This window comes from Crocuta crocuta, unplaced genomic scaffold, assembly GCF_008692635.1.
Source record: "Crocuta crocuta isolate KB4526 unplaced genomic scaffold, BGI_CrCroc_1.0 scaffold305, whole genome shotgun sequence".
Classification (NCBI taxonomy): Eukaryota; Metazoa; Chordata; class Mammalia; order Carnivora; family Hyaenidae; genus Crocuta; species Crocuta crocuta.
In genome coordinates, this window is record NW_027529463.1 from 2,300,048 (window position 1) to 2,372,136 (window position 72,089).

At 35.1% G+C, this 72,089-nt stretch overlaps 2 protein-coding genes across 2 annotated transcripts in view; one reads left to right on the forward strand and one right to left on the reverse strand.

Moving 5' to 3' along the window:
* LOC144228866 (heat shock factor protein 2-like) overlaps positions 1-5,430 on the forward strand; it is a 33,815-nt gene extending 28,385 nt beyond the window's left edge. Inside the window, exons 13-15 of the mRNA XM_077760778.1 lie at positions 871-924; positions 3,891-3,975; positions 4,424-5,430. Of these exons, the coding sequence (XP_077616904.1) occupies positions 871-924; positions 3,891-3,975; positions 4,424-4,716 (432 nt within the window). The 3' untranslated portion in view covers positions 4,717-5,430. The remainder of the gene's footprint in view (positions 1-870; positions 925-3,890; positions 3,976-4,423) is intronic.
* A 4,127-nt stretch (positions 5,431-9,557) lies between these two features.
* Positions 9,558-43,658, reverse strand: SERINC1 (serine incorporator 1). The gene is made up of 10 exons (XM_077760782.1): positions 43,539-43,658; positions 28,191-28,352; positions 24,992-25,161; positions 17,140-17,219; positions 16,759-16,896; positions 14,990-15,159; positions 14,791-14,881; positions 13,110-13,254; positions 12,766-12,996; positions 9,558-11,130 (listed from the first exon to the last, which is right to left on the reverse strand). The coding sequence occupies exons 1-10, from the start codon at positions 43,575-43,577 to the stop codon at positions 10,995-10,997; spliced, it is 1,362 nt and encodes a 453-aa protein (XP_077616908.1). The 5' UTR covers positions 43,578-43,658; the 3' UTR covers positions 9,558-10,994.
* Between the last annotated feature and the right edge of the window lie 28,431 nt (positions 43,659-72,089).

Genomic DNA, 72,089 nt, shown 5'->3' on the forward strand with positions numbered 1-72,089 from the left:
GGACTGATCTGTGTTGGATAGCTACATAAAGATGTTTTTGTTTCATCTTGCATGTGTGCACTCACATGTGATTTTTTTTCCTTTCTCTTCTTAGTACTTTTGATCCCCACTATCCTTTACTGTTATAATACTGAATCGTATCTGATCATATGTTGCTATATAATATTGTTCTTGTCTTTTAGATTGTAAGCTCCTAGAGAGCAGGAATAGTGTCTTCATCTTATATTCTTCATGATGTCAGTTATTTCATAGATGCTCAATAAATCTTTGTGGAATAAATGGCTTTGAAGCTTATGACTTAAAATTTATGTCTGTAAACTGGCTGGATTGAGGATTGCAGTAAGCAGTGGTCTTAGCATTTACGTCTTCTGTTGCTAGGTGAGGTGAAAAGAACCAACAAGGAGGTATGCCATTCAGTCAGAGGACTGCATATGAGGTGTAATTTAGGAGCCACTGTCATCGAGCAGATTCTATAAATTTCTCACATTAGCAGGTAGTCAGTAAAGGCTTACTGTCTGGGCAAGGAACTCATTCCTGGGTGCCCGTTAAAGCCAAAAGCGCTTAGAAAGAAAATAATAAAGGAGATGGAGGAGAGGGAAAGTGGGGCAAATCACCATTTGTCTTAAGTGATTTACTCCACTGTTTTATGGAGAAATTCTTAAAACATCTTGCATGGGTTAGCTTGCTCTGCTTTTGTATGTTTTTCTTTCTGCTTTCCTGCTTTTCTCTTTCAAACTTGTTTTTACTGTATGAAAACTTCCTAGTGCAGGAGCTACATCTCTTCACCCACATGGCTATATAGAAATTTTGAACACACAGTTCTTTTTTAATATTTTTTAAACTTATCATCTTTCTTGTTTGGTCTTTCAGCTTTTCACTAGTTCTGTGCAGATGAATCCCACAGATTACATCAATAATACAAAAGTAAGTTTTAATTCATGTTGCTCAGGACCCTTAGCTGTAAGAATCTGAAAAAAAAAAAAGTTCTAGTAAGTAGAGAGCAGTATCACTCCCAGTTACAAAAATCATTTTATATTTTTACCCTAATATGTGTGAACAAGATAGTGAAATTCTAGATGAAAAAATAGCTTTTGGTTATGGGGGGAGTCATTGCCCAATTCTTTAGGCACTTGTGTGATAAACTACCAATATGAAGTCAGCCCTCAAAGGACTGGGAGATCAACTGAACATGTCATGTTCAGGTATATCACTGAAATTACTAAAATATTTTTTTTTTGTTTTATGTGCTTCAGTTTACATTCTTATTCCTTCTATAAATGGCTTCTCAGCAATTTTATTGAAAATTTACTGGTACCAATATTTTTAAATAAGTTCCTTCATTTTATTAGCATGCAGTAAAAGCTCAGGGATTTGAACTAATTTGTACTAATTGTAGGTAAGGCAAGTTGAAACAATGAAGTGTGGATTTTGGACATTTTTTTTTAAGTATTGGTTTTTGTTATTTTCTTAGACTTATAGGAACTGCAGTTGGGATTAGCAGATGTTGACCTGACATTCTTTAGAACTTGTTTTTAATGACTAATAATAAGGACAATTTGAAGTTGTTAAGAGCCAATGATTAGAATCATTCTGTTATTTTGTATATGACTTATTGTTTTAAATAGGTGTATACTCTATTTATCTTGTTTTTTTACCAAACTTTTCAGTCCCATTTTTTACTGAATACAAAGGTATAAATCAGGTCCCCTGAAATTTGTGTAAGTTCTAGATTAGTGGAATAAAAATTTAATTTCATTCTTGTTCCTTGTAGTCTAAGTGGTTAGAGTGAGAGTAGAATTTTAATTTTTTAATGCTTTATTTTATATTTGAGAGAGAGACACACACAGAGCACAAGTGGACAAATGGGGGAGGGGCAGAGAGAGAGAGAGATACAGAATCTGAAGCAGGCTCCAGGATCCCAGCCATCAACACAGAGCCCAACTGCAGGGCTTGAACTCCTGAACTGCGAGATCATGACCTGAGCCAAAGTCAGACACTTAACCGACTAAGCCACCCAGGCACCCTTAAGAGTAGAAATTTTCTGATTAATGTCATGTGTGGCTAGCCTGACCAGATTTTCTATATATTCAAATTATATATTATAGTCTGGGTAACTTAGAGTTGGAAGAAGTTATGAATTTTTGAACTAGAAAGTTGATTATACATTCAATATTTGGATTTTTATCTGAGGTTGGCATACTTTTGTAAAGGCCAGTTGGTAAATATTTTCAGTTTTGCAGGCCATATGTTCTCTGTCACATCTACTCAACACTGTAACTATGGTGGAACAGCAGCATTAGACTATACAGAAAAGAGTGAGTGTAGCTGTGCTTCAGTAAATTTTTATTTACAAAGACAGGCAGCATGCTGAATTTGGCATGTGGACCACAGTTTGCCTGGATTTGTATTTGAAGGTTCTCTGGATCACTTCAGTACTGGGTTTCAGTAAATATGATACTACTACTTGTTAGATCTTAAGGTGAATGAACTCATATCATTTATTTAATAGTGAATGTGCTGCACTGTTTATTGATTGGTAGACATTGAGTCATTCTTTCTCCTTGGATTATCCTCTTTATTCCAAAACCAGTAGCTTAAATACAGTTCTCAGATATAGCAGTAAAACAGCAAATTGCATACTGCTCTGTAGTAATATAGAAAAATTAGAGAAGAACTTTACATTATAGTTCTAAAATCTAGATTATTATTTTCAAATAATTGGCACATCCACTGTCATTCCCTTGCCCATGACAGGTATTATATTGACATAGATTACACACTCTTTCCTAATAAATCAGGATACTGTACTCTGCAGTAGAGCAATCTTAAGTTGCTACTACTAATGAACAAGAATTTGCATAGGACTTGACATCCATTTGTCATCCTGGTTCTCATGTTTTAGAGTAACAGCGACATCCCTGGGAACTACTTTTTAAAAAGTGAAAAAACAAAGATTTTTTTTTTGCATTAATGTTTATTCATTGTGATTGCTAAATGAGAAATATTTTTATGTTCCTTTTTCTAAAGTTTTAGTTACATGTTGGGGCCATTATTATATCTGAATCCTGGAAACTTGTACTGCTTCCTTTTATGATGAATATCAGGAGAATTATAGGAATTAGTATGTTTTTTACACTATATGTACTTAACCAGCATGCAGGTGTCTGGGAATTACATCTATTAGGAAAAATTGTGAACCTCTGCACCTCAGTTTGAACATCGTGGAAAAGAGCATTGAAGACCTAAACAACATTAAAGGTTTAATCTCCTTTACAAAATCAAATGTGGGGAAAGAAGACACTGGTTGAAAGAAGCAATTTAAATAACAGAAAAGAGTTCAGAGTCTCAAAAAGGAAATGAAGCAACTTCACCTCAACTTTGAGGCTTCCAATTATAGAGATAATGGTTTTAAGGACATCATCATGTCATCCTGAGCTATTTACTCTAAATATGTTCAGTTATGCTAAATATTCTGTTTGTGAGTGAATTGAGTAATAACATTTTTAATCAAAACTGTTTAAGATGAGTTTAATTGTTTAAAGAATTATCTCTTAATTAGTTTAAACCAGCCATCTTTGATTCATTCCCATCTTTTACCCTTGACAAATTCTGCTTGTTCTGTTGAAATGTCCCCTCTCTTCATACTTACTGTCATTCTAGTTCAGGTTCATTGTTTCATCCACTTGATGACAGCAATAGTTTTTTTAATCAGTCTTGTTACCTGTTGACATCTCTTTCTCTAGTTCATCTTTTCTGGTGCTTCCCCTTCCCATATATTTCAGATAATACATCAATATTCACATACTGTACCAGTTTTTTATTTTATACTATATTTTAGGACTATATCAAATATGAAACAAGTATTTTTATGTTTTTTTTTTCTCTTTTAGTCTGAGAATAAAGGATTAGAAACTACCAAGAACAATGTAGTTCAGCCAGTTTCAGAAGAGGGAAGAAAATCTAAACCTAAAACAGGTAGGTATAAATGTAGTATTAGTTTTTACATGTTTTTTAAATTAAAAGTCTTACATAGAAACTAATAGGAAAGTTTATTTCCAAGTATGGAAAGTTTGGCCATACTTAACAGTTGAATTCAGAATGTACTGTTATCAGTTCTGTGCATTAATGTGTCAAGGTTTCAGCAGATAGAGAAAATTAAATTGGTGAGGTAATATTTCTTTAAGTCATTTTTTTTTTAAATTTAACTTTAGAACTGAAAGAATTCTCATATAGTAATTATTGAATAAAATACTTAACCTTTCTGACTAGTACATTTTTAAATTTACAGAAAGTATCATATTTCTTGTTTGGATGTATAAGGGTAGTTGATTGCATATATGCACATCTGTTTTTATTTTTCCACCTTCACTTGAACTCTGTATAAGCTGGTGATAAAAGAGCATTTTTCTAATCTTTATTATAGATAAGCAGCTTATCCAGTACACTGCCTTTCCACTTCTTGCATTCCTCGATGGGAACCCTGCTTCTACTGTTGAACAGGGGAGTACAGCATCATCAGAAGTTATGTCCTCTGTAGATAAACCCATAGAAGTTGATGAGCTTCTGGATAGCAGCCTAGATCCAGAGCCAACCCAAAGTAAGCTTGTTCGCCTGGAGCCATTGACTGAAGCCGAAGCTAGTGAAGCCACACTGTTTTATTTATGTGAACTTGCTCCTGCACCTCTGGATAGTGATATGCCACTTTTAGATAGCTAAATCCCCAAGAAGTGGACTCTACATGTATATATTCATCAAAATGATGAACTATTTATTTTAAAGTATCATTTGGTACTTTTTTTTGTAAATTGCTTTGTTTTGTTTAATCAGATACTGTGGAATCAAAAGCACCTTTTGCTTTTATCACACACTCTTGCAAAGCTTTCAGATGTTACTCAGCTACATAGGTACACAAGATTTAATGCACATTGTTGGTATATCTTTAAGTTGGATTCAAATGTCCATTTTTCTCCAGTTATAGTAAATTGGATTCCTTTTTTACATATATGCCCATTAAACCCAGTTAAACTTCTGTTTGTTTTACTTGTTTGATGCTGTCTGTTTGCACTGAGTGTAAGTCACTAGAACTAATGGTAGAATTCTTTAAAGCTTTGTCTGTTCCAGTTACTTTTACTAAATATTTTTCACTTGGCTTATTTTTAAAAACTGGGAACATAAAGTGCCTGTATCTTGTAAAACTTCATTTGTCTCCCTTGTTCAGAGAAGTTCATTCATGTTCAACAGGAAAGGCAAAGTATACTTGAGTGCTTGCTGTCAGATATGGCTCCAGCTTCATATACTTAGAAAGAAGGGAATGGGGTGGCATCAACCCTATCCATCTCGTTGGACTAGTTTTAAGTAAAAGTTTTCCGATTTGTTTGTGTTTTTTTGAACCATACTATTTAGTAAAATAAATATAATGAATGTTGCGTACTAGTGTCTGTCATGTGTCTTCTTTAGAGGTGACACCCACATGTATAAATTTTTCTTTTTTATAGGAAGTAGATAGACTTAAATTGTAAACTGTTGTCCATTATTGAGTTACACCAAGATCTTTGTGCCTCATCTCAAAAGATAGACTACGTATTGAAACAAGGAAGGAATATAAGGTCTCTAAACTTAATGTGTTTTAAAGGTGTTTGTTAAATTATACTGGTTTGCATTCTATTTTTCTAATAAAGAACTGAGAGGAGTATGTCTCTCATTTTCCTAAATGAGGTAAGAACATTATCACTGAGTGCTACCCAAAGAAAGGCCTGTAATTTTTGCCCCTAGAGAAGATGAAATAATTAAATCACCTTCTCCCTTTAGAATAGTTGTTCAGGAGGTTAATGCAAGACTAAAGCACCTCTTTTATCAAGTTGAATTCCACCTTCAGGCAGAGGGCTGGAAGCCGTGCAGTTTATATCTGAATATTTGATAGGGCCTTTTGATTAGGAATTACAAATAATGACCTTTCTCTTGGCCATCTTCTGTCTCTTCAAATTTCTCTTATTGTGATGTAAAAATTCAAAGTAAAACCTAGCACAGAGATAGGAAATCCTTCCTTAGCAGATCCTAAAACATTTGGCTCTGACAGTGGCATCTTGGTTAACTAATTCATGTCCCCAGAAGTTTCTGCATTAGCTGTAGAGATCGCTTTCGTAGGTTGTTAAGGTGAGAGTAAGAATTTAGAGACTAGGAAGAGATACAATTTTAGAGACTTTTCTTATTCCCTTCCTCAGTGTGGAATATGAAATTTCTTCTCTTTGGGACATTTTGGAGCTCTAGAAGTATTCTAAAAATCTTGAAAAGCTTTATATATTCTAGTACTTTTTAAGTTGAAATTAAAATTTTTCACCTTTAGTTGGAAGGAATTTAGGGTGTTGTTAATAGTACCATTTAAAAATAGTCATTACTGTTTAAAAATACAATTACGTGCTTTTTAAAATGTATCTAAAGGAATCTAAAGACCATAGTGATTTGATATCCATCATCATTCATTGTACTTCTCCCAAAGAACTTTATCCTATTTTTATTATCTGTGAGAGTCTTACATTGAAGATACTGTCACACTTCTCTGTAAGAAAATTTGAAATTGTTTCCTGCAACCTTAAAATTGTAAACATTAAAGAAGTTTGTCTCCAATTACAAATACACAGTTGATTAAAACCGGATAGATCGATGTGGCAGAGACTGTTAAAGGAGTGCCAAGCCATTTTCTCTAACATGCAGTTAGATTATTTCCACCCTTGTAAACAGAGTGGCTATGGAACTGAGTTCTGATAAATATAAAATCAGGAGAAGTGATGTATAGAACTTCAGGTCTGGTCTGTGAAAACCTCCCCTGTGCAATCCTTGCTCTTTTACCCCTCCACTAGCCTGATGCAGAGGAGTATGTGGCTTCTGAGTATACATTCAAGGAGGAAGAAATTTGGCTTCCTGAATCACTGCTTAGAAGAAAGCCACCCATCAATTTTGGACACCCGTTGTAGACTTCAGGTGAGTGGGGAACTTATGTTCTGTCTTTGGAATTTGGGGGGAGGGGTCTCTTCTAGTGTTCACTAGTATAACATTCATATTTTGGTAAACTGTTATTAACCATAAGTAAAATTTTATCAAATATATTTTTAGTGAACAGGTCTTGATGGGGGGGCAGGTTTTCCCTACTTTTTTGTATCTGGGGGTTTTGTTTTCATAGGTGTAAAACTAAGAAACTTCATTTATAATAAAAAAAAGTATGAGAATGGAATTTTGTTATAGCAGTGTCAATCAGTTCTCTGAATTTTTTCAGAATTACATACCAGAACTATTTTATTATTCCTCTATAAAGTCTAATTTACCAGAGGAAGTCTGTTTACTGCCTGTAAAACAAGTACCACAGTATGAAGACTGGCACAAGTAGGGCCACAGGAGACAGCGTAGGTTTACTGAGAGCTGAATGTTCTTTTAGGGTAGATCATGGGGTTTTTCATAGGGATGATACAGTCAGGTGATAAGCTTAAGTGTGAAAAGTCTGCAGACTGGGAAAAGGACCAAATGATACTCACTGTGATGAACATACATAGAATGCTACATTTAAGAATTAGAGCCTAAATGTTCATTTCAAGCACACATGAAATATTTGAGAATTGGCTGCATATTAGACGATAAAGCAAATCAACAAATTTCATGGAATTGGTGTCAAACAGACTAACTACAGTACAATTAATGAGACCTTTACAGTTTTGAGGAGCACTGGCATGGTATTTTGTAGTGACTTTCAATTTGGGATTACCATGCTTTTTCCCATGATTAGACAGGAGTTATGGGTCTGAGAATAAGAAAGGCCACAGAGGTGAAGTGCCATTTTCACCACTCATCAGAATAGCCTATGGTTGTTTCTCTGAAGAACCCTAATATGTTTACTTAAAAAGGAGCAAAAGTTCTCTTTATCTTAGATCTTACAACACAGAAAACCAAAGGTGGAAGAATAGAGCATCTGTCCAATAAATAGAGATGCTTTCAGAGCTGTCACAGAGCAGTACTAAGAAGGGTGAACTGGCCAAGTAGTGATAAGTTTAACATAAAGGGACTACAAAACAGAAAATTGACACACGTAAGGTAAGATGTTTTAAAAATTGGTAAATTGAAGCTAATCAAAATTAAGTACTTTTGTTCTGCAAAAGACCCTGGTAAGATGGAAAGACAAAGCTACAGACTGGGAGACAGACTGGGAGAAAGTATTTTCAAACCATGTATCTGATAAAGGATGAGTATTTAGAATATATGAACTCTCAAAATCCATCAAATTATAATTAACTATCCAATTAGAAATTTGCCAAAAGGCATGAACAGACATTTTACTGGGGACATATAGATGGCAAGTAAGCACATGAAGAGATACTCAACATCATTAGCCATTTGGGAAAGGCAATTAAAACCACAATGAGATAACACAACGTTGCTATCACAATGGCTAAAATACGGGATGGTGACAAATACTGGCAAGGATGCAAAGAAAATGAATTGTGCATACAGCGATGGTGTGAATATGAAATGGTAGTGACCCTAAGTTTGGCAATTTCTTATAAAACTAATCATTTAGCCCATCCACCAAGGTTTTTCCATCCTTGGTTCCAAAGAACCACTAATTTCCATTTTTTTATTTGCATCATTGAAAGCATGTTAAAAAAAAGAACATGTTAATATAAATGAAATGATACTTTGTAACCTCTTGGGCTTGGCTTTTTTTAACCCAGCATACCTCCCAGGAGATCCAGTCAAGTTTTGTGTACCAACAGTTCACTCTTGTCTTCTATTATTACATGATATGGGTGTAGTAGTGTGTGTTTAAACATTCACCAGTTGAGGGACCTCTGCGTTGTTGTTAGTTTGGGCTATTAAAAATAAATTGATAAACATTCAGGTACAGGTTTCTGTGTGAACATAAGATTTTTTCTGAATAAATGTGCCAGAATTTGAGACATTGTCTTGCCATAATGGGAGAATCAGACCACTTTACTAAACCTTGGTAACTTTATAAATGGAAAAGAATACTTCATTACAATTAAACTCCTTTTTTTTCTTGGTAAGGGACTTTATTTTTTTATTTTAAGTAGGCTTCAGCCCAGCGTGGGGCTTGAACTCCTGACCCTGAGCTCAAGACCTGAGCTGAGATCAAGAGTTGGACGTATGACTGAGCCATCCAGGCGCCCCCGTAAGAGACTTTTTTTTTTTTTTAAATACCATCTTGTGTCAGCACCAATTTGAAACTTAGGGAAAAAATGCCGACAGGACACAGCCAAGTGTAGAAGATCTATCTAATGAATTAAAAATATTCTCCAAATTAAACTAGACCACCCACTAAAGGTTCTCTAGGAGAACATCACTTTAATTTCTTGAGATCCAACTTCAGGGGTTACTTAAAGAGGACCAAAAGGGTGTAACTACCACCTTTAAAACAATTCAGTTTCTCAGGACACAAAATGGACAGTTAACCTTCTTGTTTCAGGTTCTTTTATATACACAGGAGGAAAAGTAGGTCTGAGTATTACAGCCACCTAAATTTGAATTGCTAAAGAATTAATAACACCACACACTTTGTCTTGAATTCATTTATTTAGGGATAGAACACAGCTATTCAAAATGATGGAACACAGTATCAACACCCAGAATAAAGTTGGGGAATTAAGCTGAATTGTTATATATTTCATTTACATTAATAAATACCTTAAAAGAAGCAAAAGTAGATTTTAAGACACTAATGACATGTACAAGTAACTAAGTTTCTAAGTTAACTGTTATACTGCTTGATTTTCAAGTTGAAAGATTATAATAAACTATATATTTTAATTAGGTGGCAGCAAATACAAAAGCATTTTAAATATCTTATGAACTGTATGTATAGTGTACTGTAAGCAGTTTATAGTCTATCGCATTATGTCATTCTGGCCTCAGTTGATGGGTAGAAGGCAAGCTGGACAACAGGAAATAAAATTATCCACCACTAATGAGGTATAAAATCTATTATTTATGTATTTTGAATAGAAGTTATTTTTAAATGCCAAAGAATGCCAGCTATTTTTGGGAAACCTTAGATTTCCCAGCTTGGCTACATATTAGCAATCTGAGCTTCAGTTTCTTCTTTTTAAAATGTAGGATTGGACAAGGTGTTACCTAAGTATCTCCTGAAGTCTAGTAGATTGCAGTTCCTGTCCTAAGTTCACCACGTTTGATTTTTAAAATGAATTTTCAAAATGATTTTCAACTGCCTTCTAACCCATGATTATCGTTTTCAAAAGCTTTGTCTGAATCCTTCAGAGCTCCTAACATCTCCACTGAACCTATACTTCTGCATGTGTTTATAACAACCAAAATGAAGTTCACTATGTTCATACGAAAGGCCATCCCTACCAGGGGAAGATTACAACCTATTTGGGTATTCAATTTAGTAGCCCACCACTCCCAGTATTTCTTTGAAGACTCCTCTGTCTCAATCTCCATCATAATCTACACTGCTGTCTTATCTTCACATCGAGCGAAAAACCTGAAAAGATTTTTCAGACAACTGGCATTTAAGTGACTTGCTTATACAATTTTACAATAGCCACATTCTTTGCCATCTCTTATAGGGCAAGGCATCAAACATTTCAAAAGGCAGCCATACATTTCCTTTTATACTTTCTAAAACAGCTTAGATACTAGCACAATTTAAAAATCAAACTGTCAAGCAGTTTTATTTTTAACTCTTAACTTCACAGGCACAGAGCTAAGGATAAACCTAACAATGTCCACTTTTCCTAACTGACCAACAGATTCCTAAATCTCTCCGTTTGTGATTCATTCTAACACACATATCAGTGCACATGGCAAGAATATAATGAATAAAAATGGCAAGCGGTAAAATCTAATTCATGCCAGAACACTGGAGAAGTTACATGAGAAGCACACACATATACAACTTTACAAAAGTTGGGAATACTGTTAATCTCAAACAAGCAATGATCAAAGTGGGACTTTCATGCCAGAAGTCCTGTTCAGTCAAAATCACGATTTGTAAGAACAAGTGGTGCCACTAGTGTCCAAACATACAACACAATGCCAATCCAGCTAGAAGAGATTTTCACCCAGACTGCTGTCCACTGACTTTTCATCTCACGAGAAGGCTCATACCTAAAATTTAAGAAGAATATTAAAGGGAAAAAGTTGGATTATCAGCCATCATGCTACTACTTAGCTTTACCTCACAAGTATTCTTTGTACACAATTTCTCATAACAAACATACAGTTGGTGGGCTAATCTGCTGCCCTGCTAGCCATACTACTTTAATAGCAAATGTGAAGGTAAAATTCAGTAATTTTCTTTAAAGGAATAAAGGATGCTCTGAAGTAGCTCTTCTATTAATACTCAGATGCTCTTTATATGCAGTCCCTGCTTCCCAAAAATTTATGTCAGGCCAATTTCCTTTTACAAAACTCCCATGACTAAGGTAAGTGGCGTTCTTCTTAAAGACAAAAATTCCATTCGGGTTTCTTTCAATTAACAAAAACATATACTAATGTATAAATCTTTTATAAAAGTGTAGTAGTGTAACAAACTGTGAGACAATGGGGGGAACCTGTATTTCTAGCTTAGTAGTTCTGAGATATAGAGAAATGGAATTGTGTGACCTCTGGGTAAGTAAAATGTCTTGTCCTGTGTAAAAAATATAATCTGTTCAAAGTGTATATGGGAACCACTCCCCACTTCAGCCTTCTCAGATTTAAGACAATGGTAAGGAAATACATCCCAAATTTACCTGGTTTTTGTGCAAATGAAACATACCAAAAATATATTTGATCTAAAGTCTTTTTTTTTAAGTAATCTCTACACCCAAGGTGGGGCTTGAACTCAAAACCCCAAGTTTGAGTTGCATGCCCCTCTGAACCAGGCAGGCACCCCAATCTATATTCTTAACGTTTACTACTATCTGACAGCCAAAGCTGTGAATTACTGAGAACTACATGGATTCTCATCATGTAATATGCTGCAGTGTAGGAATTCTTAAAAATACATATTCTTCAATAATAAATACCAGTAAAGAATGTCCTCAAAATGAATAATCTTTTTTTTTTTTTTACATCTTTTTTTCAGTATTTATTAGTCCTCTTATAAGGGTACTATGCATTAATAAGTATTCAAAACATAATTGCCCAAACCATATAGTTCAACTTGAATCTTAAATTGAATCTTTCAGTAATCATTTTGACAAAATTAGAATTTTTGAAAACAGAAATAATACTAATACCTACTTTCCTATTACTGGAAAAAGACTTATGGATTATTAAGTGCTAAAACATAAATTGCAGCTTTGAAGAAGAGTTTTAAGAATCCAATTTTAAAGTAGCCATGTTCTTTGCATTAATCTACATTAATGTAGTTCATCTCAATTCTGAGAGCTTTAGTGACTTTAACCACAGTTTGAACAAAACAGAAAAGGTATCTTACACTATGTCAGCAACTGGGCTACAGTATTTGAAAAATTAAAAAAAAAAACGTGTTGTATAAACATGGTATTTCTATTAAAAAATGTTAGTAAAAAAAGCGAGGCTTTCTATTTTAACCTCATCAAGATTTGGAAGTATATCAATATTTGTTAATGCCAAAGCAAGGAAGTCTGCATTTCTCATACTGATCTCACCATTCACTTAGATGTAAATTTTGAAGTACACTGGAAGATACAAAGTACTTCATACCACATGGTTTGCAATGGAATCATGACAGACATCAAAATTTTCAAATGCAAAGTTTTTCTGAAATATAATTACCTGTACCAGTTGGTAAGGGTCATCATGATATAAAGTGAAGCCAAGAAAAGCATGAAGTGAAAGAAGGAATAACTGTAAGTAACACCATCCCTTTCATTATCTACAGCTCGGTGAACATCATCTCCATCCTCCAGTGATCCATCACTTCTGGCTCCACCATCTTCTATTAATGTTGATTCATCACTTGTTAGAGTCAATTTATTAACCTGACTATTGTTTGAAGTACGGATGCTGCATGAAAGACAGTTAAGGAAGAGAGAAGGAAAAAGGGTACTTTTTTAAAAAAATTATTTTTAAATGAATGGCTAGATTTCTTGTTTAAAAAAATGCACACTTTTCCTTACCTTGAATAAAACACACACAACAAAAAGAGGATTAGTCCTATAATTCCTTGAGCATGCCACCACTGGACAGACTGCCCTTCCTTTGGAATAGTGCTTGTTGTATTGTACCCAATTATGCTTAGTAGACTTGGGTTGCAGTTTGTTTCTGTAATGTAAATCCAGTCAAATTCATGTTAGAACACTATAAACTATTTTTCAGGGCCTTGTTACAGTTTTTTTTAAGTCTTTAAGATAAGTGGTATTTATTAATGAGATTTAAATATTATAGTGCTGATTTTATAGACATCCTTGGAAAAATCAAGTAATTTCATTTTAAACCTCATGTGAGAGCTGAAATATTTTTAAGCTGGTTCCTACTGATCAAGAAATAGGTGAAATTTAGATAACTTTTCCAAGTAGTAAACTTGGAAAAACCTGGAAAAACTCTAGTCGTTAGGAATAAAAATTCAGATGTTCTAAACTAAAATAGAGTGGTTTTTCCTAACATATTGTAAGAGAACAATAGTTACTTTAATGAAATTTATCAACTTGTAAAAGTACATTGCTACATAAGTAAGTTAGCTTACACATAAAGTTACCAGTTATTAGAATTTTAGCAAACACTTTTGTGGAAAGTCCAATTAAGTCATAATGACTTAGTCTGTATTCAGTTTCTTTACTTTAGTATGAAAAAATTAAGGTTTGTACAGCATTCACTAATCTATGCAAAATTGTTTCTTCTCTTTGTGAAGCCAGATAGGTCAATTACCATCTTATTAATGAAAACAATCCTTAATTAGGGGAGGAAAAAAAAAAACTATTCTTAAAGCCATTTGGATAAGAATTACTAAAAAATTTTTTCTAACCACTTAAATACCTGAACAAAAATGATTTTTCTCTAATAAAAATAGCCTTTCTCCAACTAGTGATAAAGTACCTACCCGAGTTTATGAATTTGAAATCAGATTCAGATAACATATAATTTTCTTTTTAAGAGACCATTTTCTTCCTTTTCAAAATTAGTAAATAATTTCTCACTTATTTGTTTCACCCCAAATGATATATACTGGCTTCTAATCTCATAGAATGCAATGTAACTGGCCTATGAAGAGATTCATTAGGGGCACCTGTCGGCGCTCAGTCGGATAAGCGTCCGACTATAGCTCATGTCATGATCTCACAGCTTGTGGGTTCAAGCCCTGCATCAAGCTCTGTGCTAACAACGCAGAGCCTGGAGCCTGCTTCAGATTCTCTGTCTCCTTCTCTCTCTGCACCTCCCCTGCTCACACTCTCTCTCCCTCATAAATAAACATTAAAAAAAGATTAGAAAGCCCAATTATATTCACTTGCAAGGTACTCACAGACAAAAATAGTATTTTAAAGTAAAAGAACTGTACTGTTTACCACTGAATCAAGGAGCATTTTAACACCATTTCTTTCTTTGTATATATACTATCACAAATAAGACAGTACAAATTAGGTATATTTGCTATAATTTTCATTTAATCTCTTATAATTTTGTCAGTGAAAGAAAGTAAAAAAACCCTGATATATCAAAGATGAAAATGGTATTATTTCCATACTGTTTATTTCTCTAGAGGCTTATTTTTAAATAACTTCATTTCATAAAATGACCATATTTGAAAAGAGAAAAGTTGTAGAACTCATTAAAAATAAATAAACCCAAGCAAACAAAACATACCTGGTTCATTGGTCATAGCAGACCATGTCAAATACATTGTGTAGACTGTAATTACTGAAGATTGTAACAAACCAGATCTTGGTTGTGACTCCTACAAAGAAAAATTAAGCAAGACAAATAAATATTCTGACATCATTCAAAATTTAAGAAAACTAAGAAAAATGGAAGCTTCATAAAACTAATGATATAAAGAGCATACTTGGATTTTGGGCAGTATAGACATTACAGAAGCACCAAGGCAGAGGAGCATGTTGACACTGATGAATGCTTTATTTTCTGAACAACTGGCTGGATGAGTATAGTAAACAAAGAATAGGACGATAGCAACTAAAGACAGCAGATAATTCAGAGCTGTAGCTGATAACAATGCTGTGAAGGAAATATAATTGGACAATTAGAATTTATCACGAATATTAGGAATTAGGCATAGGGCTCATTTTAAAAACAAGTATTTTACTCTAGAATGTACTTTAAGCCACTAACATTGTCAGCATTATGCAGGCTATAAAAGCAGGGAAGAATACTTCTGAACTTTATCACAGAAAATTTTACAGTCTTTATATATAGTTCACTGTAGTATTTATATATAGTTCACTGTAGTATTTTCAAGGAAATTAAGTTAGTTAACAGACTAAATATTTTGTTAATAGTAATATCTTCGTTACAAACATTTATATACATTAGTCATTATTTTCAAAATTCAGAAAAATAAAAAGAAAATTAGAACCGCAATTGTTCAGTTATAATGATATTGAGAAACGAAACTTTCACTGATAATGCTAAGCCCACGAAACAAGGCTTTTCCATATTAGTATCTTTAAAAATGTTTTATTATGTAAGAGTAATTATTATTTAATAAGACAACCTAATTTCCTCCTTTATAAATTAAAACATATACAGTGTGTTTTGGTGCTACTGTGTGCTCCATACACACAGGTGCCAGACAGGGGATCCACCCAAAAATATTTACTGAATGCCTACAGAGTTCCACGCAGTGGTATTACAGCAGGGAACAAAACAGAAACTCTTGCATTAAACTTGCACTAAAGAATGAGGTGTTCTAGAACAGTGAATTTTCTAAATAACTGAAGCTTATTTCTTTGAATACTAAACTCTCTGTTTTAACCACCATGATCAAATACCAGAAGTTAGTTGTGTGAGAGAAATATTAGACTAGCAGATACAATGATGTAGCTCACTCTGAATTAAAATATTTAGCTGAAACTCACATCATTTCACATAAAAATTTAGATTTATGGCTTTTCTTGAAAGAAATCAGAAAAACTTTAAGCAATACTGAGTTCACATTTCCGTAAGAAAGTGAGAAGCATCTCTGCATTTTAGATAGGGTCTTCTCATAGTCCCTGCTATTTGCATAAGGATTGATTATACACTTAATCTGGTTTTCTTCCCTCACTTTTTCACCTGGGGTAAGCATGTGAATTTTGATCCCTGTTTTGCAGTATAACCACAGGACCCAAGTTCATCATTATAAATAAACAAACATTAATCACACTACAAGAATCCCCTTAGGTGTTACTGATACACAAAAAGGCATCTTTCCACTTCTATTAAATGAAATGTTCTAGAATTGCTTTTTATTTTTATTCTCATGCTCATGTTTATGCATTATGTCACTGTTTATTTCTAGCAGTCCTAATCCCTTTAATATTTTATCTATCTGATGCAGAATAGGAAACTAGGCTGTAAAAGGTACCTATTGCCAGCAGTAGCCTTTGCAACATCTATTCTAGCTATTCAGGGTATCCTGGTTTATTTTCTGATTCTGAGGTATGTTCCTAGAGTTGATTCACTAAAAGTTCTCTCAATAAGTAAAGTTGCTGATACAATGTGATTCAAAGCTACTCATGAACTCTTAAACACCATACCTCTTCATAGTCTATGTATGTGCTTTTATCTTTGAAGTTCAACTATCTTGAAGATGCTCTGTAAAAGACAAAAGCTTACCTGCATACCAACATCTTGAGTTCCCTTCTTCCATTTTTTCAACCCATGATTCATTCCATGAATGGGCAAAATCAATAAGTAAGACTAGCTGTATGAGGATGAAGCAAAAAGCACCTGCCATTCCTACATAAAACCACACTGAAGAAAAAAAAAAACATATGAGCGGCTGGCTCACTTTTTATCATTTCATTCTCACAATCACAGTACACAAAAGGGTAAAAAATATTTTACACCAAATGCCTTGATTTTGCCAACTGGAAAAAAAAAATGGAAAAAGAAAAACCAAAACAAGTAGTGTTATAGTTCCAGGCAACAATTATTAAAGTCTCTTTACAGAGTTATCAACATCATACCATTAAAAAAACACACAAAAACTGTTACCAGTTGTAAAAGTTCCTTCCGGAATGAAGAAAGCCCCAATAATAATTGCAATTGCTGCAGCAAATTTAAAGAACCAAAATCTGAAAGAAACAGAAATATAGTTTATTAATAAATATTCACTCAACAAATAGTTTCATATATGAAATCTTTTAAGAGCCTCTGAAAAAATTTTATGTGACTGTTTAGGACAGTTTTAAGATAGAACTATAATTCATTATGAGAAAATGAATATTCTGTTTCACAGGTTTATTTTAAATAATGAATGGGTATAATGCTAAGTGAAATAAGTCAGAGAACCACAAATACCATTTGATTCCACTCATCTGGAATTTAAAGAACACAAACTAACAAAAAAAGACAGACAAGAAACCAGACTTTAAATACAGAGAACAAAACTAGTGGTTATTAGAGGGCAAATAGGTGAAATAGATAAAAGGATTAAAAGTACACTTATCCTGATGAATACTGAGAAATTGTATACAGAATGACTATACAGAATTGTGAAATCATACTGTACACCTAAAACTAATATTAACATTGTGCATTATACTTGAATAAAAAAATTAAAATGGGATAATATGTGAAAGTATGAAGTGCATTGTCCTAATGAATAGGTTTTATAAATACATGATAAATGCTCCATCCAGAACTGATTTTAAAAACCCATCTTTTAGAATATAAGCATCTTGATGGCATAGGAAGTCATTATTTTTTGTTCTCCTGTTTTGAACAACTAATAAGGCATCCATCCATGAAAAAAAGTGCTTCTGTGGGAGTTGTGGGATCCAGAAGCATGCCAAGACCCAGGAGGAGTCTTATGTAACTGTGTATTTGATCACAGGAGACAGGCTTTGGTACAGGTTACAAAATGAATAAACTTCTCCAACCCCTCCAAGCTTTTCCTAGCTGGGAAAAATCTAGAGTGCTCCCTGATATGAGCAAATACCTGTGAATGAGAAACAATTTATACAAGTTTAGCCCTACTGTGGGAAGATTCCAACATGGCGCGCGCGTGTGTGTGTGTTGGGGTGGGGTGGGAGGGAGAGGATTTTCACTGCAACAGAGAGGGGAAGAACTGCCAGCAAAAACCCTATACCATAGGCAATACAGTATGGACAGTGTTTGGCAGCAACCTCTCCCATGGGGGAAAATGAGAGCTACCTGAACTCTGGGACAATTCTGGAGAAACCATTTCTCTCCAGAAGCACCCAGATTACTAAGGCAGAACCTCCATGACTAACAGGAGGGAGAAGATGGAGAAAGAGGTGGATATCAAAAAGCATTATAGGAACACAGTTTCTGTCAACTATGCTCAGGACTTAAGCAGGAAATCTGTTCACAAGCCTCTAGGAGATCCTCAGCAAAGGATCTCTCTACTGGCTGTCTGGCCATATGGGACCCCAAACATCTGGAGTGAGAAACCCACATCTCCCACTCTGAGCCAGCTCTTTGTGTGCACTCTTGAGTGCAGGAGCAAGAGAGGATCCAATAATGACAGTGCTCTGAGAAAAATACCATGATCTGTAGGCAAGAGAGAAACTACAAATGAGCTATAGTGCCACCATCTGGAAAACAAAACAAAAATTTCCAATAGCCAGCAAGGTGAGTTATAAGAACCAGGGGAAACATTAAAGCTTAAGATATTCCACAAAAAAAGTGAGCAAGAAGTGTGCAGGAAGTGTTATAAAAGCAAGAAATGTGCAGCAAGTATATGAATATAAGGTCAAAGTGAATTCCAGGTATATACAACAATGAAAAAGAGTATACCGCATCAAAAGCAACCAGTAAAGACTTGAGATGTCTGCTACTTCCAAATGCAAAATCAACCAACACAAAACTACAGGGAACATGAAAAATCAAGAAAATGTTCCACTACCAAAAGATAATAATCCAACAAGCTAAAAGGCATGGAATCTTACAATCTAGTGGATAAAGAATCAAAATAGCAGTTTTAAGGAAATTCAACAAACTACAAGAAAACACCGAAAGATAAAATCAGGGGAAAAAATGCATGAACAAAATAAGAAATTTAGGAGAGCCAGAAATCATAAAAAAAGAATCAAATTCTGGGAGCCAAAGAATGATGAAAGAAATGAAAAAAATGCAACAGCACTTGCAACAGGGTAGATTAAATGACGGACAGAATAAGTGACCTGGAGAACAAAAATTCTGAAATAACCCAATAGGAGTGAACAGAGGAAAAAAGAATAAAGAGCAAAGCCCATGTGATCTACAGTCTAAATATTAGAATAATCAGTGTTCCAAAGGAAAGGAGAGAAGGGGAAAAGTTTATTTGAAGAAACAATAATGGAGAACTTATCAAACCTGGGATATATACATCTGAGTTCACAATTCTAATAGATTATGCTGTATTCTCAATGTAAAAGACCTTCTCTAAGACACAAACTGTCAAAGATGCAAGAATATAACCAGAGAATGCTAAAACCAGCCAGAGGAAGACTACAAAGGAACTCCCACTAAGCTCTCAGTGGATTTCTCAGCAGAAATGCTACAGGCCAGAAGAGAGGGGAACGACACACTTTGAAAACTAAGTTTTCAAAGAAAAAAACTTCCAGCCAAGAATATTCCATCTACCAAAGTCATCCTTCAGATATGAAAAAGAAAATACTTTCCCAGATAAATAAAAAGCTGAATTCACCACCACTAGACCTACCTTGCAAAAAATGGTGAAAGTTCAAGCTTAAATGAAAAGATGCTAATTAGTGACATGAAAACATATGGAAGAATACAATAAACTGCTGAAGATTAATACACAGTAGGAGTCAGAAAACTCTCATTCTATAAGATGGTGTAATAACTTTTAACTATAAAAGTTAAAAAATTATTTTAAAAATCTATAGCCACTATAATCTGTTAATAGGATACAATCTAAAAAGTAAATTGTGACATCAAAAATATAAAAGGGAAGGAGTAAATGGGTAGAGCTTTTGTATACAATGAAGTTATGTTGCTATCAGTTTAAAATGGACTGTTTTATCTCTAAGATGTTTATGTAAATCACATCAACCAAAAGCAAAAACCTAGAGTAGACTCATAAAAGATAAAAAGGGAAACAAAGCATACCACCAGAGAATACCAGTTTACAAAAGTAGGCAGAAATGGAGGGAAAGGAATGGAAATACAAAACAATCAGGAAGTACTGTATAAGAAGGCAGCATTACATATCAATAATTATCCTAAACGTGTATGTGCTAAATTCACCAATCAAAAGGCATGGTTTGGCTAGATGGATTAAAAAAACCAAGACCCAACTATACACTGGATACAAGACTCACTTCACATTCAAGGACACTCAGAGGCTCCAAATAAAGGGATATTAAAGGATACTCCATGTAATTAGGAAGCAAAAGAAAGCAGAGGAAGTAGCATATCTACATCAGACAAAAGAAACTTTAAACTGAAAAAGGTAACAAGAGACAAAGAAGACCATTATATAATGATAGAGGGACCAATTCAATTCTTTAAGATATAACAATCATATATACGCTACACACCCACCCCAGAACACTTAAATATATTAATACTAACAAATTGTAAGACAGAAATGGAGAATAAAATAATAGAGACTTCAATATCCCACACTTTCAGCAATAGGTAAATCCTCTAGACAGCGAGACCTTACATATTTACAGAACATTCCATAGAACAGCAAAAGAATACACATTTTCCTCAAGTGCACAGGGAACATTCTCCAGAATGAACGGATCATAGGATAGGACTCAAGTCTTTTCAAATTTAAAACTGAAATCATCAAACCAAGTATCTTTTCCAACTACAAAAGCATGAAACTAGAAATCAACAAGAGGAAACCAGGAACTTTTACAAGCATGTGGAAACTAAACAACACACCCCTGTAAAACCAAGGGAAGTATATAGTGATAAATGTACATGCTAAGAAAATAGAAAGCTCTCTAACAACCATAACTGTACACCTCAAGGACTAGAAAAAAAGAACTAAGCCAAAGTTAGCAGAAGGAAGCTAGCTAAAGGTCTGTCAGTTTTATTTATTTTTTTCTGTTCTGTATCAACATTTGTTTCCACTCTGATCTTAGCTAGACTAAGAAAAAAGAGAATACTCAAAATCAGAAACGAGAGACATTACAACTGATACTATGCAAAATGTTCACAAGAGACTGCTATAAAGAATTATATGCCAACAAACTGGATAACCATAAGAAATAGGTAAATTTTTAGAAACACAACCTATCAAGACTGAATCAAGAAACAAAATCTGAACAGACCAACAGCAAATAAAGGGACTGAATCAAAAACCTCCCAACATAGAACAGCCCAGGATCTGAAGATTTCACTGGTGAATTCTATCAAACATTTAAAGAGAAATTAATGCTAATCCTTCTCAAATTCTTCCAAAATACTGAAGAGGAATGAATGGACACTTCCAAATTCATTTTACCAGGCCAGCATTACCCTGATGCTAAAGCCAGAAAAGGACACTACCAGAAAACTATGCGCTAATTTCCCTGATGAATACAGATGCAAAACTTCTCCACAAAATGTTAGCAAACCAAATTCGACCATACATTAGGACTGTAGCACCATGAGCAAATGGAATTTATCCTTGGGATGCAAGGATGGTTCAACACATGCAAACTAGTAAGTGTGATATCTGAATGAAAGATGAAAATCATATGACAGTATCAGTAGATGCAGAAAAAGCATTTCACTAAATATAACATCCTTTCATACCGAAAACCCTCAACAAATTGGGCTACAAGTAAACATACGTCAACAAATAAAGGTCATAAATGACAGACACAGAGGTAACGTCATACTCAACCAATAAAGAGTGAAAGAAAAACTTTCCTCTACATTTAGCAACAAGACAAGGGTGCTTATTCTCACCACTCTTAATTCAACACAGTACTGGATATTCTACCAACAGAAATTAGGTAAAACAAAGACATAAAAAGCATCCAAACTGGGAAGGAAAAAATAAAATTGTCTTTATTTGCAGATTATCTTTTATATAGAAAATCCTGAACACTTAACCAAAAAAACTGTTGGAATGAATCAACAAATTCAGTAAAGTTGCAGAATATAAAATCAACACACAGCAATCAGTTACATTTTAATATATTAACAATAAAATACCTAGAAAATAAAACTATCCCATTCATAATAGCATCAAAAATAATAAAATACTTAGGAATAAATTTAGCCAAGGAGGTGTAAGATCTGATGAAAGAAACTCGGGACTACAGTAAAAGGGAAAGATATTCATGTTCAAGAACACTGTTAAAATGTCTGTACTGCTCAAAGCCACCTATGGATTCAATGCAATCCCTATAAATATTCCAATGAGATTTTTCTCAGAAATAGGAAAAAAAATCTTAAATTTTGCACAAAATCAAAGACCCCAAATGGTCAAAATAATCATGGGAAACAAAATTAGAGATATCACATGTACAGATTTTAAACTGTACCACAAAGTTATAGTAATCAAAATAGTATGGTAAAAAGACAGAGACCAATGAAACATAACAGAGAGCCTAGAAATATATCCTTGCATGTTTGATCAACTACTATTTGATGAAGAAGTCAAAATGAATGGGGAAAGGACTGTCTCTTCAGAGCTTGCTTCAGATTCTGTCTCCCTCTCTCTCTCAAACATAAACATTAAAAATTTTTTTAAAAAGAGTGAAATATTAAGACCTTACATCGTAGAACATACTGGGAAGATTCTGGTAGTAGGAAGATGAAAATAGGGAAGAAGCTCCTTGACACTGGACTTGGCAATGAGTTTTTGGATGGTAAGACACCAAAGCATAAACAACAAAAGTAAAATCAAACAAGTGGGACTACATCAAACTAAAAATCCTCTACAAAGCAAAAAAAAAAAAAAACAACCAAAAAACAAAAAAAAACCCAAAACCAAAAACCAAAATTAAAAATTAAAAAAAAATAAATAAACAAAAACAAAAACCAATCAACAAAAAGGCAACCTACAGAACAGAAGAAAATATGTGCAAATCACATATTGGATAAAGGCTTAGTATCCAACAGATATTAAAAAAAAAACTCACACAACTCAATAACCAAAAACTACCCAATTAAAAAATGGGCAAAAGAACTAAGACTTTCCAAAGACAAATGGCCAACAGGTATATGAAAAGGTGCTCAATATCACTAATCATCTAGAAACCATTATGAGACAGTACGCTCATATCTGTTAGAATGAAGTAGCTATCATCAACAAGACAAATAACAACTTTTGATAAGGATGTAGTGAAAAGGGAACTCTTGTGCACTGTTGGTGGGAATGTAAACTTGTTCAGCCACTATGAACAGCAGTAAAGTTTCCTCAAAAAATTAAAAATAGAAACTACCATAAGATCCAACAATTCCACTTCTAGTTATACACCCAAAGGAAATAAAAACAGGATACCAGAAAGATACCTGCACTCCCATGTTTACTACTGCAGCTTTATTCACAATAGGCAAGATATGAAAACAATGTAAGTGTTTTGTCAATGAACGAATAAAACAATGGTATAGACAATGGTATAGACACACAGTGGAATATTATATTGCCACGAGAAAGCAAATCCCACCATCTGCAACAACATATTTGAAACTTGAAGGCACTAATGCTAAGTGAGATAAGCCAGACAGGGAAAGACACACTCATGTGTGGAATCTGAAAAAAACTAAACTTATAAAAACAGAAGAGAATGGTAGTTACCAGGGTATGAGGGTATGAATTGAGAGAGGTCATTAAGGGGAACAAACGTGCAAACACTAAATAAGTTAAGTCCTAGAGATTGATGCACAGCATAGTGACTATAAGCAGCAGTACTGCATTACAGACTTCAAAGTTACTAACTGTTCTCACCACAAGAAATAATAATTATGTGACATGACTGAGGTGAGGTCCTGGCTAACCCTACAAAGGTTAATCATACTGCAATATACAAATTTATGAAATCAACACTTTGTATATGTTAAACCTATACAATGTTATATGTCAATTTTATCTCAAAAAGATATAACAAAGATGGTTATAAGAGTGCTATATGCATGCTACTCTGACAAGTGTTATTTCAGGGAATGGCTGTCTTAGCCATTCTGAGATGCATTTTGAGAAATGTTTAAAAACACATTTAATAAATATAGTTGTAAGAGTGCAAATAAATATCCATGACTACAAGGACAAAATAAACAAATCAACATGTCACAGCACATTTTTCATTAATATTTATATTGCATTTGTTCATCCTTCCTGTTTTTAGTAGCATATATTATTAAAGAAATAATAGATACTCAAAAAAAGTTTTTTTCACTTATGGGGAGAAAAGAACATAAATTTTAAAATATTCAAATTAAGTGTCAGAAGTGATGCTCTACATTAAGGGAAATTAATAAAAGGGATCTTGAAGTTTCTTTCTGTATTGTCTAATACAACCAACCATTTAAACAATCGATCACCCTATTTAGCATTAAAGTTTTTCATTTTGATTGCACTGCAGGTCTAAAGAACCAAGTTCAATTTCACGTAATAAGACTGGTCTACCAAAAGATTGGAGCAGAGGTTCCTCCTTATTAGGAACAATATAGATTCTCTTTTTATAATGAAACTGTAAAACATCATGCATCAGAGATTATACCAATAAATAACCCAAGGCTACTATTTAATATCGGTATTTCTAAAGTTTGATATTCTCTAGTAGAGACAAGAAGATATTTTTATGTGGTCCTTCATGAATAATAAAATAATTCTGCAAGTTGTGTAATTTATTTTACTTTCAAGTTGTTTTAGACAGATTCAACTGAGAAGAGACTACCCAGATTTTTATATTATTCAAAAACGTACCCATTATGCACTGCGGCTCTAGGATCACTGCTGCTCTTCACTTTGATCATTAGCAGAGAGAGGAGAAGATAGAACATAGCCAAACCAAAGCACAGACGGTACACAGCTTTATAGCCAACCAGAATATTACAAGGTACAATGCCTTTCTCATTTTCACAAAATCCAGGAATCTAGAAAAACAAGAATTTATGATCTAGAAATTTTTTTAAGTAAAAATGAAAATTCTATGTAATCAAATAGTTTTAAGGTTTAGAAAATTCAAGTTTGCTTGACAGTTTATGCTGAATATGTAATCAAGGTAAGTCTGGAATATTTTCATCAGATAGACATTTAACTCTTTTCACCTTATATAAGCCCAAGATAAACTATAAATGCCATTCCTAAATTGGATGCTTATTCTGACTTGCAAACTTATTCTGAATTTTCTAAAACTAGCATTCTCCTGTGATATACTGAATTACACCAGTAAGAGAGGAATACAATCGATAAAAGCTTAAGGCCATTACAGAGTAACTAAGTTAGTTTCTAAATACTGAAGAGAATATTGACAGCTTCTCAAAGCCAGTGCAGTCTCAATACATTTTGAGTTTTGGTCTCTTATTCCACAAGTGTTATTTCTGATAACAAATGGAACAATATAATATAGATGGCACTAATTTTATTTTGTAAATCGAATTCTGAAAGACTGATGGCCATTTCAGAAAGTCATATGGGAATCAGAAAATTAAAAAAAAATCTTAGGGGAAATAAACAGGAGTAGACCTCAGAACTACATACACTACTCATATGAATGAGAATGATTTATTTCCTCTAGAAAATGTTAGACCAGGGGCGCCTGGGTGGCTCAGTCGGTTAAGCGTCCGACTTCGGCTCAGGTCATGATTTCACAGTTCGTGGGTTCGAGCCCCACATCGGGCTCTGTGCTGACTGCCAGCTCAGAGCGTGGAGCCTGTTTCACATTCTGTGTCTCCCTCTCTCTCTGACCCTTCCCTGCTCATGCTGTCTCTCTTCTCTCTCTCTCAGAAATATATAAAACATTAAAAAAAAAGAAAATGTTAGACCAATATGCCAAAATATAACTGTTAATTTGTGACTTTAAAACCAAGAACTTAAAATTATATTTAAGCTAATGGAAGCACTACTTCCGTTTGCTGGTCTCTACACAATCCGTAAGCCCTTTCTTGGTCCCACTTAAACCTCACCTTCCCAGCCTTATGGCAGTACGTACTTAACAATACGCACTTGCAACATGTACTCAACTAGACACCCTTAATTATCCCATTTCCTTATAGGAGAGCAGGACACCACCTGTCAAGTTCTCATCATTAAATTATCAACCACCTATATTAGGTTAAGCTGGTTCAGTAACAACCCCCAAATATTACTGGCTTGCTCATGTACATGTACATAACTGGTCCTGGTAGTCACTTCAGGAGTCCAGGCTGTTGGAGAAGCCACCACTTCAAATGATGTACATGTTGCAACAAGAAAAAAAAAATCAGTAAGTAGAGGCCGAGGAGCATTTCTTCCACTCACCACTTATTTGATCAGTACTAGAAACATGGTCCTACTTATCATAAGCACTCTAGGAAATGCAAATCTTTCATGATCTTCATAGAGAAGGAGAAATATCTGGTGTTAAGAATTAACATTCACCAACTGAACTATCTATAACCACAGTCAACTGGATCCATGACAAAATCATATAAATGGGTATAAATGTCTTTTGCTTATACACAGGATTTGAATAACATTAACTGGTCATTCACATCTACCATGTATAATGCTAGTTACTTTCACAATCATAATTTCATTTCCCAAACTTTCACCATCTTTCCTTACCCCAATGCCAACCTCAAGCAGACACTATGCTTTAAAATGGAGGTCATCTGCCATACTCTCTCTCAACCTCAAATTCTCCATTGTCACTCATCATCTTGGTGGAAAGCTAACCTCTAAACCTTCTCTTGATCACCTTCTCTCTCTCATACAAATTAGATCTCTTATCGCTGACTCATCTCAAAATTCACACGAATAATTCTCATCTTAAAAAATCCTTTCCTTAACTCAGCTGCCTTCTGAGACCGCCATCTTCATTAGAAAACCCCTCGAATCAGCAGTTTATGCCTACCAGACACAATGTCTCATGGCATTATGATTCTCCTTTCACTACTCTGATCCCAGCACTCTAAAGAAATTGCTTTTTCAAGACACTAATCAGGACTGGGTGTCAAATACTTTCCTCCTCAGGCCTACACAACAGGCCATTCGCTTGGTTCACCTTTTTTCATTGTTCCCTCTGAGCTTCCCTTTTCTCTACCAACCCCTTTCACAAAGAGCTTTTATCAAAGTTATACTCTGCTTCCTTTGAATGGTCTTCTTCAGCATATACTACCATGGTTTTAACTTTCATCTCTATTCCCAAAACACCTCTAGCTAGGATTTCTTTTTTGTTACACACAGTGTTTTCTACTTTCTGCTGGATACACAAACACATACTCTCACTCATGAAGGTAGTATAGTACCCCAAGTCAGTATGATTTGATCTTCAGTATGATGAGATCTTCCTCATCTCCTTTCACAGTCTGACTCTCTGGAAAAAAATTTTTAAGTATACTTTTTATTTTTTTCCTAGGTTAATAAAAACAGTTTCCTAATTGTCCAGAATCAGAACCTGAATACTATATATGACTCTATCACCACCAATATTTAAATTCAGATTCAGTTAATTCTGTATTCAGAAAAACTAACGCTGGCCCTCTGTAAGTTCTTGAATATACCATTAAAAAACCTCCACATTTAACTGCTTGACTTCTAATTATCAATCTTCCTAAGCATATATAGTCTGCTCAACAAGCTCTTTATCCCCATTCTGCTTCCTATTTTTCAGTCTCTGCATACACAAGTTCTACTCATTCTCAGAATGTCCCTTTTTCCATGAGACCCACTGAGTTTTGACATTTAACTGGTTATAATTACTTATTTCTCCTTATTACCATAGCATATTTTCTGTACCACCATCACAGAACATTAAGCTGTCTTGTACTGTCTGTCTTTCCTAAAAGGCTAAGAAGATTACTAAAAATAGGAATTACAGATTATCTTACTTTGTACATTATTGTTTCCAAAACATGAAAATTGGTTTTACATATACACATATTACAGATTCAGTTAATCAAGTAAACAAACAAAATCTAACCTTGTTCAGTTGTTCTTCCATTCCTGGTATCAACATTACACAAGCTACACACACTCCAACAAGCAAGAAAAGTGCATAGATCAATCTAGTTACAGTAGAGTTGTTTCCACTGGGACAGCATCGACACAGCAAACAAGGGGCACTGCCACATAAACATGGTATCTGGGAAAAAGAATATTAAATATCAGTACAGTTTAAAATGATACAGTGAAAATTTATGTTCCATCCATTCAAAAGAGAAAAAGACTGAAGTTAAATTACCAAAGAACAAAAGGATATGGGTCACACAGAATTATCCACAACCTATAAAACTTAGTCAGACCCCTCCCCCGTGCTTGCATGCTCTCTCTCACTCTCGAAATAAATGAACTTTAAAAAAAATTTTTTAAGTGCTTGACCTCTGAATCAATAAAAATAAATCTGTTAAAATAACAGCAGAAAAACAGAATATTCATGATTACATGCCCATCTCTGGCTCTTGTCTTTTAGCCCCCAGATATATAGGTGAATTCACAAAATCCTGAAATTCTCAAATACCCAAAAAGAGAAAAAGAAGTGAACTGGCATCTATATCTTTTCCCTCTTCTTGAAAGGAAATGGTGGTAGTGAAAACAGTGAAGACTCAGGCTAATTTTCTCCAGTGGAACTCCACACTACACTAGTTGTATACCTAAGAGGAACACATTATCTTCCTCACCAGGAAAAATGAACACTGGTAAGGGTATTTACCAATATTTCAGAAAGGGAAAGTGTTAAGTGTTCTCATAGGAACTCCCCATAACCTAGACTTCAAGAAGTTGGACAGACTATGATATTCTAGACCAACAGCCACAGTTCTAGGAGAAAAGTATCAGAAACCAGGAGTATGGTACAAGCCAGACACATTTAGAGCAACCAATATAAAATAGGAACAAAGCTGTTTATATTAAGCTTAAGTAAGACAGAAATAAAAATCATCGCACCTCTGCAACCATAATCTAACAAAAAATAAAAATAAATAAGCACACCCCTCAGGGGGAAGGGAAAAACAGGGTGGTGGTGAGGAGACATTTTAAGAATTCAATCTGAAACAAAACTCAGTAAGAAAAGGAAATTTTGTACAAGTACTTCACCTGAACTACAAAAAAATAACAAAAAACAAATGAAAAGGAGAACTCAAAAATGAAATGTGAAAAGAACAAAATAAGATAAAAAGGAGACTGCAGGGTTAATTAAGCAAAGAAATAAGAGAAAATAAAACTTAAAAAATCATTAACTATGAAGGAACAAAACAGACACACCTGAAAATAAAATCACTAACAGAAAAAACTTGAGTTAATTACTATAAACTTACCCTAAGTGCCTTAATGGGAAAGTGACGAGACTTAAGTGACGAGACTTACCCTACTGCCTTAATGGGAAAAAAAATTAAAACAACAGTTATCAGACAATTAACAACAGGCAATGCGCAACAGTAATTCCTGATAGGAAACAATGTGAGCTCCATGATTAACCCATCTTTCTGACTGGGGAGAGGTTCCAGTGCAGGGAGGGGAATCCAAGCAGAGGCTAGCAGTCCACCTGAATTGAGGAGACTGAGTTGAGAGCCGGAACAGAGTTGAAGGTGAGTTTCTAAGGCAGAATCCTGAAGAGAAGAAAGCTACAACTGAGCTCTGGAAATCTGTAGAGGCTTCAGATTGAATCTGCAGTACCAATCAGTGCATTCATCTGAATAAATTACTAAAGGAGGGGGAAGAGTGGGTATTCCCACTAGCCATAGTGGAAAACCTTGTAATCCAGCAGACACGGAGTGATATAGGCTTTTACTTAGAAGGAGGAAAAAAATCAGCCATAAGACTAAAAGCTGCTCCAGTCTCACTTAACAAAGTGTAAAGAAAACATGAAGAAGGAAAAATTTTCTTCAAGTAACTCAACTATGTCTGAGAACAAAACCCAAGAATATTTTCTTTTTAGAATACAAGTATATCCACCATTCATCAAGGAAAATTTTACAATGTCTGACATCTAATAAAAAGTTGATAGCTATGCAAGAAAGCAGGAAAATACAACCTTTAATGAGAAAAAAAACAAATCAAAATCAGACTGAAAATAACAAATACGGCTGAATTATAAATAACTACATAAAAATATCATTTTTACTTTATTTCATATGCTCAAAGACAGGAAAAAATCAGCATGTTAAGAGACATGAAAGATAATTTAAAAGATCTATACCAAACTTGTAGAAACGAAAAATAAAGTAATCGAACCAAACAATACTAAAACACTGCAAAAAAAAGATTAACAAAACTGAAGACAAAGCAGAAGAAATGAGACAAAAATACTAGGACAAAAATGAACAAAGGATCAGTATTCTAAGAAAGCTTCAAGCAGCCTACTGTAAGTGAAATTAGAGCTTTTGAAGGAGAAATGAAAGAGAAGAGTCCTTCTGAGGTAATAATTGTCAAAATGTCCCCAAATTAAATCAAGATTATAAATACACAGATCCAGAAGCTCAATGAAAATTCTAGAAAAACAAGGTCGCTTTGGGTGATTCTTTATTCGGCTTGGGTCATGAGCTCATGGTTTGTGGGATCAAGCCCTGTATGGGCTGTGTTCTGACAGAGTGGAGCCTGCTAGGGATTTTCTCCCTCTCTCTCTATCCTCCCAATTTGTGTGTGCTCTCCATCAAATAAACATTAAAAGAAAAAAAACAAAAAAGAAAATCTAGGAAAATACACATGATGGCAAACACACTAAACTTGTATCATAATCAAACTGTTTAAAAACAACCATAAACAAAAAAATCTTTAAAAAGCAGGCAGAAAAATTAAGTCATATACAAAGATCTCAATTCTAGTAAAAAGAATTGTGCAAAAGTACTTTTAAAAACACCATAAATGATAAAATCTCATACTCCACAAAAGTCTTTCAAAAATTAATGCAAAATAAAACCATTTTCAGACAAAAACAAAAGAATCCAAAATTAGCAGACCTAAACTACTAGAAATGTTGAAGGAACTCCTTCAAGCAGATGGAAAATTATACCAGACAGCTGATCTATGATACCAAAAAACTGGATCTATACAAAAGGAATGAAAAACAATGAAAATGGGAAATGTATGTGTTTTTCGTATATAAAAAATTACTTTAAAGGATAATTTTCCTTTGAAAACAAATAGTAATGTATTGTGCAAGGTTATAACAAAGGTGGAAGTCAAATGTATGATGATTATAAGTAGTATGCAAAAGGACACTGAACTATACCACTATAAGGTTCTTAAATTAGAAATAAAGGGATATTGTAATAAGTAGAAAATGAATACTATAAACCCTAAAGTGACCTCTAAAAAACCAACACAAAGAAGTAGAGCTAGCAAGCCAATGGAAGTAAAACAGAATACTAAAAGAAATGGCTAGTAAATGTAAAATATGGCAAAAAAAAAAAAAAAAAACCTAGAGAAAAGGGATAATGAATAGACAAGACAAACAAAAAATAGATGGTTTATTTAAACCCAAACATAATCAATAATCACACAAAATGTGAATGGCATAAACACTCCCACTAAAAAGGCAGAGACTGTCACACTGGATAAATATTGAGATCCAACTCTATTCTACAAGAAACCTACTTAAATATAAAAATGCAAACAGGTTAAAAATGATAAATAAATAAATATCATGCCATGGTAGTACCAGACAAAAACAGATTTCTGAGCAAACAATTTTACCAAGATTAAAGAGGGACACTTCATAATGAAAAGGGACATACATGGAGATTAATGGGATGTTCACAGAGGAGACCTACAATCCTAAATGTTTCTACTCTTAGTAAGAGAACTTCAAAATATATGAAGGGAAAAACAATAAAACTGAAAAGGATAACAAATAAATTCACATTGATGTTCTCTCACTAAGTAGCACAACAAAAATCAGTAAGGATATAAAAACTTGTACAACATTATCAATTAACTGTGCCTAACTGACATTTAGAGTATATTCAATCTAACCAGAGCACAGCACAAATTGTTTTCCAAATGTAACTAGAGCACACAGAACACAACCAAAACAGACCATATTCTTGGCCATAAAACAAATCTCAAATTGCAATAAACATAAATGTTTCAAATCATACAACAAATATGTATTCTACGCCCACAGTGGAACTTAGAAATTAGTAATAGAAAAAAATATCTGAAAACTAAATGACACTTTTTTAAATGTTTATTTATTTTTGAGATGGGGCAGGGGAAAAGAGAGAGAGAGAGAGAGACATACAATCCAAAGCAGGCTCCGGGCTGCGCTCCAAGCTGTCAGCAGAGAGCCCACACAGAGCTTGAACCCATGAAGCATGAGATCATGACCTGAGCCAAAGTCAGATGCTTAATCGACTGAGCCTCCCAGGTGGCCCCTAAATAACACACTTCTAAGTAATTCACAGACAAAATATATCAAAAGGAAAATAACTTTACATTCATGAAATGCACTGAAGCATCGTTCAAAGGAAATTTACAATACTAAATGACATTAGACAAAAATAAAGATTTCAAATCAGTGATCTGAGCTTCTACCTTAAAAAAAAAAAAAAAAACCCAAAACAAAATAAGGAAAATAATAAAGAAAGACATTAAGGAAGTCAAAAGCAGAACAAGAAAATCAGTGAAACCGATTTTAGAAGACCATTATAACTGAGATACAAAAGAGCAAAAGTAAGCACAAAAATCATGAATATTGGAAATGTGTGAAGACAACAAATACAGATTCTAGATGCATTAAAATATTATAAGGGAACAGTATGAGCAATTTTATTCAGTACCTTAGATAAAGTGGACAAACTAAAAAACCCAAACTGTTAGAAATCATTCAATAAGAAATATATATAATCAATAGCCCTGTAACTATTTTGAACTCTTCCAGGATCCGTAAAGAGTGAGAATATAGGGTAAGTCGCTGCCCCCAAGACTGGAGACAGACAGGCAAATACAGGGAGCCATAACTTATCAAACATAAGGAAAGGGAAATACTTTCAATGCCAGTCCTTGTTAAGCATCTTTTCCCACCTAGGAGGAAGAAAAAGCCTAAGAAACAATTGAGAAGCTCACAGTCCAGAAACAGGCTCACTAAAGGACTATGGCCTAATCATAGGGCTGTGGAACACTTTCTTTCCCAAAGACCTCACCACAACATGACCAAAGCCTAGTTACAGCAGTCCCTTTTACCCAGTACAGCATGTCCAACAATAAAGAAAAAGTTACAAAGCACAGCAAAAGGTAAAAAACAAATAAACATAATTTACAGAGTCAGAACAAACATCAAAACCAGACATGAAAGGATGTTTGGAGTTATCAAATTAGGAATTTAGAATAACCAGGACTAAATATATTAAAGGTTATGATGGATGACGTAAACCATATACAACAATACACAGGCAATGTAAACTGAGAAGTAAGAATCCTAAGAACCAAAAAGAAATGCTAGGGATCAAAAAAAACAAACAAACAAAACAAAAACAAAGAAAAACTGCAGTTGATGAGCTTATTAGTAGACTGGACAAGGCTTGAGAAGATAATCTCTTAGCTTGAGGACACCTCCTCTCAAACTGAAAATGAAAGAGAGCAGAGAGGGAATAAAACAGAACAGAATATCCAAGGACTGTAGGACAACTAAAAAGGGGGAATAGACTGAGGATAGAAAAAAAGAAAAGGAACAGAAGAAATATTTGAAAAAACAATGACAGAATTTTCCCAACTTGATGTCAGAAGCATATGCCACAAACCAAAACAAAAACCACAAACAAAAAATAAAAAGCTACACCTAGACACATCACTTCCAAACTCAAAAATAAAAGATAAAGAAAATATTTTGAAAGAAGCTGAAGAAAACACAACTTACCTATAGAGAAAAAAGAGAAGATTATATCCACTTGTCCTCAGAAGCCATGTAATCAAGAAAACAATGCAGTGAAATATTTAAAGTGTTGAAGAAAAGGGTTCTATACTGTGAATTATCCTTCAAAGGTGAAGAATAAAGACTTTTTCAAAGATTGAGAGAATGTGTTGTCAAATTGTAGACCTGCCTTGCAAGAAATGTTTAAGGAAGTCCTCTAGAGACAAGAAAATAGAAGTCAGATTCTAAATAAGAACATTAAACATAAAATAAAAACTTTATCTTATTCTTAATTGGCCTAACAAAGAAGAGTTTGTTTAAAAATCTTAAGAACACTATATTCAACTATGTATGCATACATATGCACCTCGTGTATACACATGCTGATGGCTAACCAAAAAAGTACATCAATTACTAACATCAAAAATGAAGGAGAGGATGTCACTTTAAATCTGTTGGTCATCAAAAGGATTATAAAAGAATGCAGTCAACAGCTACATGTCCACAAATCTGATAACCTAGATGAAATGAATCAATTCCTTGAAAGGCACAAATTGCCAAAATTCACATGAGACAACCTGCTAAGTCAATATCTGTTAAAGAAACTGAATCAATAATAACTTCCGGGGCACCTGGGTGGCTCAGTCAGTTAAGTGTCCAACTCTTGGTTTCGGCTCAGGACATGATCTTGCAGTTCATGAGCTTGAGCCCCACATCAGGCTCCATGCTGACAGTGTGGAGCCTGCTTGGGATTCTCCTGTCTCCCCTGCCTCTGCCCGTCCCTCTCTCTCTCTCAAATATAAATAAATTAACTTAAAAAAAATTAATAACCTTCCAAAACAGAAAGCACTGGACCCAGATGGATTCACTGGTGACCTCTACTAAACAGTTAAGGAAAAAACAAAAAACCAAACCAAACCAAACCAAACCAAAAACAGTTCTCCGAAATCCCTTTCAGAGGACAGAAGCAGAGGAACACTGCCTAACTCATTGTATGAGACCAGCATCACTCTAACAACAAAACCAAAGACTTTATAAAAAATGAAAACTACGTATCAGCATCTCTCATGAACACAGATACATAAAATCCTCAACAAAATACTAGCATATCAAATCCAACAATGTATGAAAAGAATTATACATCATGAGCAAGAGGGATTTATCCCAGGTTTGTAAGAATGGTTCAACATTCAAAACTCAATTAATGTAATCCATCACATCAACAGGCTTAAAAAAAAAAATGGATCACATCAACAAATGCAGAAAATCTATTTCACAAAATCCAACACTCATTCATGATAAAAATTCTCAATAAACTAGAAAGAGGGGAACTCCCTCAACTTGATAGATCAACAAAACACCTATAGTTATATTTAATGGTAAGAAAATTGAAACCTTAACCATTAATATCAGGATGTTATTACAAGGATGTTTCCTCTTACCATTCCATTTCAACACTGTACTGGAAATTCTAGCTAATGCAATTAACACACACAAAAAAGGAAATAAAAGGTAAACACACTGGGAAAGAAAAAATAAAATTAGCTTTGTTCACTGATGACATTATCATCTATGTAGAAGATTCAAAAGAAATGACCAAAAAAAACCCTCAAGAAAATCTTAGAATAAACAATTATAGCAGGGTTGAAGGATACAAGATTTATAAACTAAAGTCAACCATGTCCCTATATATCAGCAATGAAAAAGTGAAACTTGAAATTAAAAAATACATTTTAGGTGTAAATGTAAAACAGTACATATAAGATCAATAGCAGAATCCTCCCCACACACAAAATTCTGAAGCAAAATGAAAGAACTGAATAAATGAACAGACATTCCACATTCACAGATTAGGAAAACAATACTGTCAGGATACCAATTCCTCAAACTTGATCTATAGATTCAATGCAATCCCAATCAAACTCCCAGCAAGTTATGTGTAGATACTGAGAAACTGATTCTAAAAGTTCATAGGGAAAGACAAAAGACCCAGACTACCCAACAAAACACTGAAGGACTAAGTTGAAGGAATGAAACTACCAGACTTCAAATTTATTATAAAGCTACAACAGTATGGTTGTACTACAAACTAGTATGGTATTGTCAAAGCAAGGGAAAAAAAAAAAAAATCAATGGAAACAACATAAATAGCCTCCTATAAATAAAATCAACTAATCTTTGACAAAGGTGCAAAGGCTATTCAATGAAGCAAAAATCATCTTTTCAACTGTGCTGTAACAACTGGGCATCCACAAGTAAAAATAATCTATCATTCTAGACACATATCTCTCAGTCTTCCCCCAAACTGACTCAGAATGGGTCTTAAATCTAAATACAAACCATACAACTCCTATAATATAGGAAAAAGTCCAAACGACTTTGGGTATGGTAAGGATTTTTTTCAGATAACACCAAAGGCATGATCCACAAAAATAAATTATTGTTAAGCTGGTCTTCATTAAAATTCAAAAGATTCTGCTCTGCAGGTACACCTAGGTGGCTCAGCTAAGTATCCGACTTCAGATCAGGTCTTTGATATTCTGGTTCCTGAGTTTGAGCACCATCACCAGGCTCTCTGCTGTCAGCACTGAGCCTGCTTTGGATCCTCTTTCTCCCTCTCTCTCTGCCCCTCGCCCGCTTGTGCTCACGCTCAAAAATAAAACATTTTTAAAAAAAATTTTTTTTAATTCTGTTCTGCAAAGGTCAATGTCAAGAGAATGAAAAGACAGGCCAACTGTGTGAAACTTTGCAAAAGACACACCTGACCGTAAAGGAGTATTATCCAAAACATACAAAGAACTCTTAGGATGCCAACAGTAAGAAAACAAATAGGTCAACAGACATATAGATGGAAAATTAGCATATCTCATATACATATGGCAAATGCATATTAAAACAAGATATCACTACATATCTATTAGAAAGGCCCAAATCCAGAACACACATTAACACCAAATGCTGATGAAGATATGGACCAATAGTGACTCTCATACACTGCTGGTAAGAATGCAATATGGTACAACCACTTTGGAAGACAGTTTGACAGATTATAAAACCGAACATATGCTTGCCATACAATCCAGCTAAATACCAAGAAAACCTCATGTCCACACAAAAACCTGCACATGAATGTATATAGTAACTTGATTCATAACTGCCCAAACTTGGAACCAACAAATATGTCCTTCAGTAGGTACTGTGGTACATCTGAATAATGGCATATTATTCAGTGCTGAAAAGAAAGGAGTTCTTAAGCCATAAAAAGACAAGGAGAAAACTTCAATAGATATTACTAAATGAAAGAAGACAACCTAAAAAGACTACATCTTGTATGATTTCAACTGTATGATATTCTGGAAAAGGCAAAATTATGGAGACAGTACGAAGATCAGTGGTTGGAGTGGGTGGAAGGATGACTAGACAAGACACAAAGGATGTTTTGGGCAGTGAAAATACTCTACATGCTACTATAATAGTAAATACATGTCATTACACATTTGTCCAAACTCACAGAAATGTCCAACACCAAAAGTAAACCATGATGTAAACTATAGATCCCCTAAGGAAATGCAAACTAAAACCATAATGAGTGACCACTACAGACACAAATGTCAAATCTGACACACAATGTCAAAATCAAATAAACTCGTAATACCAAGTATTGACAACTCTTTTGGTTAGTGGGAATGAAAATTGGTACAGCTATCTTGGAAACCAGTTTAGCAGTTTCTTATTAAGTCAAATGTATGCTCATCATGTTGCTCAGCAATTCCACTGCTATATATTTTACCTAAGCAAAAAAGAACTTAAGAGTCACACAAAAAACCTTTATGGTACCTTTATGGAAATGCTTATAGCTACTTTATCACCAAAATCTGGAAATGCCCTTCAACTGGTACATGGATAGGTAAGTTGTAGTACATCCAAGCAATGGACTACTATGCAAAAATAAAAACGAACCACTAATATACCACCATGAATAAATCTCAAATGAATTATACCCAGTAAAAAAAAGCCAGACTCAAAAGGCCCTATGCTGTATGATTCTATTCATATGCCTTTCTGGAAAAACTCTGGAGACAAAACAAAAACAAAAAAACAGAGGTTTCCAAGAACGGGAATAACAGATTTTTTTAAAGATGGAAACTGTTCTGTAGTTGTTACCTAAGTATAGGACTTCTCAAAATTCACAGACCTGTATATTACAAAGTGTGAATTTCACATAAACTATATCAACTAAAAACATTGACAAAAGTAGAAAAATAATATAGAAGGAAAACAAAGATAACATGAAGATAACTAATTTCCTCAAAACAGAAAATCATCTAAATAAACAAAAAAGACATTCAAGGATAGACTACAAGAAAAACTTTCCAAGAAGAAATGAGTATGTATTTTCAAAAGAACACTATTATCACACCTGTCAGATGGCTAATATTAACAACTCAGGCAACAACAGATGTCAGTGAGGATGTGGAGCAAGAGGATCTCTTTTGCGCTGCTGGTGGGAATGCAAACTGGTGCAGCCACTCTGGAAAACCTCAAAATACTAAAAATAGAACTACCCTCAAAAAAGATTTAGAAATGGAGATTCCTCAAAAAATTAAAAATAGAACTACCATATAACCCAGCAATTGCACTACTAGGTATTCATCCAAAGGATACAGGAGAGAGGTTTCGAAAGGGCTTATGCACCCCAATGTTTATAGCAGCACTATCAAAAACAGCCAAAGTATGGAAAGAGCCCAAATGTCCATTGACAGATGAATGGATTAAGATGTGGTGTGTTACAGGGCAATCAAAAAGAATGAAATCTTGCCATTTGCAACTACATGGATGGAACTGGAGGGTATTATGCTAAGCAAAATTAGTCAGAGAAAGACAAATATCATTATGACTTCACTCATGAGGACTTTAAGAAACAAAACAGATGAACATAAAGGAAGGGAAACAAAAATAATATAAAAACAGAAAGGGGGACAAAACATAAGAGACTCTTAACTATAGAGAACAGAGGGTTGCCGGAGGGGTGGAAGGGGGATGGGCTAAATGGGTAAGGGGCATTAAGCTTGTTGCATTATATACTAACTTGGATGTAAATTAATAAATAAATCATATATATGTATATACAAAAAAAGAACATTATTTTCCAGAATAAAAAGTGGTACAAGATTTAAAGTCAGACATACTTGACCAATTTCAAAGACAGGTAAAAACTGTTCAAATACCCATGCAAAGGAAAAAAAGTCAATAGAACATGTGAGATGTGTTGGGAGGGAGGGGATACCAGGAGGCAGTTAGACAAAACAGAATTCACAATAAACAGTATTAAGTTCTGAAGGAAATGGGTATAATAGGTATACTATAATACTGGTAAACAAGGCCTCACCAATGTAAAAGATATTTTTAAATAAAAAAGAATTCAGGGATTTCAGCATCTATGAATTCTTCAAAACTCTAGCTGATGATAAAACTTAGTCAATTAGAGGACATATCAATTAAAAAAAATTGGGAAAAGCCCTGGCTAAAAAGAAATGCTTTGAGCTTTGAAATCACAGTAGTTCTCAAAATGTAGTAGGCATCAGAATCACCTCAACAGCTTATTAAAATAGAATGCTGGGCCCTAGTCAGTGTTTCCAATAGTTCCCTAGTGCGCTGATGCTACAGAGTCTAGGGAATACACTTTAAGAATGACTTGTTTAGTTCTATGACTAAGTAACTAGGAGAACTATGCTTATAATACATATTGATCACACATAAAGTAGAATACTGAAAGATTCTGGTTAAAGATGGCAGATTAAACATGTGAATTCACCCATGCTTCCTTTAGAAATACCAGTAAAATTCAAAAAATAAAGGGCTTTAAAAATTTTTTAATGTTTTATTTATTCTTGAGAGAGAGAGAGAGACAGACAGACAGACAGACAGACAAAGAAAGAGCATGAGGGTCACAAAATCCGAAGCAGGCTCCAGGCTCTGAGCTGTCAGCACAGAGCCCAATGTGGGGCTTGAATTCACAAGCCATGAGATCACGACCTGAGCTGAAGTCAGACACCCAAATGACTGAGCCACCCAGGCACTCCACAAAGGACTTTTTTTTTTAAAAGGAGTAAATTTAGAAATAAACTTAAAAGGTCAAAGACTTCCAGATTAATTCTGGGTTTTTTTTTGACCTTTCAAGGCCTAGAAAGTTGAATTATAAGCCATCAAATGAAAAAGTTAAGCAATAAAATTTGTAGAGAAAAATTCTCAAGTAGAACTGGACTTGGTGGCACCAGGTAGCCTCCATAAATGAGGCAGAAGGTAGAGGTACAAACAGAATTCATTAAATGCTTTTTTTAAGAGCAATTAAAACTCTGAGGTTTCATTCCATTTTTTACTCTGGCCAACCAAAGAGGATAAAGTAGAATTTCTCAAGTCTGGCAATACTGACATTTTGGGCCAAAAAATTCTCTGTTGTGGGGGAAGGAGGGGAGGTCCTGTGCACTGTAAAATGTTTAGCAGTTAGTTACTCTGCCCTTTACTCACTAGATGCACCTCTCACCCCAAAACTGGACACAAAAAAATGTTTACAGACACTGCCAAATGCACTTTGGGGGTCAAAACTGTGCCCAGTTGAGAACCACTGCTGTAGAAATATCTCAGAGAAATCTTTTTAGGAAATTCTCCTGATGAAGAAATGCTTATTTAACATTCAGCAACTCCTTTGCTTTTATTTTTCATTCGTTAAATTCAGTAAAATTTCAATTTAATGCTTTAATTTAGCATGCTACCATTCCTAAAAAAAATATTTTTGTCCATTTATCCATGTGTATATATGCATTGAGAGAAAAGGAATGTTATTGGTAGTGGCATTTTTGTGTGTGTAAGATTTTAACTTTCTACTCTGCTGTGTTGGACTATTCATAGTGACGATGAATCATTTCTGCAAAAACAAGTCATTGTACTAAAAAATAAAAACCTAGCTGAGGCAGACAAATAGGCAGGCAGTAATCACTGGCTCTTTCTTCTTAACTACATTAGATATCTTAGGTAAAAAAAAAAAAAAAAGATGGCTATTGTATATAAGGTCCAGTAATTCAAAAAAAATCAATTCTAGTCATTAACACCATTGTTGAGATTGGGGTGGAGAAAAGCACTGAAGTAGGCATAAATTTTGCTGGTAACGTAGTTACAGGATTAGGTGGGAAGTCCACAGATATTTGAATGCATAACACAGTCACTAATCAAAAGAGCCAGCCGTACATGAACCAAGGATTATGATCAATCCAATTCTAGGCCACTTGGCAAAAAAACAAAACCAAAAGAAAACAAAAACCCTCAAAACAAAATAAATGTTCCAATACAACAGTATTACATATATTTTTTGTGCCTTTTTCATAGTTTAGAAATTTTCTACAGCTGTTTTATAAATCAGAGAAAAACCTTTACAAAAACTAAGCCTGAAGAAACGAATAAAATTTGTTTAACTGCGTTTTAACTAATTGTTCCAATTTAATTACTTGAATATTTTTGAAAATCTGAATAATTCTAAATTTGTCAAAATCTCTAAGTAAATAAACACTGACTACTAAGACTGTTGAAAAAAATACATTTGTATAAGGCAAAGTCCCCTTCAATTGATATCAAATTACACTAAAATTGAACAATTCAGGAAGAGACAGAAACACCAAGAAGGAAAGGGGAAAATATGGCCAGAACTGCAGACTACAGAGTCAATTCCCAGACTGGCCACAGTAATCTAGAACACTGAAAGATCAACCTTGGGCATCTAGCATATCTGCCACAGACCTAATTACTGGAAGATAAGAAAACTGCCTCCTGTTACTATCTTTCCAGTATAGCTTGTGACTGAAGTGCAGTCAAAATTTTATCAGTTTTGTAGTCAATAAAGGTGAAGAACTAAGCTGTAAAAACATTAATAGGAATATAGTGTTTCTAGACTGCTCACTAAAGTGATTTTCCGATTTAAAACAAAACAAAACTTAAAACATTTTTTTTTCCTTCTGTAACCATAATTGTCCTTGAGGCAGAAAAGGTTGTTCATCAAGGTTCTGGAGATGAGAACAAAATGGAAAGTATGAATCCCTCCCCTTTAAGTCTTTACTATATACAAAAAACATGCCAACTTGATAAATGGACAAAAATCTGACTTCACAAATCACACAATCCTCCCGCCACCATGAAAGCAATGTTTTAACATTTATTTCATAAAACATTACACTATACCTCTTTTGTATTAGACAACAGACTCAGGTAGATTCTCCAGTTTCTTATTGAGATTTAAAAAAAAAAACAAACTGGTTTCCATATCCAACTACAGAAAGAAATACGTAGAACATAGTCAAGAGAATGGCCTGGGTTGAAATAACAATCTCCATGTATTATTTTATTAAAGTTTAACTTTTACAGTTCAAGAGGTATCAGAAATTTCTGGGGGAAAAAAGCGGCGAGGTATGTAAAAGAATAAAAATTCTGGCCGATGTATATAATGGGAGTCATTTGGAACATCAGACAAGTGTTGGAAGTGGAATTTAGAAATCACAGATTAAAGAACTATGACTTGAACGCAAATATCTCGCCCCAAATCACATATAATTTATTAACTGTAATATTAATTTGCTGTTTATATTTGCGGGTGGTGGTGGAATGATTTTCTTAAACTTTAGTTTATTTGAACCACCTAAATCCAGAAATTGTGCCACTATAATGAAAAATGGCTTCACCTTAACAATGTAATCTATTTAAAATGCAATCCACACCTAACTAAACATGATATTCCAGATTACACGAGCATGCTTTATGTCAAAAGGCACAGGGTTTTTAATATCACAGAGCTGACCAGCTTTTAGAGATACATATATTATTACTTGAGAAATACAGTAATTTCCCTCTACCATTTAAGGCTGAGGATCAAGCCACAGAGCTGGAACTAAACTGTGTTAGCTTGTCAATATTACCGCCAGGCTGCCCCAAATAGCCTGCACTTAATTGTAGTCGGCCCCACAGAACAAAGAGGCCAACATGCCTCCAGGGATGACAGTGCTGCAGTCTGAGGTCGCTGGGAATGTGACGAAAAGAGATGGGGTACTCCACGGAATAGGCCTAAGACCTTTGTAAAGATGCCCTACGCAGACATACAAACACACAAAAAGATCAAAAAAGAGCCTGGAAGAATGGGGAGTGGCTTTCACGAAAGACCGGGGTGTTAGGGGAAGACTACCAGCTAGCTCTCTTCGCTTCTCCCATCGAGGTTATCTTCCCATCTCCACTTCTCTCATCGCCACCCGGGTCCGCTCTTCGCAAGACTCAGGGCCCTAAAGTTGAGCTGGATGACTGCGGGAAACAGAAAATGGGGACGGAAGGCACTCCCTGTTGGGTGGGGTACCACGTTACCGACGGGCCGCGTCCAGCCCAGCTCGGGTTCCCTTCTCTTCCTCCTCGTAAGCTTAGCACCCCGAAGGCCACTAAAAACCTTCTTACCCAGCTCGCCATGGAGCACAGTCCCAAGACGTTCCCCATCTCCGCAACGTCGCAGGAGCCGTGGAGGGCGACAAAATGGAGACAGTATCTCTCCACCCTCTCGGGCCTTATTTACTATCTGCGAGCTACTTCCGGCGCATAATCCACCCCGCCCCTTAGCTTGCGTCACTTCCTTTGAATCCGGCGTTAGGTGGGGTGTGGGAGGATGTTGTGTTAAGATTGCGCGTGCGCATGCGTGGAACCTGGCGAGGTATTCTACAGAGCAGAATCTTTTAATACCGTGGGCATAAAGTATCTGGCCGATGAAGCCTGACTGTAGTGTACCACATTAAGAAAACGTGGGGAAAACTCACCTTTACTTAATATTTATTTGAATTTGAGTTAAGTAGAGGCTGAAGTAGTAGTTAATGATTTTGCCCTCGTCCATTAGAGGAATTTCTCACTGCTCCTGGAGAGTTGCTTTCTCTTTCTCGATGCTCATCCGTTTATTCACTTATTTCTACTGTTTACACGTTTGCGTCTTTTCCTTCCCAGTTACTTTGTCAGGCATTACTGCAGGCCACTGCCTGGGGCAAATTTTAATGGGATATGTCTATTCATTCGGGTACTTAACAGTTCCTTGTATCGCTTCTTTGCTGTTGACGTGCATTTTAATTTTTTGTCCAATTAAGATGTTACAGGAAGTTTGTACATTCAAAAATTTTAATTAGATAAGAAGACATACTGATTATAAAAACTTAAACATAGCATTGATTTTGTTGAATGTTATGAGGTGTTCAGGAGACATTTGGAGCTCTTGATAATTGAGTGATAATGGCCAACTCCAGGGAATGTACAAAAAGTTCTAGTTCTTTTTATAGTGATTGGTCCCTGAAGATATTCTGGGAGAACAGTTTGGCCACAGAAATAACTTAAAACAGAAAAAGTCCTTGTCATTAATAATAAGAGTCTTAAAAAATTTACAAAAATTAGATGTGTGAAGGTCAGGAAACTCAATCTGGAAGAACTGTGACCATTAACTGATAGGTAACAAAAAGGAAGGAATGGAATTGGCAAAAAGACAGTTTACTTTGGCCATGTTGAAGTCTCAGAAATGTTACCTCTCAGCGCTTGAAAATAAAACTTAAAAACCAAGAGTTAATGAGATCCAAAACTTAAAGTAACTTACATTGCAGTTATAATTGAAGATGTCAGCCATTAAGCAAGAAACCAGTTCCAGAGACAAAGCATGTAGTTCAGATCAAAGAATTGTAATGCAGATTACACAGATTTAAGTAGAATCCCAAAGAGTGTCCGGATTTCAGGAGGTTGACTCAGGATTTTCATGGGGGGAAAAAAAAGAGGAATATTGGACCAGTTGTTTTAAAAAGAAGAGTTCATTGCTACTGACAAGTAAGGCTAGATTTGCACCTCATTCATTGGTCAGGTGAAATGGTCATCAGGCCAAAATTCACTTCTAAATTAGTCTTTCTAAAGAGACATTGTCTGGATATTCTCCTGCTTGCTGACTTTTTGAATGTTGGCAGTTTGGCCCAGTTCAAATATTCAGGAAACAGGATGTGAAACATAGTTCCTCTGAACTGGATGCTCTGGCTCCATTTTAAAATGGTTCTACTTAAGTCATTTTAACAAAGATAGAGGATTGAGGTAGATATCCAAAGAGAAATGCTGTAGATTTATAAAAGTCCATAATATCGATCCAAAAAATTTGCCTCTGGAAAAATTATCAAGTGGAGGGAAGCTATTGACTTAGTTTTAACTTCTCACTTTGATTGTTAATGTCATTTACATACCTCTCCTTCCAAGTTCTGCATTTTAAATTCTGCTTTCAGTATAAGTTGTGAAAATATGTTTTATAAGGTACTTGACTTCTCAGAATCTTAGAATCCTTGTTAGTAATATATCAACCTTAAAGAATTGAGAGAATTAAGTCTTTTAAGTGATAACACCATGTAAGTCTATTGTAGATAATCAATACAAGCTAGTTTACTTCCAAAATAAATTGTCTTAAAGGATGAATAAAACTTGTGCACAGTTTACATTGTACAATTCAAGAAGAGAAAGGGTCTATGAAAAATATTTTATGATTTTAATCCTAAAATAATTAAATTCTAAATGTAAACATGTTTAAATATTTCAACCTGTATTCCATAAGAATAAGCTAGGAATAGATTAGAACAAAATAACCTATAGAGGTCAGTATAAACTTAGAATTGGAAGAGACTCTACTCTGATTAAAGACCCGCTTTTGTCAGTGAAGACAGATTTTGACTTTTTTTAAAAATAAAAACCAAGCAATAATAAAGGTACAAATGCTCTCCTAAATTATTACTTTAATGTTTAAAAAGCCTGTGAGCAATTTTCTTTCCACAGAGATTTTTTTCCCCAAATGTAAGCCAGTAATTCCCATGACAACCAGATATGTCTATATCAATGGAGTAGATGAGTACAAAGCTACAGTATTTATTTCAGGCAGAACATATACAAATATAGAGGGGAAAAAAGCAAATATTAATTATGTAAATAATGAAGTGGGTAGAGAAATCAAACATTTCTAGTGTTTAATATACCATTTTATAATCATTTAGAGTGACTACTTAAAGAAATGCTAATGGCATTTCTATTTTTTAAAATTTTTTAAAATGTTTAAAAATGTTTTTATTTATTTCTGAGAGAGAAAGAGATAGCATGAGCAGGGGAGAGTCAGAGAGAGGGAGACACAGAATCTGCAGCAGGCTCCAGGCTCTGAGCTAGCTGTAAGCACAGAGCCCAACGTGGGGCTCAAACCCACAAACTGCAAGATCATGACCTGAGTCAAAATCGGATGCTCAACCGACTGAGCCACCCAGGTGCCCCGATAATGGCATTTCTAAAACATTTTGCATTTCAGGGGCAAGTAGCTAAAATATGTTAAGGATTTATTGACCTCTCATAGGAGTTGATAAAATATTATTTATCATATATATTAAAATCAAGAACTCATTCACTAAAAAATGCTATTATGCTGTAGAAAGGAGAAACCATTTTTCTATTTAGGCATTTATCAGATTTTTGAATTCTTATTAAATATGTTATTAAGGCGATGTCTAAATCAATGCTTTCCAACAGAGATAAGACAATTTATAATTTAAAATTTTCTAGTAACCACATTAAGAAGAAAAGGAAACAGATAAAATTAATTTGAACAATACTTTAACAAACATTTAACCTAATATCATTTCAACATGACATTAATATAAAAATTAATGAGATGCTTTACATTATTTCTCGTTAAATTATCGAAACCTGGCTTATCTTATACATTTATAGCACATTTCAATTCAGACATTACAAGAGCTTGATAGCTCCCAAATTGGACAATGCATATCTAAGGTTGAGGGAGAAAGGGCACCTGGATGGCTCAGTTGGTTGAGTGTCCGACTTTGGCTCAGCTCATGGTCTCATGGTCTGTGAGTCTGAGCCCTGCATTGGGCTCTGTGCTGATGACTTGGAGCCTGGAGCCTGCTTCAGATTCTGTGTCTCCCTCTCTCTCTGCCCCTCCCCTGCTCGCACTCTCTTTCTCTCAAAAAATAAACAAACATTAAAAAAATTAAAATAGTTTTTATTTTATTTTTTTAAATGTTTTATTTATTTCTAGGAGAGNTAACCGACTAAGCCACCCAGGCGCCCCTTAAAATAGTTTTTAAAATAAATAAATGTTGAGGGAGAAAACTGAAGCAATTATCCAGACCTAGTACAAGCTAAACAAACCTACACGCTTTTCTTTGTATAGATTATTTAGATATTTCAGGATAAAGTGGTTTTAACCCTGTGCATTTACTTCAAGCCCATTAAGTCTGTTTCATCGAATTTATTTTTGTATAATAACTAAATCTTAGAGAATTGTAAGAAAGGTAAATGTTAAGTTCTTATGTAGACTGTCTTACTATTTTTTTAAATTTAATTTATTTTTTTAAGTAGGCTCCCCAGAATGGAGCCCAATGTGGGACTTGAACTCATGACCCTGAGATAGAGACCAAAGTTGAGATAAAAAGTTGGACGCTTAACTGACTGAGCCACCCAGGTGCCCCCGTACTGCTATTTTATACGTTTACACTTAGCCAGATGTGATTCTCAAGTATTCCAAATAGTCCATAATTCTATTTTAACCAGTTTATCCTGATGTTTTAATTCACTTGAGTTTCTGTAGCCTTAGCTTTCCTTCCTCTAGAATTAGTTGTAACAACAGAGTGCTCCCTGGAGCCCCTTGACATTTTAAGCAACCTGAACTCCAGTGACTCCAGACAGGCTTGTGGATTCTTACCCAGTTGTCTACAACTCATTTTTCTTCCTTTATCAGCTAATGAAAGACAAAACTGCAAGCTGCACAATAAAATGTGTTTCAGTTATTTGGGATCTTAGGGATTGCAACTGGGAGACAGAGTTTTGCAAAATTGAGAGTGTAATCTCGAGAGACAAAGGAGGTTAGAGTTTTAAGGAGGAAAGAGGGAATTTACATAAATTGTTTTGAATGAAATGTAATTGATTCTAATATAACTACAGTTACACTACTGTTAGTTACAGTTACTACTATATGTGATTGTTTCCTAGGGTTAATGTTAGGCAGAAAGTCCTTTTATGTTCATTCTAACATGCAGCAGATTTCTTGACTTTTAGTTGAGTTCAGCAACAATTCAGAGAATTTGAGACAGGAGACATGCATAAGCCCCACTTCCTCAGTGTCCTTCTCGTTCCATTTTAAACAACTCTCTTAGCAATGCTTATTCCATTTTATTCTCTCCGTTATCACTGTATTCCCCCTTACCTTATATAATACTACTGCAGATTCTAACATAAAGTGAATCGTTTTATTCTTTCTGCTGAGTGATCAAGAACTTTGGGTAATTTTCCCCTTCAGTTCTTCACTCTGCTGAAGATTTGCTTTAATTTAATTTAATTCTAAAACAATTAGAACAAAAGTATGGACATACTTCCATATGTTTTCTGTCAAATTTTATTCAACCCAATAACTGGTAGGATCTTAAGTTTTTCATAAAACATCCTAATAATTCCTAGTATTAAAGTGTTTGTATCTGGAACACATTCTGCACACTGAATAGTGTTAGGCCCATGGTAAGTGCTGAGTAAATATTAGCTACTACTTCCAGATATCAGGGATTTTTCTTCTCTTTTGTCTTTGTTTTCCTTAATACCTCCCCATAGTTTCTTGGGGAACCTGGGAGTTCAGTTAGTTAAGCATCCCTCTTTTGGTTTTGGCTTAGGTCTTGTGAGTTCAAACCCAATCTTGGGCTCCATGTTGTCAGCACAGAGCCCACTTGAGACTCTCTGTCTCCCTCTCTCCCTGTCCCTCCCCCGCTTGTGCTGTCTGTCTCTCTCAAAATAAATAAATAAGCTTAAAAAAAACACCTCCCTCTAGTTTCTTAATCTTTTAAAACCAGTGTCTAGCTCTCAAATGTTTCCATCTAATTTTCTCTTCTATAAAACTGAAGGTAGAATAGGGTAAAGGCCCCCAGCCCCAGTAAGTAAATAACTACAAGCAAAACAGACTCTTTTTATAATTCCTATTAACTGTTAACCATAGAAATAAAACTTCCAGTTAATTTGGTAGTCAAAGATGGGCTTATTTCGGAATAGCAGAGAATTGCAATCCAGGACAAGAAAGCTACAGCAAAACCATAGGCAAGTATGGAGGACAAAGGAGAGAAATGCTCTTTTATAGCAGAAAGGCAAGAGTTGGGGGGCACTGTTATAAACTAAAAGTCTACTGGATTCAACTGGGAGTTTGAGCATAATGGCTTCTCATAGGCTGAGCTGCTGCTAGAAGAAGAAATCTTTCTGTCTGGCCTAGTCAAGTAGGATAGACTTGCACGCTCCTTTTCTTCCTGTTGGGGGTGTTATTGAGAATGGGTTCTGGGTGTAAGAGCTCCCCCTGCTGGCCTCCTAACTTCATTCTAAATGAGGTGGGTCTTTAAAAAGTTATTAGTTTTCACATAAATTCTTAAAGTACAACTCCTCTGCATTGTTTTCTTAAGAGAGTATTTGTTCCTTTTTCAAATCTTACCAAAGACCCCATCTCAAGAAGAGGTAAGAATGGAGGTATTTAGAATGTATCCTGGAGGCAGAGCAGTTCTAGGATTGGTTGATTTAAACATTTAAGCATGGTATTTTTGAAAGAAAGAAAGGGAAATTCTCTGCACCATCCTCACACCCCACCAAACATCTCTTTTCCATAGGGAGGAAAGCATTTCCCAGAAGCCCTCCTCACCTGCCATCAGACTCTTCTTCAGCCTCAAGATCAGAATTGTGGTGTATATCATTGCTTACTTAAAACAATTTTTGGGAGAGGGAATGGAAATATCATAAGTTTACTCATCAGTATTCCCACATAGAGTCCTGAAGGTCATAGCCATGGATCAAACCTGAGTAGAATTTAAGTTCTGTTACCAAGCCACCTCATGTCTAAAAGCTGCTTCTTTCAGAGAGAACCCAAATAGATAAAATCACGAACAAAAGAGGAGAGATCACAATCAACACCACAGATACAAACAATTATTAGAGAATACTATGAAAAATTATATGCCAACAAAGTGGACAACCTGGAAGAAATGGACAAATTCCTACACACCCACACACTACCAAAACTCAAAAGGGAAGAAATAGAAAACTTGAACAGACCCATAACCAGCGAATAAATTGAATCAGTTATCAAAAATCTTGCACCAAATAAGAGTCCTGGGGCAGATGACTTCCCACGGAATTCTATCAGACATTTAAAGCAGAGTTAATGCCTATACTTCTCAAGCAGTTCAAAAAAATAGAAATGGAATGGACTCATTCTATGAAGCTAGCATTATCCTGATTTCCAAACCAGAGACCCCACTGAAAAGGAGAATGAACATGGATTCAAAATTCTCAGCAAGTTGCTAGCAAATCAAATTCAACAGTAAATTAAAACAATCATTCACCATGATCAAGTGGGATTCATTCCTGGGCTGGAGGGCTGGTTCGATATTCACAAATCAATCAATGTGATCAAATCAGAAAAAAACATTTGACAAAATACAACATCCTTTCTTAATAAAAACTCTCCAGAAAGTCAAGATAGAAGGAACATACTTTAACATCATAAAAGCCATATATGAAAAGACCACAGCTAATATAATCCTCAATGGGGGAAAAACTGAGAGTTTTCCCCTGAAATCAGGAACATGACAGGGATGTCTACTCTCACCACTGTTGTTTTACATAGTGTTGGAAGTCCTCGACTCAGCAATCAGACCACAAAATTAAATCAAAGGCATCCAAATTGGCAAAGAAGTCAAACTTTCACATTTTGCAGGTGACATGATACTCTACATGGAAAACCCAAAAGACTCTACCGAAAAGATTCTAGAACTCATACATTAATTCAGCAAAGCCGTGGGATACAAAAATCAATGTACAGAAATTGGTTGCATTTCTTTAGAAAAAATTTTTTAATGTTTTTTATTTTGGGGAGAGAGAGACAGACAGAGAATGAGCAGGTAAGGGGCAGAGAGAGAGAGACACAGAATCTGAAGCGGGCTCTAGGCTCCAAGCTGACAGCACAGAGCCTGATGGAGGCTCGAACTCACAAACTGTGAGATCATGATCTGAGCTGAAGTTGGATGTCTAACCAACTGGGCCACCCAGGTGCCCCAACTGATTGCATTTCTATACACCAAAAAAAGAAGCAACAGAAAGAGAAATCAAGAAATTGATTCCATTTATAATTGCACCAAGAACCATTAAACACCTAGGAATAAACCTAACCGAAGATGCAAAAGATCTGTATGCAGAAAACTATAGAAAGCTTGTGAAGGAAATCGAAGAGACAAAGAAATGGAAAAACATCCCATGTTCAAGGATTGGAGGAAGAAATATTGTTAAAATGTCAATACTACCCAAGGAAACCTACATGTTCAATGCAATCCCAATCAAAATCACACCAGCATTCTTCTCAAAGCTAGAACAAACAATCCTAAAATTTGTATGGAACCACAAAAGACCCTGAACAGCCAAAGTAATGTTGAAAAAGAAAACGGAATTAGAAGGCTTCATGATCCCAGACTTTAGCCTCTACTACAAAGCTGTAATCATCAAGACAGTATAGTATTGGCACTAAAACAGACACATAGACCAATGCAATAGAATAGAGAACTCAGAATTAGACCCCCAAATGTATGGCCAACTAATCTGTAACAAAGCAAGAAAGAGTACCCAATGGAAAAAAAAAAAAAAGACAATCTCTTCAGTAAATGGTGCTAGGAGAACTGGACAGTACACGCAGAAGAATGAAAGACCACTTTTTACACCATACACAAAAATAAATTCAAAATGGATGAAATACCTAAATGTGAGACAGGAAACCATCAAAACCCTAGAAAAGATAATAGGCAACAACCTCTTTGACCTTTGCCACAGCAATTTCTTGCTCAACATGTCTCTGAAGGCAAGGGAAATAAAAACGAAAATGAACTAATTGGGACCTCATCAAGATAAAAAGCTCTTGCCTGCAAAGGAAACAATCAACAAAACTAAAAGGCAACTGAAAGAATGAGAGAAGACCCTGGCAAATGACATATCAGATAAAGGGTCATTATCCAAAATCTATGAAGAACTTACCAGACACAACACCCAGAAAATAAATAATCCAGTGAAGAAACAGGCAAAAGACATGAATAGACACTTTTCCAAAGAACATACAGATAGCTAATAGACACATGAAAAAATATTCAATACACTCATCATTAGGGAAATACACATCAAAACCACAATGAGATACCACCTCACACTGGTAAGAGTGGCTAAAATTAACAACTCAGGCAACAACAGATGTTGGCGAGATTGCAGAGAAAGAGGAACCCTTTTGCACTGCTGGTGGGAATGCAACCTGGTGCAGCCGCTCTGCAAAACAGTCTGAGGTTCCTCAAATATTAAAAATAGACCTACCCTATGACTCAGCAATTGTACTACTGGGTATTCATCCAAAGGATACAGGAATGCTGTTTCAAAGGGGCTCATTCACCCCAATGTTTATAGCAGCATTATTGACAGTAGCCAAACTATGGAAGGAGCCCAAATGTCCATCGACTGATGATTGGATAAAGATGATGTGGTATATATACACACAATGGAATATAACTCAGAGATTAAAAAGCATGAAATAATGCCATTTGCAACAACATGGATGGGACTAGAGTGTATTATGCTAAGCGAAATTAGTCATTCAGAGAAAGACAAATATCATACGACTGCACTTGTATATAGAATTTAAGATACAAAACAGATGAACAAAACAGATGAACATAAGGAAAGGGTAGAAAAAATAATATAAAAACAGGGGGGAGACAAACCATAAGAGACTCTGAAATACAGAGAACAAATAGGGTTGCTGGAGGGGTGTTGGGTGGGAAGATGGGCTACATGGGCAAGAGGCATAATGACGACACTTGGGATGAGCACTGGGTGTGATGAATCACTAAATCCTATTCTTGAAAAAAAAAATTAAAAAAAAAAGAAAAAGAAAAGAAAAACAGGGAGAAAGAGAGCACAAGTTGAGGGGAGAGGTGGAGAGAGAATCTTAAGCAGGCTCAATGCTCAGTTTGAAATTTGATGTCATGCTCAGTCCCATGTCCCTGGAATCAGGACCTGAGCTGAAATCAAGAGTTGGATTCTCAACTGACTGAGCCACCCAGGTGCCCTCCAATCTGATATTCTATTGATGTTAATACTAGATCTGAAAGTCTTCTGTGTGATGTTGTACACCTAGCTAGTTGTTAATAATTTTTAATTTTGAGAAGCTACTTTGCCATAGACAAATAATATTTTATAAACATTTATATATGTACATAAATATAAATGTATATGGAAAAATTCTGAAAACTGTAAAGGTATTTGGGTCTACACTAAACATAATGCTATATTTTAGGACACCTGGGTGGCTCTGTCAGTTAAACTTCTGCCTTCAGCTCAGGTCATGATCTCATGGCTCATGGGTTTGAGCCCTGCATCAGGCTTTGTGCTGACAGCTCGGAGCCGGGAGCCTGCTTCAGATCTGTGTCTCCCTCTCTCTCTGCCCCTCCCCTGCTTGTGCTCTAAATAAATTAAATAAATAAATAAATAAATAAATAAATAAATAAATAAATAAATAAAATGTAATATTTTAAGATCAGTCATACCAAGAATGTTCACTTATTGGAAACATTTATCTTGCATAAACTGAAGTAGTACCATATATATCAATGCTATTAAGATAGACATTTATTGTCTTCAATTTAAAATTAGTTTTAACAGAGTTAGTGGGATAAGATACTTCATTAGAATATAGTAGAAAATATCTATACAAATTGCTCATCATTAGAGTTAATATTTATAATCCAATTTAAAGTGTTCCTATTAATAAAAATGTGTATGCTATAAATCATGTCTCCTTAGATGCAAAACCTCTATATAGTATCTTTCCAGAACAGTCAGATCTAGCAGCTCTACTCTGTAGTCAAGAACAATGGTGACAATGGCTTTTGGATGGATAACCAACACCTAATACTTAAAAAATTGCAAGCTGGAAGTACACAAAGTGATTTTCAAAAATGAAGTAAGTATCTTTAGGTGAGATACTGAATTTCCCTTGCTCAGTGGGCTTCACAACGTCCCATATGTTGCATTTGCTTCAAATTTATATGTTACTCTGAAGTCATTTGCACTTTTTTCCTGCTTTAAACAATAAAGTTCAAGGTACCATGCAGCTCATCTGCCTATGTCTCCAGTCTCATCTTCATTTCTTCAGCTTTCAAATATTTATTCTTTCTACAAATATTTTACATTTCTTAATATGAATACACATGTATTTTACTTTTCATAATTCTGTTTTAATAGTGAAGACATTTAAAACAAAGGATTTTTTCCTGAATAACATTTTCCTTTTCTTGTAGATATTAGTATGAAAAGTTCTCCCTTTCATTGTTTTATTTAAAGGTTATGATTTCCTTTAAAATTCCCTTTTTGATAGGAATGTTTTCTGCAGTAATAATATTTCTTAATTTCCAAATAGAAAAGACTTTTCTAACATTATTGGCTTTTGACTTTTCTAATATTATTGGCTTGTGTTATTTTTCAGTTTGTGACCAAGCATCTGTTTGGTTTTTCTAAATGTTACACTGACATAACAAGGAAAAAGTGCATTATCTATTAGAGGAATGTAAATATCCGTAGATCTACTAATTTAGGGTTATTCTTCTATTATTTAATTCCATTGTTCTTATTTTTTGTTTGCTAAATAAATCCAGTTACAAGTGGGTCTGTTGAATCTCCCACCATAATTAAGGTTTTAAATTTTGCATTTCTCATAGTATTTACTTTGTACTTAGCTATTTCTTTAATACATTCAAATTTATGGTTATATTAGCTTTTTCAATTATTACATTTTATTACAATGAATCCTTTATTCTGCTGTGCTGTACCTGAATATTCACCTTCTCTAATATTTACATAACTATTCCTACTTTCTCTTGATTTGCTTTAGATTATTACATTAGGCCTCCTGCTCTTTTAACTGAGGCAATCAGCATTCTTGCACATCTTACACTTTTTCCCTCATCCTCTTGCCCCAGTTTTTACTATTTTGCCATTTCTCAGGCATAAGGGCATATAACACTTAGGTTCTTTCTCTTCTGACACCTTCAGAATGTCATGTTTATTTTAATATTATTTTTATTTTATATGTTTATTTTAATATTAGTTTTATAGTAAAATATAGTCAATGTTCACCTCCAGTATTTTACTGTAGTTTCTTTTTTTTCTTTCCCAGCTTTATTGAGAAATATTGATATACAACACTGTGGAAGTTTAAAGTGTACAAAATGTTGATTTGATGCATTTATATCTTGCAAATGATTACCACAAAGAATGGAGTTGTGGGTATTTTTTTTAAATTTTAAATCCAAGTTAGTTAGCATATAGTGTAACAATGATTTCAGGAATAGAGTTTAGTGATTCATCACTTATATATAACACCCAGTACTCATTTCAACAAGTGTACTCCTTAATGCCCCTTGCCCATTTAGCCCATTCCCCACTCAACACCCCTCCAGCAACCCTCGGTGTGTTCTTTGTATTTCAGAGTCTCTTATGGTTTGTCTCCCCCTGTTTTTATATTATTTTGCTACCCTTTCCTTATGTTCATCTGTTTTGTATCTTAAATTCTATATACAAGTGCAGTCGTATGATATTTGTCTTTCTCTGAATGACTAATTTCGCTTAGCATAATACACTCTAGTCCCATCCATGTTGTTGCAAATGGCATTATTTCATGCTTTTTAATCTCTGAGTTACATTCCATTGTGTGTATATATACCACATCATCTTTATCCAATCATCAGTCGATGGACATTTGGGCTCCTTCCATAGTTTGGCTACTGTCAATAATGCTGCTATAAACATTGGGGTGAATGAGCCCCTTTGAAACAGCATTCCTGTATCCTTTGGATGAATACCCAGTAGTACAATTGCTGAGTCATAGGGTAGGTCTATTTTTAATATTTGAGGAACCTCAGACTGTTTTGCAGAGCGGCTGCACCAGGTTGCATTCCCACCAGCAGTGCAAAAGGGTTCCTCTTTCTCTGCAATCTCGCCAACATCTGTTGTTGCCTGAGTTGTTAATTTTAGCCACTCTTACCAGTGTGAGGTGGTATCTCTTTGTGGTTTTGATGTGTATTTTCCTGATGATGAGTGATATTGAACATCTTTTCATGTGTCCGTTAGCCTTCTGGATGTCTTTGGAAACGTGTCTTTAAAAAATGGTTTTGGGCTGTGTTGTTATCATTTTCATTGGCATCCATTACTTTTTAATTTCCTCTTTAACTTCTTAGTTAACCCATTCATTCTTTAGTAGGATGTTCTTTAGTTTCCAAGTATTTGTTGTTTTTTCAAAACTTTTCCTGTGGTTGATTTCAAGTTTTATATCGTTGTGGTCTAAAAATATGAAAGATATGATCTCTATCTTTTTGTACTTTTTGAGGGCTGATTTGTGTCCCCATATGTGATTTACTCTGGAGAATATTCCATGTGCACTCAAGAAGAATGTGCATTCTGCTACTTTGGGATGAAATGTTCTGAATATATCTGTTAACTTCATCCGGTCCAGTGTGTCATTCAAATCACTGTTTCCTTGTGGATTTTCTGCTTAGATAATCTGTCCATTGCTGTAAGTGGGGTGTTGAAGTTCCCTACTATTAGGGTATTACTGTGAATGACTTATTTTATGTTTGTGATTAATTGATTTATATATTTGGGTGTATCATGTTAGGGGCATATAAGTATTTGCAATTGTTAGATCTTCTTGGTGGCTAGACACCTTAATTATGATATAAAGCTCTTCTTCATCTCTTCTACAGTTTTTATTTTAAAATCTGTTTTGTCTGATATATGTATGGCTACTGCAGCCTTCTTTCTTTCTTTTGATGTATCTCCATCCCCTTACTTTCAACTGAAGGTGTCTTTAGGTCTAAAATGGGTCTCCTGTAAGCAGAATATAGATAGGTCTTGCTTTCTTATCCATTCTGATACCCTATGTCTTTTGATTAGAGTGTTTAGTCCATTGACATTTGGGATACTGAATGGTATGTATTTAGTGCCATTGTGTTGCCTGTAGAGTTGGGTTTCTTGTGATGTTCTCTAGTCCTTTCTAGCCTTTGTTACTTTTTTTTTTTTTTTTGGTTTGGTTTGTCTTTTCTCCACTCAGAGTCCCCCTTAAAATTTCTTGAATGGCTAGTTTAGTGGTCATGAACTCCTTTAGTTTTTGTTTGTCTGGGAAACTCTTTATCTCTCCTTCTATTTTGAGTGACAGCCTTGCTGGATAAAAAATTCCTGGCTGTGTATTTTTCTTATTAAGTAAGTTGAATATATACTTCTACTCCTTTCTGGCCTGCAAAATTTCTGTGGATAGGTCTGCTGTGACCCTGATCTGTCTTCCCTTATAGGTTAAGGACATTTTTTCTCTTGTTGATTTTGTAATTCTTTCCTTGTCTGTGTATTTTGTGAATTTGATTATGATATGCCTTGGGGATTGTCAGATTTTGTTGAACTTAATGGGAGTAGTCTGTGCTTCTTGGATTTTGATGTCTATGTCCTTCCCCAGATTAGGAAACTTTGCTATAATTAGCTCAGCTAAACCTTCTGCCCCTTTTTCTTTCTCTTCATCTTCTGGGACTTCTATTATTCAGATGTTATTCCTTTTTAAGAAGCCACTAAGCTCTCTAAGTTTTGTATCTTTTGCCTTTGTTTCCCTCTTTTATTCTGTTTCATTATTCTTCATAATTTTGTCTTCTACATAGATGATTCGCTGCTCTATTTTGTCCATTCTTGCCACTGTGGCATCCATTTGCGACTGCATCTTGGTTTTAGCATTTTTAATTTCGTACTGACTAGATTTAACTTGTTTTATCTCTGCAGAAAGGAATCTATGCCTTTTTCAACTCCAGCTGTTTTTCTAACTATCATGGTTCTAAATTTTAGTTCAGACACCTTGCTTATATCTGTGTTGATTAAGCACCTGGCTGTCATTTCTTCCTGTTTTTGTGGTGAATTCTTTCATTTTGTTATTTTAGAGGAAGAAAAAATTAATAAAATACAAATTTGAAATTTGAAAATTAAAAAAAGAACCAAAGAATCAAATAAAGGAAGTTGGATCCTAGGTATTTCAGTCTGCTTGTTGAAAGAAGCTTGATAGAATAGAGAAAAAAAGGAAAGAAAAATGGTAAGAAAAAATTAAAAAATTTAAAAATATATACAATAAAATAGAATAGAATAAAATAAAGAAGATGGAATAGAATAAAAATTTTAAAAAACATAGTGAAAAATAATGCAAAAGATTTTAATTAAAAAAGGAAAAGAAAAATAAATGTTCTCTTTCTGTATTCAAGGAAAGGAAAAGAGAGGGAAAAAAATAACAAAAACACTTTAAACATAAACAGAAGAAAAAAAAAACAAAAACAAATAAATGAATCAGCAACCAGAATGAAACCTGAATGAAGTTTACAACCAGTTTACCTAGAACTCAAACTATGAAGCCCTCTATAGTTCATACACTAAGTAGGTGAAGGGACTTGTGTTGTTCTTCTAGGGAATGTGCGTGGAGGGTGCAGTTGGGAGGCGCTTGATGTAATAGCTCCATCCCCCATTAAGTGGTGCTGCCAAGCTTGCTGGGGTGGATCAATATGGGACACATGCACATGCACTGGAGAGGTGGAAATGGTTTCACCCAGCTCCCTAGTCTCTGGCACAGGAACTCTGCATTCTCACCGACCTCCAATCAAGCACCCCTCCTTTGTCTCAGGCCTCTGTCCACTCCCTGCCTCTACCCAGTCCATGTCCAAGCTGTCTGCCTGCCAGGTCACATCTCCCTCCAGAGTTTTATTTTAGATGGGGTTGTGTTTCAAAACTCCACACTTCATAGACCCCTGCAGCTTGGACCCATGACAACTGGGGAGGGTATCACTGAGCAATGGCTGGGTGCTGGATTGCCCCAGAAAACGTTCGTGTGATTGCAGAGTGGCAGAGATTCAGAGCTTGTGGCAAATCACAACAGTTGGCGCCAGGTTTTGCTACACTCTGGACTATCTGTCTCAATACCAGCAAATGTGGCTGCTCTCTGAGTCTGCTAGGACCTTTGCCTGCAGGGAGGCCTTATGGCCTCTAACAAATGCTCTCCAAGCAGGGGAACCACTTCTTCCTGTGTGATACACAGACCCCCTAAGACTCCACTGCCTGGTCCTGGGGATTTGCCCTATTTCCTCAACAGAGCACTGCTAGGTATTGACCTCCAGAACTTCAGACTCTGTGCTCCATTGTATATAAAATTGATATCATGGTATTACTACCCTTTCCTTTCTTTCTGTTAGTGGTTTTGGGGAATAGATTTCTTTTTCAGTCTCCTGCAAGTGTTTTCACTCTTTCTCTTTCTGTCCAGCTACTTTCAGGGGAGTGTTTCTCTTGCACTCTCCTGATGCACTACACTCTCTTCCTTTGTCCTCTCTTTGCAAAAACAGCTCCCCACCCTCCACAGCTTTTCTGTCCCCACATTCACTTCTCTGCACTGCATACCTGCTGAGTTCTGTGACTTGAGTTATGCAGATTGGGTTTTTTTAATGTTGTTTTTTTTTAATTTTTGAGAGAGAGAGAGACATACACAGAGTGTGAGCAGGGAAGGGGCAGAGAGAGAGAGGGAGACACAATCTGAAGCAGGCTCCAGGCTCTGAGCTGTCAGCATAGAGCCTGGTGTGGGACTCAAACTCACAAACCATGAGATAATGACCTGAGTTGAAGTCAGGCACTTAACCGACTGAGCCACTTGGTGCCCTAAATTATGCAGATTGTTGTGTTAGTCCTGTGATCAATTTCCTAGGTATACAAAATGGTTTGGTGCTGATACAGCTGTGTTTCAGAGATGAGACAAGCTGAGGGTCTCCATGCTGCTCTACCATCTTCCTGGAGATCTGTAGCCTTTTTTTTTTTTAAGTTTATTTATTTATATTTGGGGGGGGGGTGCAGAGAGAAAGGAGGCAGAGAATCCCAAGCAGGCTCAATGCTGTCAGCACATGGGCCTTGATCCCACAAATCGTGAAATCATGACCTGAGCCAAAATTAAGAGTCAGATGCTTTACTGACTGAGCTGCCCAGGTGCCCCTAATTTCTCATCTTTAAATATGAGTTCTGTCCTGGAATTTGTAATTAAAGGAAACTCACGTGAAGAAATGGCCAACATCATGATCTGCCTTATCTGAAGTTTTCTTTTGACCTAGGACTTTTTTGAGGGGAGAGAGGAGTGTTATTTATATTTTACTTCGTAGTCAGTGGAAATTATTTTTATCCCTTATCATTCCACAAAATGTATCTTTTATTTTTCTTCTGCTACCACAGCTTCCTATCTTCATATATGAACTTATTTTCATATAGATAACCTTCCTCTGCTTTTCATACCTAAACTAGATTGAAAGAAACATGTAACCATTGTTTAATATTGGTTTTTGCCATTGCAAATAAGGAACTTAGTTTTTCATATCAAAGTGTGCCCTCTCTCACTGAGTAGAGGATTTTGCTGGTTCTTCTGGGGATCTACAGCCAAGGTATCCTCTCTTTGCTTCTTTTTGAATGTACCCCCCAACTTGTCTCTAGTAATTTTTGTTTACCTTTTCTCCAGTTTCACCTAGGATTTAGCTGTCCCCTGATTTTCTTTGACACTGAGATTGTATCTTGTTTTTCTTTCTCCTCATTCTATTTGGATGACTTCCAAGAATAGAATGAGCAAAATGCCAACTTCTACTTCCTTCCATCTTGGAACTGGAAGTCCATTGTTGTGACTTGCATTTTATTTTATGCTTATGTCACTCCACATTGCTTGGAGTTTACCCAACATGCCATGAACTTTCTTATATTTTTGTCTTTGCTCCTATATGTATTTCTGCCTGAAATACTCCCAGCACCATTTCTCATAATTGCTTTTATCTAGCCAATTAATCAGCTAAACTTCAGGTGCAAGAAATTTCCCTGACAACTTCTCCTTTCCTTGGTTAATCCCTAGCATTAGGTATGATGATTTATCTAGTCTTCATGAGGCCTGAATAGTTTTGCATGTCTACATTTACCTTATTGTTACCTGCATTACTTATTGTTATTCTGTTGTGCTTTTATCTCCCAACCATACTAGGCTTCTTGGGAACAGTGACTATGTCTTAGGCATTTTTGTATCCTCAGGCTAGAAAAAAAATGTTAGGTCTGTGATAAGCAATCAATAAAGCTAGTTTAATGAATAAATACATACATCATTTAGAAAGAAAACACAGATTCTTTTTGAGTTATTGTTTTCATTTCCTTTGGATACATTCTCAGAGGTAGAATTGCTGGGTCATAGTTCTATTTTAAAAATTTTTTGAGGTACCTCCATACTATTTACATAGTGGCTATCCAATTTACAATCCCACCAACAGTGCACAAGGTTTCCCTTTTCTTCATATCCATACCAGCACTTGGTATCTTTTGTCCTTTTGATGATGGCTATTTACTAGGCATGAGGTGATATTACATTGTGGTTTTAGTTTGCATTTCCCCAATGAGTAATGATGTTGAGCATTTTTTAAATGCACCTGATGGCCTTTTATATACCTTATTTGGATAAATGTTTGTTCAGATCCTTTGTCCCTGTTTTAATTCGATTATTTTTGTTTTTGTTTTTGTTTGCTTGTTTGTTTGCTACTGGGTTGTATGACTTCTTTATATATTTTTGTATATATATATTTTTAATTTTTTAATGTGTATTTATTTTAGAGAGACAGAGTGAGAGTGGGAAGGGATAGAGAGAGAGGGAGACACAGAATCCAAAGCAGCTCCAGGCTCTCAGCTGTCCCCACAGAGCCCGACGTGGGGTTCAAACACACAAACCATGAGATCATGACCTGAGCCAAAGTCAGACGCTTAATTGATTGAGCCACCCAGGTGCCCCTATATTTTGTATATTAATCCCTTATCAGATACATGGTTTGCAAATATCCCCCATTCTTTATGTTGTCTTTTCACTTTGTTGTTGATGTTGTTCCCCATACAGAAGATTTTTAGTTTGATATAGTTTATTTTTTGCCTTGTTGCTTGTGCTTTGAGTGTCATATCCAAAATATCATTACCAGGACCCATGTCAGGAAGCTTTATTCATTTGTTTTCTTCTAGTATTTTCATGGTTTTAGGCTTTACATTTAATTTCTTAATTCATTTCAAGTTCATTTTTGTGAGTGGTTTAAGATAGGATCCAGTTTCATTGTTTTACAAGAAATGTCCAGTTATTCCACCACCATTTATGGAAACGACTGTCTTTCCTCCATTGAATATTCTTGGTTTCCTTGTCAAATATTAGTTGATCATATATGCTTGAGTTTTACTTATTTCTTTTTTAAAGTTCATTTATTTATTTTGAAAGAGAGAGAGTGAAGAGGGGCAGAGAGAGAGGGAAAGAAAGAATCCCAAGCAAGGTCTGCCCTGTCACCACAGAGCCTGATGTGGGGCTTGAACCCATGAACTGTGAGATTAAGTCCAGAGCCAAAACCAAGAGTCTGATGTTCAACTGACTGAGCCACTCAGGCACTCCTATGCTTGAGTTTTATTTATGTGTTCTTGGTTGCATTCCATTGATCTATTTGTCTATTTAGATGCCATTACATTTCTACTTTAATTTCTATAGCTTTATAGTATAGCTTCAAATCAGGAAGTATGATGCTTCCTGCTTTGTCCACCTTTCTCAGGATTTCTTTGGCTATTCAGGATCTTTTGTGGTTCCATATAAACTTCAGGAGTTTTTTTCTAATTCTGTAAAAAAAAAAAAATGCCAGCAGAATCTTGATAGTTATTACATTGAATCTATAGAAGACTTTTGGTGGAATTGACATTGTAACAATATTAATGCTTTCAATCCATGAACATAGGATAGCTTTCCATTTATTTGTGTTTTCTTCAATTTCTTTCATTATGTCTTATGGTTTTCAGAGTAGAGATCTTTCACCTCCTTGGTTAAATTTATTCCTAAGTATATTATTGTTTTTGATGTTATTGTAAATGGGATTGGTTTCATTACTTCTTTTTTAGAAAATGTGTTGTTAGTATTTAGAAATTCTACTGAATCTTTTATGTTAATTTCATATCTTCCAATGTCACTGAATTCACTGATTAGATCTAACAGATTTTTGGCTGCGTCTTCAGGATTTTCTGAATATCAAATCATGTCATCTGCAAATAGAGGCAATGTTACTCCTTTCTTTCCAAGTCTGATACATTTTGTTTCTTTTTCATGCCTGATTACTCTAGGTAGGACTTCCGGTACTATGTTGAATAGGAGGGATGAGAGCGGTCACCCTTGTCTTATTCCTTATCTAGAGAAAAAGTTTTCAATCTTTCACCATTGAGTATGATTTTAGGTATGGGCTTGTCATACATATATGGCCATCATTATGTTGACATATATTCCCTTTATGCCTAAATTTTTTTTAATCATGAATGGGCATTGAATTTTGTCAAATGCTTTTTTTGGGGCATCTATTGTGATAATTATATGATTCTTTTCTTTCATTCTGTCGGTGTGAGGTACCACAATGATTGATTTGCATATGGTGAACCATCCTTGTGTCCCAGGGATAAATCCCACCTGATTATGGTAAATGATATTGTTGATGCGCCGGTGCATTTGATTTGTTAGCACTTTTTTTTTGAGGATGTTGAATCTATATTCCTCAGATTTCTTTGTCTGTAGTTTTATAGTTGTATAATTTCCTGGTTTTGAAATAAATATAATCCTGGCCTTATAAAATGAATTGGGAGTGTTCCCTCCTCTTTAGTTTTTTTGGGATTTTGAGGATTGATGCTAATTCCTTATTAAATGGTAAAATTCACCAGTGAAGCCATCTGGTCCTGAGCTTTTCTTTAGATTTGCAATTACTAATTCAGCCTCCTTACTAGTAATTGGTTTATTCAGATTTTCTATTTCTTTCTGATTCAGTCTTGGTAAGTATTTCTAAGAAACTTTCCATTTCTTTTTTGATTGTACTGAATTCTCTGGTCAGATAAGGCCACTGGTTTTGCTCTGCAGATAGTGAGAATCACAGGTTATGTTCTCTGTTCAAGTGTTAGTTACTGTAAGCAGAGCTGTTGAATGAGTTACACAGCTTCCCATGTATTCTGGTTGGGTTCCTTGGTCAGGTAAGCTAGAGGCTGTATTCAGTAATGAGGGGGGCTGTGAATTCGTTTCCCTGCTTAAGTGCAGTGGGAGAAGGAGCTTTAAAGCTGGTAAAGCTCTTTGTTGTATTAACTCAGGCTGACCCATGACCCAAGTTCCCTGGACAAACAAGTCCACTATCCTTGCTCTGAAAACTGGTGGCTCTGCCTGTGTTTCTCTCAGCTCAAGCACCAGTGGGCCACACAGCTTCTAGGTGTTCTCACCAGCCCTTCTGGTCAGACATGGCCAGGAGACTCTCTCCATACCTCTCCAGAGTGGGTAGTGTGTCACTCAAGTTTTTGCCTATGTATGGGCAAACCAAGCTCTACTGCCAGCAAAATTTTTGTTTGAGGATCCAAATCAGGCACATATACAACCCATTGAGTTCCCTGATCAGAGTGTACCACTGACTTGGTTCTGCAGATGAGCAAAACTGCTAGTTGGGATTAATACTTGGGCACTACAGTATGAACTCAGTCTACTAAGATCCCTGTGCTGGTTGTTACAGGTCTACCCATCCTACTCTGTCACAGTCAGATTGCCAGGGATTGAGCTCTGCAGATTCCCTTGCAATCCCCCTGGGGTTAATTATACCTTCAAAGTCCCTTTTGTCTTATGAGGTGACATATTCAGATTCTAAAAATTAAGATGTGCTATTCTTCAGGGTGGCCATTATTCAGCCTGGCACAAATGCTCTGATCTGGGCCATAACTGTAGAGTTTGTAACTTTTTGTTTAAGGAATTTTATTTTCCTTAATCTTTTTATAATTGTGTGTGGAAAATAACTTAATATTTTAAGAAAAATTTTCAATATTGTTCAAATGTAAATAACACATTTGCAAAGTATTTGCATGCAAATTTTAATGAATAACATGGTTTATTTCCTTAAAGTCACCTCTGAAGAAGCATATTGCTACCACATTTATTTATTTATTTACTTATTTAAATTTTTTAAAATGTTTATTTACTTTTTTTGAGAGACAGAGAGCAAGTGAGAGAGGGGCAAAGAGAGAAGGAGACAGAGAATCTGACCCAGGCTCCAGGCTCTGAGCTGTCAGCACAGAGCCCAATGCAGGGCTGAAACCCACAAACCGTGAGATCATGCCCTGAACTGAAGTCAGACACTTAACCAACTGAGCCATCCAGATGCCCCTTAATTATTTATTTAAAAAATTTTTTTAGGTTTACTTATTTATTTTGAGAGAGACAGAGTGCTCGTGAGTGCATGCAGGGAAGGGGCAAAGAAGGAGAGAGACAGTCCCAAGCAGTCTCCATGCTGTCAGTGCAGAACTGGACACCAGGTTCATTCTCACGAACTGTGAGATCATGACCTGAGCCAAAATCAAGAGTTGGACACGTAAGTGACTAAGCCACCAAGGTGCCCCACTGATGCCACATTTAAATAATATGTGGTCTTCACTATGCCTCAACACAACACTCAAAATCCAATTGTATGAAACCTATGCAATTTACTGTCTATGCAAAATGAAAACATGCTTTTTACATGAATTTCATAGCAGGAGAAATAAGTGAAGGGGTTACATAGGTCCTTTTTTACCTTTTTTAATCCTGAGGTGACAGTATTTCTTTAGGGGACTCAAAATTTCTGAATAGCTTTCAAAATTATATTCTTGGAAATAATTTAAAATATTAAAATCTGGAAATAATATTTATTTTTCCCAGATTGATTATTATTTTCTACAAAAAACCGCAAATAAACATATTGACAACCCTAAAGGAATAGCAATTATTAAACTTTATAACATTAACAAATTTAAAGAAAAGCAATCTATGATACTATCTATTGAGAAAATCTCTTAGGATTTCCTTCCTACTTCTTATCCCCCTACCTAGAAGTTTCAGTAAGTAGAAGGGCTTTAATGTAAAGCAATATTAAGTTGAACTCTAGCCCACAAAGCAAAATTTTGTTTTTGATTTTGATCTTCCTCTGTGATAGAAATAAATGTTGTACATTAAGATGAAATATCTCAACTAAACTTCTTGCATCTAATGAATGGGACCTGAAAACATTTGACGTTTTTTATACATGAGTGGATAGAATAAGTGACTATCCTGGAAACAAAACTTGAATCTATGGCTTGCGTTAGAATTTAATTTAGAAAGCCAGAGATACAAGTTGCTACAAATTGTAGCATTTAGAAAGCCAGGAATATGATATGCTATGAATTCTAGCTAAGAAATACCTTGCAACCTTGAAGAATGTAAAACCTTTCCCTTTTTAGAAATATCAAGCTAATTTAAAGGTTCACAGCATTCAGTTCATCCTCTATTCCACGTGGTATCAGTGCTGACATAGAAAATTGGAATTAAAGAGATGTGAAGAAGGAAGCAAGTCTTGCAGAAAGTATGATTGCTTTTAACAACAAAATCCATGGGATGCTTTCAATCACTGAGGAAAGATGCAGAAAAATAAATTAAACTGAAAGGATGAAGCTTGATTGTGAGTATTACATAAGTGAATAAAAAATAAAGCACCTCACTTGTAGCATGATTGCAAATAATTCCATCATTACAGGCACATCTTATTTGTCATTTGTTGTTCCTAAAACTGCCAGAGGATTTTTAATTTGGTATTTACTTACAAGTAAAAATAAGATTTTTCCTGTGCAATTACTCCCTTTTCCAAAAATGCCTGCAGCCAACATTAGTTGCAAATGGATTGATTTTTGATTCTTTAAGAGCTCTTGAGTGCTTCTTCAATAATACCCTCTTCTGGAGGCCCTAGTAGTGGAACAATGTCATAAATCTTTTGACTTTCACAGCTTGACCTTCCTTTTGTATTTAAAGCCAGAATGTAGTTTTCATAAAAAGCAGGCATTGTAATGCCTGAGAGATTTGTGTAGGCATTATTTATGCCAACCAATAAATATGGTTGCTTTTATATAAACAAAACCCGTGTTTTATCTGAGAAAGTAGAGCAGCTGACTATCTCTTTTAAAATAGGTTATTGATTCTATATATATTTATGTTTAAATTTGTATTTCAGTTCCAAATAAGCATTTGATTCCATATAGATGTTTAAATTTTATCTTGAACCTGCACACTAAAGCACTTGGGACTCAGGTCAGAATGTTTAAGATTAAGAATCCTGACTTATTTTTTAAGGTTATTGATTATGTCCTGGGGTAGAAGAGAAATATATGGAGTACAAAATAGCTTTACAATTTAAAAGAGATTGCATATATTGCCTCTGCAGTAGTAAGGTTTAGTCCTGCCCAAGGCAAGGTAATGGAGTACTCTGCAATAGATGCACTTTAAAAATCTTACAGTTTTGACATAAATCATGGTTTTAAATTATTACCATATTTTTTTCTTCTTAATCTTCTATCTAGGGAGTGTTTGAATTATTAGAGGCAATTTTTTGGCCATTGATGACTGATATTTTTGTAATATATATTTACTTCAAAAACATGAGTATCAGTTTAAGAGAGCTGATACTCTTGATTGAATTCCATTTGACAGTAAAAGTCAACAAGAATATTTTAGTTGACTATTTACTCATTTTCCAGTTAGTCTGTTGGTTTCATATTCAATTTGGAGGCATGGACATTTACTCCAGGATAGGAAAAGTAATCACCTAGTTGACACATACTCTTAACATCAGCATCATAGTCATCATTAATAATAATAAATAATAATCCAAAACCTCTACTGTATGTAAGCTGTTATTATAAGTATTTACATGTATTAACTCATTTAATCCTGATCACAACTCCATAAGGAAAATATTATTAGTATTCTATTTTATTTTTCTTCAGATGAGAAATCTGAAGCCTGGAGAAATCACGTGACTTGCCTACAGGTACCCAGCTAGTAAGTGGCAGAACTTCAGGTAGCCACTCGTAACTACTTACCTGCTCATAAGTTACTGGAATTCGTAATTGTAAATGACCTCTAGTCACAGATATACATTGAAACTAAGAACAGTGGGTGTCCAGATGACTGAGGATATGTCTGAAACAGTGTTGTGAATACCACTGGCTGTGATTTAAATGTGCCAGTAATTGGAGGAATTGAAAATGACTAAGAGATTGTCTCTACATTCACGGAGTTTCCAGTCTTATACAAGCATTTACGATTTCAAGATAAAACGATCTACAGTATATTGCTAGGCTGAGGTAAATTCTAAATATGTAGGATTTAAACAAATGATTGAGATGGGTAGTACGATGAGTCACAACTTCTCTTTAACAGCCCCTGCCCTTTGCCATGCAGAGCCACCACACTCCCCCTTTCAGTAATAGCTTTTATTCCTTTTGAAACATTGAACTCTTTCTTATCTAGAGCCTTAGCTCATGCTTGTTCTCTCTGAAACACACCTCAGCCTCCTAGTAATTTTTCTACCGTCATCAGCTTAGTGCCCTATGCTGAGCATGGGCTCAGTGAACAATTACTGAATGAATCAATGCATTTCCTTGTGCCTTCGCATGTTTCCACATGACATTTCTGCAGCAAACATATTCATACACTTTTAAATAATTATCTGAGGTTAAAAAAATGCCTTTATCAAATACCTAAAAGCTAATGTGAAGAAATCAATAGAGACACAAACTAAGTCCAATAAAATAATTTCACATGTTTAGTTTCTGTATTTGTTAAAAGATGTAGGATTGTGCCTTAGAAATCAGAAGCCAATTTTTTTATCTTAACTGAGAATTATTCCCTCCAATTCTTAGAATATGGACAACTGCAAAAGATAAATATGATTTAATTTTTGGAAAATATATTCTGCGAGGAATTGTTATGGCAAGATTTTATTCAGCTCTGTTAAGAAAGGAGAATTCTAAAGTAAAAGGTAAGCCAAAGTAAAGAGATCTTTTTCAAATAGATGCTTTCCCTATTAGAGACTCACAGCACACATTACTTTTTAAAGGCTTTGAGAAATCCTGTGATAAACTTATTAAGCCAGGGATTCTCAAATTTATATGACCTCAGGACTTTCTGTCTCCTGAAACAAAACAAAACAAAACAATTACCATATATCACATCTCATAGATTATGCTTGGGGAAACACTGTTAAAATACACCGTTTTTCAGAACGTGGCAATGAGGTGGTTTATATTTCCACTGAGAATAAAATGAGACAAAATGGGAAAACTGCTTAATCTATTACATGGTATATAAATAAGAGTTCTAAGAAAGAATCAATACACTGAATTTATTTCCCAAAGGACAATTAAAATCTTACTTTATAAATGGAATAGAGAGTCATCCATAAAGTATTTATTTGGGGCTTTGGGTTAAAAATATTAGAACAAATTAATTTGTCTAAGTAGGATCATTCTCCAGGTATCAGCAATAAAAACAATTACATTCTCTAGAATAAATAAGATTCAGGATAAAATCAGTAGTATGTAACTGGAATACAGAAGGTAGGATCCAAGGGAAGCACACACAGCAAACTTGAAACAAATTAAATAATAAAAGCGTGGTTAGCACATTTCCAAGTCAAAGCTGGAAGAGAGCAGAAGATGGCTAGTTAACAGCAGAAACATCAAAGGCAATGTTATAAAACAGAAGATGAAGTTTAGGTTTCTGACCAGGAGGGTTGCAAAAGAAAGTTTCAACAGATTGAAGAGTCCTTGAGGATTGAATACTTAACTGCTTCTGTTGATGTTTTTCATATCATGAATTAATGATGAGTATGCTTTAGTAGTATGGTTTGATTCAGTATAACATTTGGATATTGCCCTACATCTTGCCTTTTCTCTTTTTCATGTGGCAGCAAATGTTGGTCACCAAAATTAAGTCTCTCTTCCACTTTTGTCCTCCAAATCCCCAACAAATTTATTTCCCCAGAAACAACCTCTAGTGCCAGTTTATGGGTTTTCTTCTAGAGATAATATATTCATAGACACACATAAAAATGTAGCTGATAGATTGAACATATAAACTTAGAAATAAAGCACTTTATTTTTGCTTACCACTATTGCTTTTAACTCGTGATGCTACTGTTATGGAAACGGGTCTGGATCACCCAGCAGAAGAACTAAGGGGCATTTGGAGATCTAGGAAGGCAGGAGGTTTATTTTACACCAGTGGCCTCAGAGGAGATCACTCTCCAGAGGTCTGAGCCCCCAGCAAAAGCAGAGGCAACAGTTTATAGTCTGTTGGCAAGGCAAGCGGAGTGGGAAGGAAAATCCAGAATGGGAGTCTTTGGGCAGGGACTGGAGTTCCCCTATCAGTTCTGTCAGCCATCTTATAATAGATTTTTCCTGTGGAATACAGGAAATCTTGAATCTGGTTTCATCATTTTGGGTCAAATTTCAGGTAATGAAAAGTCCTCCAGTTGTCTTAGTCCCCCTAAACTCAATCTAAATTAAATAATTATTATATTCATTCCATATACCATTTTTATAAATTATGTGATTAATTGTTGGTTCTGTTTCATTATTTTAGCTTTTTCTTTGACGGTTCCGATCATAGTTGCTTGGTCCCACACACTTCTTCTACCTATAATTTTGTCTTTATTAATTTCCACTTTATTTCTCTTTCACAGGTTTGTTTTTTAATTTTATCTTCCATGCTTCAGCAGTATCTAAACTCTGTTAGATTCCTTTCAATTTTATTTCTCATGTTCATTTTTTTGGCATCATTATATATATTTTTTCTACTTCTTTTTCTACTTCTTGTTTTTCCTCTCATATTCTATTCCCTTCTACTACCATAGCATCCCAGAGTTCTGGTATTTCTGCTCTGTGGTCTTCTAGTTAGAGAGACTTGTTTTAATAAGTTTTTAATTCTTGGCAGAATGTTTGGTCACAGTTTTAATGTGTGCCATGAGAATTTTCTTGTATATTTTGCTTCTTAAAAGTACAACATTTAAAAACTTCTTAGGTGAAATAATTCAAATTTACAGAAAACTTATAAGAATAGTATAGATGAGGTAGGGAAACTGAAGGGATCCCATGGGAAAAAATGCTTTTTTTGCTCCTTTTCCTGCTTCTATTTTTGCTGGGACCTGCACTCCCACTGAACACATACATGCCTTAATGTGTGTCCTCTTTGTAAAGGTCAGAGTTAATGATTTCTTTGGAGTCATCCAGCACAATAGATAACATCTAAGGAAGTGACCAAAAGGGGTCATCATGTACATTTTCCAAGACCACTGACTCCAGATATCTTGAGGCCCCCAAGATCCCTGGCTTCAGGACATAAGTGACTTATGAAGGACACCTGGTCACTCATCCTTGTTTTGACCAGTTCCTAGATGTCTGAGAGGACAGGTACACCAGACCCCCAGCAAAGACGAAACTCTCTCTCTCTCCTTTCCTTTCTGAGTCTCCCAGATGCTCTGTCTGTATCTGAACTCTATGTCTTCAATAAACTCTGCTCTCACTTCCTCTCAACTTGCATTTAATTTCTATCCTGAGCAAAGCCAAGGACCCTCTTAGTTGGTCCTGTGGTATCCTCTCTGGGCCTGCCTGCATCATAAAGAACTCCACACATCCTTTTTTTAAAATGTAGGTCTTCCAAATGTTAACATTTACTGCATTTGCTTATCTCTCTCTCTATATACTTATCTACATATCTACCTACCTATATCTACCTATCTACTTACTTACCTATGTACCTACCTACCTATCTAATTACTAAAATTAGATAAATAGATTTTAAAAAATATCCAGTATCCATTGAAGGATTACACATTGCATTTAGTTGTCATGTCTGTTTGAAATCTGGAACGCATCCTCAATCTTTCCTTTTTTTTCATGACCTTGTTATTTTTTGAAGAATGCAGGCCAGTTAATCTGTAGAATGCC

Coding starts and splice junctions, on each gene's coding strand:
- SERINC1 (XM_077760782.1), bottom strand. CDS start 43,577: ATGGGGAACGTCTTGGGACTGTGCTCCATGGCGAGCTGG. Junction 16,897..17,139: donor GGAAGGAACTTTTACAACTG/GTAACAGTTTTT, acceptor TTTTTTCTTCAG/TGTGGTTTTATGTAGGAATG. Junction 11,131..12,765: donor ACCCTTACCAACTGGTACAG/GTAATTATATTT, acceptor CTTAAATTTTAG/GTATGAGCCTTCTCGTGAGA.